General features: G+C 44.5%; 2 protein-coding genes and 1 non-coding gene across 3 annotated transcripts in view; 2 read left to right on the top strand and 1 right to left on the bottom strand.

Moving 5' to 3' along the window:
• Kif3c (kinesin family member 3C) overlaps positions 1 to 21,604 on the top strand; it is a 39,576-nt gene extending 17,972 nt beyond the window's left edge. The window contains exons 3-9 of the mRNA XM_055626336.1: positions 4,952 to 5,053; positions 5,652 to 5,774; positions 6,951 to 7,069; positions 7,736 to 7,852; positions 19,393 to 19,501; positions 19,671 to 19,843; positions 20,016 to 21,604. Coding sequence (XP_055482311.1) covers positions 4,952 to 5,053; positions 5,652 to 5,774; positions 6,951 to 7,069; positions 7,736 to 7,852; positions 19,393 to 19,501; positions 19,671 to 19,843; positions 20,016 to 20,112 — 840 coding nt within the window. The 3' untranslated portion in view covers positions 20,113 to 21,604. The remainder of the gene's footprint in view (positions 1 to 4,951; positions 5,054 to 5,651; positions 5,775 to 6,950; positions 7,070 to 7,735; positions 7,853 to 19,392; positions 19,502 to 19,670; positions 19,844 to 20,015) is intronic.
• A 19,155-nt stretch (positions 21,605 to 40,759) lies between these two features.
• On the top strand, positions 40,760 to 58,600 carry LOC129687537 (uncharacterized). The gene is made up of 4 exons (XM_055622002.1): positions 40,760 to 40,896; positions 40,951 to 41,074; positions 41,152 to 41,430; positions 58,475 to 58,600. Exons 1-4 carry the CDS (start codon positions 40,760 to 40,762, stop codon positions 58,598 to 58,600), a joined length of 666 nt encoding a protein of 221 aa, XP_055477977.1.
• LOC129691415 (5S ribosomal RNA) lies at positions 50,240 to 50,358 on the bottom strand. Its single transcript, XR_008722460.1, has one exon. It is a non-coding gene; the product is annotated as a 5S ribosomal RNA (ribosomal RNA).
• Positions 58,601 to 59,722: the final 1,122 nt, after the last annotated feature.

Genomic DNA, 59,722 nt, shown 5'->3' with positions numbered 1-59,722 from the left:
AAAGAAAGAAAGAAAGAAAGAAAGAAAGAAAGAAAGAAAGAAAGAAAAGGGTGTGTATATGTGGACTAATCCAGTGGGCAGGGAAGAAAGATAAATTAGCCATGGTAGGAAGTTTGTGAAGTTTCTTAGTTTTTCCTAAAGTTATTTTATTTTTAATTTAGTATTTATTTTTATTAAATGCCTGTGTATGTGTATGTCACTTGAGTGCAAATGTCTCCAGAAGCCAGAAGGAGACATCCAATCCCCCTGAGGCTGAAGTTACAGGCCCTTGTGAGCCACGGGCCATGGTGCTGGGAACCAGGCTTGCATCTGCTACAAGAGCAGCAAATGCTCCTAAGCACTGAGCCATCTCTCCAGCCCCTCATTTGTTTGTTTTTGAGGCTGGGTCTCCTGCAGACTGAGCTGGCCTCAAACTTGAACTCGCTCTGTGCCCAAAGTTGGCCTTGAACCCTATCTTCCTGTTCCCATCTCCCAAGTGCTAGGGTTTATAGGCCTTCAACATTATCCAAGCAAGCGTTCCTTTGGGTGTCCTAAAACCTGCTTCTTTTGAAGTCCCATGTGTGTTCTCAGGCCATGTTCTAGGGTTGAATGGGAAGCCTGGGTGCTTCCTTCTCATCACTGGTCTTAATTGTAGGGTGTCCAGGCCTAGCCCGTTAACCTTCTTTGCCTTTGCAGTCCTAAGGATCCTATTTTTCCATCACTTACAGCATCCCTGGGGAGACCTTTGCTGCCCTTCTCTGGCTTTCCTGTCTCCTTTGGGTCTCTGGAGATTCAGAATGGAGCTGTACACAGTACTCCAGAATCGGCTGCATTATTTTTCTCTGCAAGGGGATAATTCGTTTTGTTTTGTTTCCAAGAAGCCTTCACAAAGATCCTCGGCCAGCTTGGCTTTTTAGTTGTGGCAGCATATGAAGCCGCTGTCTTCTGGGAGTCACAGAGAATTCCTCCCTCCACTCTCTTCTCTTATTCCGGCTCACGGTTCCTTGCCCGCAGCTATCATTTAGTGAGCAGAGTTAGGATCACTTTCCCCTCAAATGGAAAACTGTAACAGAAGCTTACCTGCCTTTTATTTATTTATTTATTTATTTATTTATTTATTTATTTATTTATTTATTTATTTATTTATTTATTTCGGTTGGCTCACATTGTTCCTTATGACCTAGAATGATTTGGGGGTATCTGTGAAATTGAGTATTTAATCAGTACTTGCTTCCTTTTTCGTACAATTTTGTTTGTTTGTGTTTGTTTTTCAAGATAGGGTTTCTCTGTATAGCCTTGGCTATCCTGGAACTCACAGAGATCTGCTTGCCTCTGCCTCTTGAGAGCTAGGATTAAAGGCATGTGCCACCACTGCCCAGCTTCCTTGCACAATTTCTAACAGAGATCAGTCCTGCCATCCCATACTTACACATTTTTCCACACACTGTATGAGTTTCCTTACCCTAACTCATTTCCTTTCTCCATCCCCACATCCCCATGCAATGTTGATTAACCACTGATTACAACCTTCTCAGGGGGCATCTGAATGCCTAAAGTTCTGGCCACTGGCTTCCCTAATGCTGCAGTAATGTTCCAATTTGAGAGAGCTCTGAGAGGCTAATTAGGCCTAATCTTCTGTGACTGAAAACATGTTGCTTTTCCTCAACACGGGTACATAGAAGTCATCTGGGGACTTAGGAAGACACAGATGTGTGAGTGTGTTTGTGTGTGTGTGCTCTTGCATAAGACCCTGAAGGCTTGTATGTGTCTGTGGTAGCCTGAGGTTGGCATCAATATTTTCTCTATCACTTTCCACCTAGAGCAGCTGGCCAGCAAATCCCAGGGACCTTTGCTGTCTCCATCACCCCTGTTGATTTAAACACAGGGTCCTTATGCTTACAGAGCAAGCCTTTTACCCACAAAGCCATGTCCCCAGACCCATCAAATGCAGATTCTGAGTCTGGGTGGCTTGTTACTTTCCCAGAAGATTCCAATATGTGGCAAAATTTGAGAAGTATTATCCTTTCATTAAGTGGCAAAGAGTAAAGGATGCTACAATTACATAAAGTGCTGAGACAGATATGAAAACCCTGGGCTGGAATGGACAATGTGTCAGAAGCGGAGCTGAACCGAATGCCAGGCCCTTAACTGTCCAGGTTTTGCTGTCCGGGTGCTAGAGTGCTCACTTACCTGTGCTCATCAGCAGTAAGGGGCTTTATTTCACACCTGTCCCACCACTTTGTCTTATTTCCCGGATGCTGAGACCCATGACAGGGAACATGAGTTGATGGATGAAAGAAGCAGCTGGCATGGAGTCCAGTAAGGCGGCTTGGGATGAGCCCAGGCATTCCGTTCCTCAGATGCCCACCTGGGACTGCTCTATGTCAGGGACGACACTGACATGAGCGAGCCACGATCCCTGCCTTGAGGGAGCTGCCAGGGGTGAGACAGGGAATGGTTCTCATATGGGGACACTGTGTCTGGTTATGGAGGGGGTCTGAGTGAGCAGTTCTGCAGGGATCAACGGAATGTTCCTAAGCTGTTCCTGCTAGGTCTTGCAAGATGAGTAGCCGTTTTCCAGGCAGCTGTGGGAAGAAGACAACGCTGGGTTTCCTTCTGTGGGGAGGAGGGGCCTATTGGATAATTTGAGCAGAGGAGAATTGTTTAGACTTGTGTGTTTGGAGGATGGGTAGGTGAGGAAACTGAGGCTATAAAAGCCTGTGGATGGTCCAGGCAAGTCTTGAAGATTTCAGTGAGGTCAATGAGTATCAGTAAGGACAAAAAGGAGACCGTGATGTAAACTGCACTGAGGAGCATTGATGGTGACATTTAATGACTGGCCATCCGTAGGGGCGAGCGAGGTGCAAAGCTGTGCTGAGGCAAGCCGCCAAGGGTTATACAAGTTATAACCTTGAACTGAGAGGAGTCAAGATGAGTTAAGTCCGTGACATGACGTAGTGATGGGAGAGATGGTAAGACAAGTATCGAGGAATGTAGAGGGCAAGGGTGTCGTGTCAAGGATAGCCAGCCCCTCCATCAACCCTCGCCCTCTCCTCTATGACTGCATAGGGCTGATGCGAGGCTCCTGCCACTCCAGCTGGCTCATTGTCCACTGCCCTATTGCACAAGCCAGCCTCCAACCTCCCCACAGTGTCCTTTAACCTCCATCCTGCTCTGCTGCCGGTCTGTGACCCTCACAGGTGGCTGCCCACTCCTCAGCCTGGCCGAAACCCCAGCTCTGAGAGTCCTCAGACATGTCAGCTGGTTCCACTGGGAAAAACTCCAGTGGGGAGGCAGCCAGTTTCTCCCAGTGGCTCAAGGTGATGTCAACCTTCCAGGAGGCCAGCGATGAGATCAGAGGGCAGTTGGCTGCCCTAGGAAAGTGCCCTCTTCTTGGCAATAATGACAATGCATTTTTGGAGTCATGCTTTGTACAAATCCATTTTGGTGTCAGCATCTGGGTCCAGAAGTTGACTACTACCAGAAGCGACTGAAGGCACTAGTGGAGCAGGGGTGAGGTGCTCTCACACAGCATGCAGACCTCAGTGAAGCTGGGGACATAGCCTGCAGATCCTCTCTGTTGTTTCCTATTGGTGGTCCAAGACCAGTTATCGTGTCTCTTCATTTGTTGTGTGGGGAGATGAACAAACCCCTGTCTGCGAAGTTCACCCCATCGAGGTGCTGTTGGGCTGCTTGTGTTTGTGTGCTGCCTGGAAACGAAGTGATGTTCTGATACTGCAGATGTGGGGGGTAGGGGGTGACTGGCTGGGCCTGCAGCTTAGTGGGCAGAGCCAGAGTCTTTTAGGTTGTGTCTAAAGCTCATGCAGCCTCTGGGGCCTCATTTTGCACCCCGTTGCTGTGGAATCTCTCCTCTGTGTTGTTCTGATTTCCTCAGCAGGCCAAGATTAGACCAAGATTTCCTGCTGCCCCAGTGATGAGCTGTCTTCCTGAGTCAGGAACCACCACTATGTACAGGGCTGGGCTGCCCAGTGACCACCGTTTCTCCTCCTGCTGCATGCCATCTGGGGCTTGGTTGCCAGGAATAGATTGCCACCTACCCTCCTCTCAGGCATGGTGACCCAGCTGCTCCTTCGTATCCATAGCAAAGAGATCAGGTGCCCTGTATTCCCGAAGGGGCTCCCTCTTTTTCATCCTCAGGGATCCAGGCTGCAATGAAAGCTTTGTGCTCCAGCTCCAGGGGGGCTGGAGGGGGAGCTCCATTCCCCGATGGCTGCACGGTTCCATCCAGATGTGGCTTATGTCAGCTTCTAGAAGGATTGCAAGGGAAAGGAGCAGAGTCTCTGATCTGTGGTCCTGCTTGGAGTGAACTTATGTAGTGGAAGCAGGAGGATCAGGAGTTCAAGGTTATCCTTGGCTGTACTACATAAAGGGAGGGAGGGAGGGGAGAGAGAGAGAGAGACTTGTGTGTGTGTGTGTGTGTGTGTGTGTGTGTGTGTGTGTGTGTGTGGTTTTTCAAGACAGGGTTTCTCTGTGTAGCCCTGGCTGTCCGGGAACTGGCTCTGTAGACCAGGCTGGCCTTGAACTCACAGAGATCTGCTTGTCTCCACCGCCCTAGTGCTGAAATTAAAGGCATGTGACACCATGGCTGGGCTGAAAGAGACTCTTAAACTGTCAAAAGGCATGATGACACATACCTGTGATCCCAGCATTCAGGTGGCAGAGACAGGACTGCTACAAGTTCTAGGCTAGCCTTGTCTACATAGTAAGTTCCAGGCTAGCCAACACTACATAGTGAGATCCTGTCTCAAAAAATGAAACAAAAACCAACCAAACTAATGAAGTCATATGCTGGTCCTTGCTTGTAATCCTAGCAGTGTCTACCTCCACCACCACATAGAAGGTTTGAGGTTAGACTGAGCCACATGAGACCCTGTGACCAACAAATAAAAAATCCAAATTGGGAGGCTATAGATCTTTGTCGGTCCCATCTCTGAACCCCTTGTGTCCCCAGGCCATGGAAAGCAAGCTACTCATTGGGGGGAGGAACATCATGGATCACACCAACGAGCAGCAGAAGATGCTGGAACTGAAGCGGCAGGAGATTGCAGAACAGGTAAGGCTGCTGGGCTTCAGGTTCTCCGAGGCATGTGCCTTGGTTGTGTGTGGGCTAGGCTGGGGCCGTAAGCCCTGACGGACTGGGAATCCTGGAATTATAATGCTGAAACTCAAGCTAGGCTGCTTGGATTCTATGGGCCTGCCAGCTTAGGGTCTTCTCTTCCGGTGGGAGCAGTGGTGGCCCTCCATGCAGTTGGCCTCCACAAGACCTCTGGAATTAACTCCTGGGAAGTTAATCTCCTTCCACGGGGATATAAGTTCACTGCCATGAACTAAGTCATTTCCATAGTCTATGAACTATGACCATTTCCTAAGTCATCGAGTTAGTTACCAATCAACTGTGATGCTACAGGTATGTCCCCAGGGAATGCCATCTCTTAGGGGCCTCCATGCACACAGGGCCACAGCGGACAAAGTTGTGTTCACAGGTCTGTGTCCTATATTCCACTGGGGATTGTGAGCCCTGGGGTGCCCCTGATAGCCAGGACCATGGGAAAGGCAGGCAAAGTGGGGCAGCTCCCATGCCGCGCTCCTTTGGCCCTGCTCCAGGGTGCCATGCTTTCCTGTTGTGCTCCCCTTGCCCTCCCTTGCCCTAGAAACGCCGCGAGCGGGAGATGCAGCAGGAGATGCTGCTGCGAGATGAAGAGACCATGGAGCTTCGTGGAACCTACTCGTCCCTGCAACAGGAGGTGGAAGTCAAAACCAAGAAGCTCAAGAAGGTGAGATGGCAGCAGGGTAGAGGAGGCGCTGCCAAACTGATGTGCCCAAGGGCCCTCCCCGCTGCCCAACCCTGAGCTCTGTACTGCCTGGGATGTGGGGTGGGGACAGCCAGAGGCAGGCATCTGGTGTCAGGGCATCACTTCCAGGCTACAGGGTGGTCATCCCCATGGTCCTGGCTAACCTCTCTACTTCGGAAGTCACCAGTAAATCCTGGTGCTAGGTCAGGGAATGTGAGGCGGCTGACGAGACTCAGGAGGGAAAAGGGTCCTCCACTCCACACCAAGGGGCAAGAACTGCTCACCAGGATCCTGCACGCCATGGAAAGATGTAATCCGAGATGAGGGTGTAGGGTAGGAAATTCCAGTACTTCCAGGACTCAGGGAAGAGCCAGGGGAAACCCCAGGATTATTGCTGTGGGCACCTCAGAGCTGGCCAGGCCAGGCCCAGTTACTAGGACATCACTCAGCAGTTAGGAAGGAGACAGGAAAGCCATTGCTAGCTCTCATGCCTTTGCTTTTGGGTACTCCCAAAGTGGGGTACTGGTTCGTCCTCCTCCTCCCTGGCTTCCCTCCTCTTCTCCTCCCTTCTTCTCCTCCTTCTCCTTCTCCTCCTCTCTCTCCTTCCCCTTCTCCTCCCCCTCCTTCTCCTCTTCTTCTTTGGTTTTTCAAGACAGGATTTCTCCATCATCTGAGCTGTCCTATAACTCACTCTGTAGATCAGGCTGGCCTCACACAGAGATTCGCCTGCCTCTGCCTCTGCCTTTCCCAAGTGCTGGGATTAAAGGCGTGCACCACCACGGCCCTGCCTAGCTCCACTCTTCTGTTGATCAGTTATGACCGTTTATAGTCATAAACGGTCTGTGCCTCACTTTCCTCACCTGTAAAAAGAGGATGTTAGACTTTCAGTTTGGACACTCCATGATACCAATAGCAACAGAAAGAGAGCAGGTGATGGCCCCTGATTTCCACAGGTGGGTGGGGGAGACGACTGGACCACAGGAGGACAAAGGCATCCCTTGAAATATAGCCCATCCTGATTCATAGAGATGGGCACCCATTCTGACCAGGATCAGGATCCACAGCCTCATCCTGGGCTAACCCTGCAGCCCACAAAACCCGGGTTGGGTGACTAGGGCCTGACTGAGCAGCCTCTGAGCCACACCTGTGCATACACAGCTCTACGCCAAGCTACAGGCGGTGAAGGCTGAGATCCAAGACCAACATGAGGAGTATATCCGCGTGCGGCAGGACCTGGAAGAGGCGCAGAATGAACAGACCCGGGAACTCAAGCTCAAGTAGGACTGGCTCTTTCTTCTGCTTCTGGGTCCCCACAGTCTCCCCAAATTCCCCAGGGCCTCCAGGAGACTGAAAGCCATATTTTGACTATCTACTCACCTACATGTCCTTTTTTCTTCCCCCTTTGTTTGGGTTTCTGGTTTTTTGAGACAGGGTCTTGCTCTGTAGCCCAAGCTGTCCTGGAACTTTCAGCTATCCTCCTGTCTCAGCTCCCCAGTTGTAGGCCATCCTGCCCGGCTTGTATGTCTTTGGTGTTTTGGGCCTAAGGGTATGTGAATATGCATATGTGTGCACACCTATAATTAGCGTGTGAGGGCCATGGGGTAGCATTGGACAGTTTTTCTCTATCATTGTCCACCTTATTTTTTTGAGATTGGGGCTCTCACTGAACCTAGAGCTCCTGAGAGAGGTCACCGCTACTTCCTCAGCCTGGTTTGATGGCTCCCCCTCCCTCTGCCAAAGTACATGCTGAGTGCTGGTGAAAAATAGCCCTTAAGGCCCTGGGCCTACAATCTTTGCATTAGAAGCAGCGGTCTTCGGGTTCCATTATTTCTGTGGCAATGGTACCCTTCCTTCCACCCTTTGTTTTCCCAACTTCTCTGTTGCCTCTGTGACAGGGTCTCTCCCTCCCTCTTCCCATTTCTGCCCCATGTTCCTGCCCCCAGGTACCTCATCATTGAGAACTTCATCCCTCCCGAGGAGAAGAACAAGATCATGAACCGGCTCTTCCTGGACTGTGAGGAGGAACAGTGGAAGTTCCAGCCACTGGTGCCAGCTGGAGTGTAAGTCCCTCCAGCCATCTGTCCAGACCTGGGGACTTTCACGCCTCTCCTGGGATTGTGGGTGGTGAGGGGCTTGAGACCCTACCTGCAGAACCACAGACGTTTGGGGCTTGGGGAGTAAATTAAGAAATGCACATGGATGATGGGTTTTTGGCAGGATCTAACCTGTGTGGTTTAGAATCATGTCGGAATGTGAAAGGAGGAAGGATGTGTAGGGGGAAGCATTTCAGTCTCCAGTGTAGTAGCTGGCTATTTGTGGTGGCTACACATTTGTGCTTGTTGGTTGCCAGAACTAGCAGGAACTGTTACTAACAATTCAGTGGCAATTGTTAGTAACAGTTCAGAAGGTGAGTCAGATACGGTCTGAGCTTATGGTCCAGAGGGAAAGACCCAGCACCATGGAGGCCTGATCCAGTCTTCCTCTCTCAGCTGAGTGATTCAGCAGTTCCACCTGTTTCTACTAGGAGCGCTCAGAGCTCTCAGGTGCGGCTGCGTCATTTATTAGGTTGCAGCACCCTCTGCTGGTAGCCTTGTAGAAAGCGCTGGACCGAATCTGTACACAGCTATGGAGGGGCTGCACTTCTCTGGACAGTCTTTACTCTCTGTATCCTAGGGATGCTGTTGCCACGGCAGGGCAGGAGCCTCCCCAGAGCTGGGGGAAGCTAGTATGAGGTCCGTAACATCTCAGTGCATTACATGCCTGTTTAATCTACCTGCTTTCTGAAAGGGTGAACCTACCGACCCGGATGTGATGGAAATAGCAAATTTATGAGTATTGGCTTTTCAGTGTTGGCACTTTGCACTTGAAAACCACCTTTTTAGGCCAGGTGTGGTAGCATACACTTTTAATTCCAGCACTGAGGAAGCAGAGGCAGGATCTCTGTGAGTTTAAGTCTAGCCTGGTGTACCTAACAAGCCCCGGGCCAGCCCAGGCCTATAGAGAGGGATCCTGTCTCAAAAGGAAAGAACAGAACATTGTCTTCCATATATATATCCTAATATATATTCATTTCCATTTTTCCATCTATATTAAATAATTTATGGATGTTTCCCTCTCTCTCTACTTGAAATCATTATCATGTTTAATTGCTTGTCTAGTGTTCTTTAATCTGGAACTGAGAAGGGATATTTGTTGTTTTCGTTTGTTTGTTTGTTTGTTTGTTTGTTTGACAAGAGTCATGCATTGTAGCCAAGGCTAGCCTGAAACTCAGTATAGCTCACGCTGGCTTTGAATTCCTAAATTCACTCCTCCTGAGTGCTGGGATTACTTGTATGTGTGGCATGTGCCCTGTTTGATTGAGGAATGGGAACAAGTAAGAACGTTACATGCCACATATGGATGACAATGCCATGATGAAACCCATTCCTTTGTATTCTAACTTTATTTAAAAACATACTTGATTTTATTCTTTAATACCAGCTAGTCAATTTACTGCTTTTTAAAATTGTATTAAAATTTTTTGATTACATTTAATTGTGTGTTGGGGGATTGGTGCACACTACACAGCATTCATTTGGTTGTCAGAGGACAACTCAGAGAAGATGATTCTCTTTCTACTCTGTGGGTGCCAGGGACTGAACTCAGGTTGCCAGGCCCAGGCCCAGATACATCTGTCTGCTGAGCATCTCACTAGCCCAAACTGCTTTTATTTTATTTATTTTTAGTGTTATATGTGTGCATGAGTGTGTGCATGGTCTGTGTGTGGCCACACTTGTACCATAGAATACATCTGGAATCAAGAAGATAGTTATGTGGAATTGGTTCTTTTTGTTTTGTTTTGTTTTGAGACAGGGTTTTTCTGTGTAGCCTTGGCTGTCCTGTAACTTGCTTTGTAGATCAGGCTGGCCTCAAATTCCCAGCGATCTGCCTGCTTCTGCCTCCTGAGTGCTGGGATTAAAGACCACCTGCCCCCTGGAGTTGGTTCTTGACATTGTTTTTAGGGATCTAACTTAGCCACAAGGCTTTCATGGCAAGTGCCTTTACCATTGGACCATCTCACTAGCCCCAGAAAAGCCACTTTAAATAATATTTAGGGGATGACAAAATGGCTCAGTGGGTAAGGGTGCCTGCAGCCAAGCCTGACAGCCTGCGTTCAATCCACAGGGCCCAGATGGTGGAGAGCGAGAACCAACTTCGACCACGAGTTGTCCCCATGTCAATTAGACAAGCTGTTTAGCAGCTGAGCTGGCTCCCCAGGCCTCCATTAGCTTTCTTAAGCAAAGAAAGTCACAGGACAGAATTCTCTTTGGTGTTAGAAAACCTGAAAGTGCAAAACTTCAGGCTGTTTAGTTTACCTTTATATACTGTTCTTTGTTGTGTTGTCTGTCTGTCTGTCTGTCTGTCTTTTTAAAGACAGGAACCATGTAGCCAGGCTGTACTTCCTCAGAGCATAATTCCCAGCCTTTTTTTTTTTTTTTTTACCTTTTTATGTAGTTGAGTCTGACCTTGAACTCCTGATCCTCCTGCCTCTACCTCCCAAATCTGAGATTACAGGCATGGGCCACCAAACCTAGATGATTCTGTTTTTCAGACAGGGTCTCACTGCATAGACCAGGCTAGCCTTGTTCCTCTGTCTCAGCCTTCCCAGGGCTGGGATTGCAGGAGTGTGTAACCCCAACCAATTGAGACAATTCTTAAAAATTATTTTCTTTTTAAAATTTAATTTAATATCTTTTATGTTAGTGTTTTGCCTGTTTGTGTGTCTGTGCATCATATGCTTTCTTGGTGGCCACCAAGGCCAGAAAAGGGCATAGGGTCCCCTGTGAGCCTCTGTGTTGGTGCTAGGACTAAAATCTGGGTCCTCTGGAAGAGCAGTGGCCAGTGTTCTTAACTTTCGAGCTGTCTTTCCAGACACCTTTCTTTGTTTCTTTTTAATTTTGACAGCAGTTGGTGGTTAGAATAAAGAAAAAACAGTTCCTCATCAAATCCTATCTGTGGCTTTGAGTCCACAGGGAAGCCCAGAGGGTGGGCTGATGACTTACAGGAGCTGCAGCCACTCCTGTCTCCCAGACTGTGATCTGCCCCATGATCTCTGCTTTTACAACTGGAGGTTGGGGGCAGGGAAGGCTTTGACGTGCTTTTCCTCTCACGGGGATGCTCTGGATCCTGAGGCTGAAACCTCCCTCCTTTCCATCCCACAACTCACAAAAACATGACTCCAGCGGGGCTGAAAACACAAAAGCCCTGTCTCTCTCCCACTGTATGTAAATCTAGAGCATTGTTCTATTGCTCAGTTCAAGTGTGGGCTATTCTGCTTTGCTGAGGCCTGCGGTGCCCTGGATGAGAGCACTGAAGACGGCCCAGAGTGGAAAGACATTGTTTGGAACAGATTACCTAAGGTCATGCTGTCCCTCAGGAACGCTTTTGTTAGAGGCAGCCTCCCTCCCTTGACTGCCGCTGCAAGAACCACCCCACCCAGGCCTCTCTCCAAAGCGAGGAGTCATTGTTACCCGGAGACAGTGTCTGGACTTGCCTATGTCAGCTTATTTGGGAAGTCTGTTACCTCCTCCCTTTCCTTCTTTCTGTCTCTTTCACCTTCATCATTTTGGTTAAAGTTGCCTTGAAAACAAATTTTTGCAGATTATGCCAGTTCATGAGCATGCTTTTAAATTTTCTCATAAGCTTTATTTTTAGGGCTAGAGGTACAGCTCAGTGGTAGGCCAATTACCTAGCAACAAACAAAACCTTACATTTTAATCATATTTACAGAAAAAGTATCTTCCAAGGGTTATATATTTGGCAATAGCCCATAGCTCCTAGCTTATAGTCCATAAAGGTATATTATAACGTTAGCACTTTGGCCTCTGCAAGCCCAGCCGTGATAGATTCTTTGCAAAATCATCACAGTTCAGTTGAAGGACACTGGGCTTAGACTGAAAACATTCTGAATTTGGGATCTGGTGAGATGGCTCAGCAGGCAAAGGCACTTGATGCTAAATCCAGGACATAAATTCAGTCCCTGGGATCTACATGGTAGAAAGAGAAAAGAGAAAACCAACTCCCACAAGTCCTCCTCTGACCTGGCACAGATGCATGAATGTGTGCTTGTGTGCACACACAATAAATAAATAAACTGTAATAATATATATGTGTGTATGTATATATATATATATATATATATATATATACATACATACATACATATGTATACATATGTATATATATATGTTAAAAAATTTGGTCCCATCTTGCCACATGAGAGAGTGGTTTGGTGTGACTTAGTCTTAAAAACCAGTCTTACTATATTGCCCAAGCTGGCCCCAAACTCCACCTGGCTCTGCCTCCCAAGGGCTGGGATTAAAGGCGTGCACTACCACAGCCTGGCTGAACCTGACTTTCAGCCAGTAAAGTGAGGATAATAATGTGGGGATAGGATTGTTGAGTTGACGTGAGACCGTGAGACCATGTGTGGAAGGTTCCAGGCCTGACCCAGCCATAGAGAAGTCAGTTAACAAACACCTGCCATCATAGTGATGAAGACTCCAAAGTAAGGGCTGCCTCTGTCTCTAGGAGGTGCCGTTCTTGCTGCTTTTGTTTAGATGTTCACTTTTTACATTTAGATCCCAACTTTTACTTGGTCTGGATTCCTGGGTGACAGGTGATGTTTGAGAATCTCCTGGGTGTCAGGCTGGCCTCAGATTCCCGATGTAACTGAAGATGCCCTTCAACTTCTGCTCCTCCTGCTTCTACCTCCCAAATGCTGAGAGGGTAGGCTTGTGCCACCACACCTGGCTTGCCCAGGGCTTCATGCATGCTAGGTAAATATTCCACCAGCTGAACTTTATTTCCAGCCCCGTGTCCCTCACCCTAGCCACACACTTTGCTTTCCTATTTTGAGACAGGGTCTCCGGTAGACCAGGGTGGCCTTAGACTTACTTGAGCCAAGGATGACTTTGATCTTCTCATCCTCCTGCTTCTACCTCCTAAGCACCAGGACACAGGCATGAGCTCCTGTGATGATGAGAACATTCCTTCCTTCTTAAAGAGAAGAAGGTTAAGCTGGGTTATTGCAGAGACAACAAACAGACAAACAAACAAACAAACAAACAAAAAACCTTGGTTAGAGGTGGAGATAGGAGCCAGGCACAGTGGCACACACCTTTCTTCCTAGCAGAGGCAGGTGGATCTCTGAGTTGGAGGCCAGCCAGGTCTGCAGAGCGAGTTCCAGGACAGTCAAGGCTACGCATAAACCTGCCTCAAAAAACAAAAACAAGCAGACAATATTTTTTAGGTAAAGCGTCACAGGCTTGTGAGAGGGAAGAGGAGGGCAGTAAGGGTGCAGACAGGCAGGGCAGTGGAGCGAGGTGGACAGGTGAGCTGTGGAGAGAATGTGACCAGATCACAGGAAAAAGTCCCATTTGTTGCATTGGGTCTGCATAGAAGATCAGGGACCAACGCCCCCAGTGACGGTAGATGCCTATTTTCAGAGTAAAAGAAGACAGGGGTAGCAAGGAGCTGGAGAAATGGCTCAGTAGTCAAAAGTATGTACTGCTCTTACGGAGAATCTGGGTTTGAGTCCCAGCACCTGTATCAGGCAGCTTACAATCACCTGCCTGTAACTCCAGCTTCAGGGACGGGGGACACACACAATGTACGTGCACATCATTTAAATCTTTAAGAGGAAAGAGCGTGATTAGAAACAATTGACAAGAAGAATACTGTCAGCCTTTGAGATGGAGCTCACAGCTAAATTTCCATTTTGTTGCTATTATTTTTTATTTAATTTCACTTTATGTGTATGGCGTTTTGCCTGCATGAAAGTCTGTACCGCTTGTGTACCTGCTGCCCACAGAGGCTGGAAAGACAACACTGGATACTCTGGAATTGAAGTTACAGACTGTTGTGAGCCACCCTGTGGGTACTGACAATCCAACCCTAGAAGAGCAGTGATGGCTCTTAATGGGAGCCATCTCTCAGCCCCCATAGCCAAAGATGACCTTAAACCTCCTCCTGCCTCTGCCTCCCGAGTGTTGGTATCCCAGGAGTATAGCCCAATGCCTGGTAAATGTATGTGGTTCTGAGAATGGCACCTGGGATTTTGTCCATGTTAGGCAAGCATTCTACCAGCTGAGTCACAAGCCCAGCCCCAGGGTGGGTTTTAATACTAGAGAAAGTTATGATGCTAGTCAATTATGAGGGTCCTAGGAACTTGGTGTTGGCCTTTGCTGAGCATACCGTGGTTCTGGGTCTCTTGGAGATGTGGATAACTATAGAGCCAGGCCCCAGCTCTGAGCTATCACTTTTTTTTTTTTTTTTTTTTTTTTACTACACAGGGATCAATTCTGAAAGTAGGCCTGGGACAGAAGACGGAGTGGATGGTGACTAGTGTCCCAGCTACAGACTCCCTTCCCCCAACCCTTTCTCTCCCGGCATGCCACCCGGAATAACCTTGGCAGCTGTAATGGGTCAGACTGCCAGTTCCCACTGACCGCTGCTCTGCCGGCTCAGCCCTGCTCCTCTGTCCTCTTCCCAGAGCTGGAGTTTTCAAAGGCTGTCTCTGGCCCCAGCATGTCCCTCATGTACTCCTCAGAGACAGTGCCTAGTCATAAAAAGAGTACTTGGAGAGGTTCAAATTTCTGAGGTTGAATGACCTTAGATACAAAGGGCACTTGATCTTTCTAAGCCCTTATCTCTGTTTCATCCATACCTTAGGAGCATATTAGAAGACTCAAAGAGATGGGGAGTGTACCTTCTCACTAATAAATTCTTTTCCTGACTTTCCCACCTTCTTCCCTTTGGAGTGATGATGCAATTCTACCAGCATGCAGTGCAAGGCTGTCATTAACTCTCTGGCTTCCTGTAGCCCCTGGGAACAAAAGGAAATGGGGTTTTAGAGCCTTCTTGTTCCTAAGTTTCATTTGTAAAGAGGCCCAGTAGAGACCTCTAAGTGGGGTTTGCTACCTTTTAGTATGCATGGTAAACTAAATTTCTTTTTTTTTTTAAGATTTATTTATTATGTATACAGTGTTCTGCTTGCATGTGTGCCTACAAGCCAAAAGAGGGTACCAGATCTCATTATAGATGGTTGTGAGCCACCATGTGGTTGCCAGGAATTGAACTCAGGACCTCTGGAAGCCAGTACTCTCAACCTCTGAGCCATCTCTCCAGCCCTAAACTAAATTTCAAGAAGCACTTCTCAGGGCTAGGGAGGCAGCGCCACCATTAGTGAGCTTAGGTTCTCAGCACCCGTGTAAATAGCCAAGGCACGGTAGTACACCTGTAACCCCAGCTCTGGAGAGGCAGGCTCCCGAGAGCTTGTTGGGCAACCAGTCTAGCGTAATTGGCAAGCTCTGGGTTCAGAATTTGCTGCAAAAAAAATAGGCTAGAGGGTGTCTTAGGGTCGCTATTGCTGCGATGAAACACTATGACCAAAGGCAGTTTGGGGTGGAAAGGGTTCATTTCAGCTGACATTTCCAGGTTACAGTCCGTCACTGAGGGAAGTCCGGGCAGGAACCTGGAGGCAGGAGTGGATGAAGGGGCCATGGAGGGGAGCTGCTTACTGGCTTGCTCCTCATCTTTTTCCTCTTCCTTCCTTCTTTCCTTCCTTCCTTCCTTCCTTCCTTCCTTCCTTCCTTCCTTCCTTCCTTCCTTCCTTCCTTCCTTCCTTTCTCTTTCTTTCTTTCTTTCTTTCTTTCGATTTTTATTTATTTATTTCACATATATGAGTGCTCTATCTGCATGTGCACCTGCGTGCCAGAACAGGTCTGTGGTTGTGGACATGGTGATCCAGGCATTAGATGGCTGTGAGCTACCACATGGTTGTTGGGAATTGAACTCAGGACCTCTGGAAGAGTAAGCAGTGCTTTTAACTACTGAGCCATCTCTTACAGTTCCTCTTATAGAACCCAGGACCACCTGCCTAGGGATGGCCCCACCCACAATAAGGTTTAGGCCCTCCCTTTATCACTAATTAAGAAAATACCCTACAAACTTACCTATGGCCGGATCTTATTGAGACATTTTCTCAATTGAGGTTCCCTCCTCTCCTGTGACTCTAGATTATGTCAAGCTGACATAAAACTACGCAACATAGAGAATGATGAGGAAAGCACTCCATATCCACCTCTGGCCTCCACAGATGTGCGCACATATGCAGTGCACAAATATGTATTTGCGTCCCCCCCCCCCCAAGTCACTGAGTATAACATTTCTGAGGAAGAATGCAAATTAGCCTTGGGGTTTTATGCAAGGACAGAATGTCCTGTCTGGGAGTTATTGTGGTTTCTTCCTGTCTCCTGCCTTCCAATGTCACCAGCTGAATTTTTCATTGCTCGTTTTATTTGTATTATTACTGGAATTAGCAGATGGAGTTCATTTGAAGCCTTGTGTCAACCCTTGCAATGCACTGTGCTGTTAGTCTTCTTGAATCCCAGCAGTTCTGAGGGATGACATGTTGGAGGCCTGAGACAGTAAGCTCCTTCCCAGGGTGACCAATATAAGGGGACAAGACTTCGTTCAAATTTAGCTCCCATCTCACTCTCAAACCTGTGCCTTTTTTTTTTTTTTTAAGTTGGACCTCACTTTCTTGTTTTCTTTGTTTGCTGCTCATTTGTTTTGAGTGATTCAAATAAGATGTTGCTGAGGGGAGAGGTCTGTGGTTGCGGACATGGTCGCTCATGCCTGTGATCCAGTCACTGCAGACACTGAGACAGGACGAGCAAGATTATAGGATGATGAGGAGTTTGTGGCCAGCCTGAGCTGCATAGCAAGACGCTGCATCACCAAACAAAACAGGCTCAATGCGGTGGCTCATGCCTGTAACCCCAGAACATGGGGGTAGAAGCAGGCTGATGAAAAGCTGAAGGCCGAGTGGTGAAAAGAAAAGAAAGAGAGATAGAGGCATAACTCAGTTGGTAGACCACTGCCTATCATGTGTGAAGCCCTGGTTTTGTTCCTAGCATTACGATACACCAGCTGTATTACTGTACACCTATATCCTCAGCACTCAGAAGGTAGGTGCTAGAGGATCAAAAGTTCAAGGCCATCCTCCGCTATACTCACCATGGCCTAGGTGAGATTCAGTCTCAATAAAGGAAAACAAGACAGGGATGGGTCATATGGCCCACTTAAAAAAAAAAAAAATATATATATATATATATATATATATATTACATTAAATATATTATGTATATATTGGTTTTTTGAGACAGGGTTTCTCTGTGTAGCCCTGCTGTCCTAGAATTCGATCTGTAGACCAGACTGGCCTTGAGCTCAGAGATCTACCTGCCTCTGTCTCCTGAATGCTGGATTAAAGGTGTGTGCCATACCACTGCCCAACTTTCTATTTATTTGTTTGTTTGTTTGTTTCACATGTATGAGTGTGTTATTCCATGTATATATGTGAACTATGTTCATGTCTAGTGTCCTCAGAGACCAGAAGAGGGTATTCTGATGCTCTGGAACTAGAATTATACAGCTGTGAATGTGGGTGCCCAGAACCTAAGAGTGGAGCCATCTACTCAGCCCTTCCTTTGTTGTTGTTTGTTTGTTTTCTGAAACAGTCTTACTGTGTAGCCCCAACTGGCCTGGGAAAGGCAAACCAGGCTGACTTCAAGCTCACAGAGATCTACATGCTTCTGCCTCTCCATTGCTGGGGTTAAAAGCATACCCCATCACATCCAGTTGCCTTATTTCTAATCTCTATCTTGTTATTTTATGTGTAGATGAGTGTTTTGCCTACATGTATGCCTATGTACTGCATGCATGCAGAGGCCTGAAGAGGGCATCAGATCCCTTGGAACTGGAGTTAGAAATGGTTGTGAGTGCTGGGAATCGAACCCAAGCACTGGCAGAGCAGCTCATGCTCTTTAACCCCTGAGCCAGCCTTAGCCTTATCTTTAGAGACAGGTCTACTTCTAAACTTGGAGCTCACCAATTAAACTAGACTAACTGGTGAGCCATCTCCAGAGATCTCTCTCTGCCTCCCCAACTCTGGGACCACAGGCATTATCACTCCATCAGCTCTTAAATGGGCACTGTCTTGAAACAAAAGAAAAATGCTGGTAGAGGCCGTTTCTCCATTCCTGTGTATTTGGCTGTGTTTTTTGCTTGTTTTTTGTTGTACTAGGGATTGAACCTAAGGCTTTGAACATGACAGGCAAGTATCCTATCACTGGGCTACATCCACAGCTCTTTTCTCACTTTCTTTTTTTTTTTTTTTTTTAAATAATTTATTTAATTTTATTTTATGTACATTAATGTGAAGGTGTCAGATCTCCTTGGAATTGGCGATACAGACAGTTGTGTGCTACCATGTGGATGCTGGGAATTGAACCCGGCTCCTTTCAAAGAGCAGACAGTGCTCTTAACCAATGAGCTATCTCTCCAGCCCCCTTTTCTTACTTTCTTTTTGGTTGTTTTAGAAAGATGTCATTTAGCCCAGACTGGTCTTGAGTTCCCTCTGTAGCTGAAGATGACCTTGAACTCTGGCCTAATTTAACCATTTTATTTTTGTTAGCTCTTAGGAATAACATTAATAATTAATGGTGTGTGTGTGTGTGTGTGTGTGTGTGTGCGTGTGCGCGCGCGCGCGCATGCTGGGGTACTTATCACCTGTGTGTAAATCCTGTGGGGATAAGAGGACAATCTCAAGTGTCATTATTAAGCACCTTTTGTTTGAGACAGAGTTCCTCACTGGCCTGGCGCTTACTAATGAGGAAGGCCTGACTGGGCAGGACCTTCCTGTCTCTGTGTCCCTGGCACTAGAGTCAGAAGTGTGTGGGACCATGCTTAGCTTTCTTATTTTCTACATGGTGTCATAGTGTTCTATTGCATTGAAAAGACACCATGGCCACAATAGCTCTTATAAAGGAAAGCTTTTAATCAGGGCTTGTTTACAGTTTCAGAGGTTTAGTCCATTATCATCATGGTGGGAAGCATGGCAGCATGCAGGCAGACATGGTGCTAGAGAAGTAGCTGAGAGGTCTACATCTGGATCCACAGACAGCAGGAAGAGGGAGACACTGGGCCTGGATTTGGCTTTTGAAAACCTCAAAGCCTATGGCTAGTGAGCTCTTCCTCTAACAAGGCCACACCTCCTAATCCTTTCAAACTATGCCACTTCCTGGTGACCAAGCATTCAAATCTATGAGCCTATGGGGGGCTTTCTTATTCAAACCACTGCCCTTGTGCTCTGGGAATTGAACTCCTTCCTTCCAGCATGCAATCAGCCCTCTCATTGTGAGAGAGAAAAATTAGAACCACAAAACAGAGATGTGTGCTCTCTTTTAGCACACTCATTTAAGTTATAAGGTTGTATTAGAATAAGCTATAAAGCCCGAAGTCCACAGGGCCTCCCAGCTACCAGTGTAACAGTTCCTAATGATGCCATTTGCTCTTTGGGCTTGAGGAAATCCCTTCTAAGCCAGCATGGTGGTGTATGACTAATCCTAGCACTTGGTAGTTGAGGTAGGAAGTTCAGTAACTTAAGGTCATCCTCAGCCACATAGGCCAACGTGGGCTACATGAGATCCTGTCTCAAAAAAACTAAAAGCCCACTAAACCAACAAAAAACTCACTCTAGCATCCCATTTTCCCACAGGAATAACAGTCAAATGAAGAAGAGGCCAACTTCTGCAGTGGGCTACAAGAGACCTATCAGCCAGTATGCTCGGGTTGCCATGGCAATGGGGTCCCATCCTAGATACAGGGTAAGAAGCTGGGGGGGGGGGTAGAAACCAGGAAGGGAGAGGAACCCAAGGAGAAAGGATGCTTACAGCATGTGCTTCCCCTTAAGTCTCCCATCATACTCGTGATACCCAACATCCAGTTCCCAGAAGATGCACTGCTGCTCATGTCTGATGTATTGTTTTATCACAGGCTGAAAACATAATGTTTTTGGAACTGGATGTGTCCCCACCGGCTATCTTTGAGATGGAATTTTCTCATGACCAAGAACAAGATCCACGGGTACTACACATGGAGAGGCTCATGAGGTTGGACAGCTTTCTGGAAAGACCTTCCACGTCCAAAGTGCGAAAGTCGAGATCCTGGTGAGTACTGTGTGGTCACGGTGAGCCCTGGACTCAGCAAGTGGGGCTGCATGGACTGGCCAAGGCTAAGAGGGTTTGAATGACAGCCAAAGAGAGTGTAGGGAGGGAAAGGGAAAGCCTGGAAGTTCTGTCCTTTGGTTTTCCTTATCTGCCCTTTGGTCCATCTCACCAGGTGCCAGAGTCCTCAGCGGCCTCCTCCACCCTCCACCGCTCATGCCTCCATGGCCTCTGCTCCTCTGAACTCTGCAGCAGTGGCAGACCATGACTGACGACAGCCTTCAGTCAGGCTGCCCTTCAAACAGACTCCTAGGACAGAGCAGCCAACCCTGGTTCATCCCATCTGACGTTTGGTGCGTGTGCGTGTGGCGTGTACGCATGCATGTGTGTGTGAGTGTGTGTGTGTGTACTGGTGTGTGTGAAGGGGCAAGAAGCTGGCAGGTGGTGCTGCCTCTGCCTGCTCTCTGCGCCTCCTTTATTTAATTCATGTTATTTATTCATGGAGCTTGGTTAGTGAGGAGAGACCCCCTCGCCTGAGCTGCCTGGGCCTGCCATGGTCATTGCATAGCCTCCTTTTCTGCTGGCTGAAGGGAGACCTCAGTCAGGCCCCAAGCTCCTTCTCCTGTCAGCCACCCCAAGAAGGGAAGATGGCTAGTGCCCGAGAAGACAATGCTTCCCTTACCCGTCCAAGTCCACCATCTCCATCTTGTCTGAGGATGAGCAGCCTCTAAGCGCTTCCTGGGGCTGGGAAACTGCTGGCATCCACTGAGGGCAAGAGGTATCCTAACAGTGTTAGGTCTGCACTCCTGAGGGCCTGCGCCCTGCTCTCCTCTCTCCGGGCCCCAGACTCTTCCAGCCTCCAGCGCTCTTTCCCAAGGACTTTCAGTAGCCTCGCTGCAACTCAGCTGGGGCTCTCCAGCCTTGGCAAGGACTAGTGGCTTCCCCAGCTCCACTTCATTGCCAGCCCTCTCCACCCTTGGATTGGGAACTGTGAGCCAAACAGTTGTTGCCACCATGAGACCTGCAGGAAATGGAACAGTGTGGAAACAAAATGGACCGTCGTCAGGGGAAGTCCCTGCTTGGGCCCCCTGGTTTCCCTGTCCTCTAAGAAGTTCCGCTGGTGAACGAGAACATCAGATCACCTCTCCTCATATGAGGTGTGGCTTCTTCCTGCTTTGATCACTGTTCCCTGAAGCTGTCAGATCTCAGTCCATAGTGGAAAGAATCAGTGTCATTCTGACCCTTACTAAATGCAGATAGCAAAATCCTTCGCTTTCCACCTCCAGCTAATACAAGAAACAAACCCAGACACAATCTTTGCCAGATTCACCTGTTAGCCCTATTTCTTAGTCACATTTGGGAGGACACTATTTTGTTGGAAAATCGATCCATTCTTTACCACTTGTGTGAATCGATCCTTCCTCCCCTTCCTTTGTGACAGCCCAAAATGTCTCCAGGTACTGCAAGTAACAAGTAAATTTCTATTTTAAAAAGTTAATTTTCATTGACCTTTATTTTTTACATGCAAGATAAAACTTATTTTTTTAAGATTTATTTTTATTATTTTTAAACTAAGTGTGTCTGTATACATGAATGCAGAGACCAGAGGCATGGATCCCCTGGAGCTGGAATTACAGGTGGTTGTGAGCCACCTGACATGAGTGCTGGGAATTGAACTCAGGTCTTCTGGAAGAGCAATATGTGCTCTTAACTGCTGAGCTGTCTCTAGCGGCTTTCTTTCTTTCTTTCTTTCTTTCTTTCTTTCTTTCTTTCTTTCTTTCTTTCTTTCTCTTGTTCTTCATTTCTTTCTTTTTAAGGTGGGGTCTTTTTGTGTAGCCCTGGCTTGCTACTATTATTCACCTGTTATGTGGCTCACTCTTCTGCTTCAGCTTCCCAGAGGCTGGGATTATAGATGTGAGCTGTGATACCCAAGTCTTTATTTTTAAAATGTTTTTGTATATATGCAATCTCGCAAAATTGCTTAAAGTCACTCAGTTTGAGATAAGAGAATTGCCAGTGAGGATAACCCATTCTATAATGAAACCTGTTTAAAAAAAAAAAAAAAATCAAAGCTGGAGAGATGGTTCAGTGGTTAACAGCACTTGCTGCTCTTCCAGAGGGAAGAGTTGAGTTCACAGCAGCCACAACAGGCAGTTCCAAGGGATCTGGCACCCTCCTCTGGCCTCTGCAGTGATCTGCACACACATGCACATACACACCTACAGACATGGACATATGCATAACTAAAGATGAAAAGTTTCTTACACTTGGGTTTAACTGAGCTTAGTGGTGCATACACACCTTTAATCCCAGAACCTGGGAGGTGGAAGTAGGCAAATTAGGAGTTCAAGGTCTTCCTTGGCTCCACTGCAAAAAGAGAAAATAAATAATACATTTTAAAAAATTAAATTTAAGTTAAAATCACTCAGTTCTATTTATTCTACAACTAACTTGGATTCCTTCCCTAATTGCTTTTCTGATATGCCTCTAAGAAAAATCCATGATCTTCTATTTCTGTTGTTTTGTTTTGCATTGTTTTGTTCCGAGACAGGGGCTTTCTATGTAGTGCTAGCTGGCCTGGAACTCACTGTGTAGACCAGACTGGCATGCAACTTGCAGCCATTTTCCTGCCTCTGCCTCCAGAGTGCTGGGATTACAGGCATGTGTCACCATGCCTAGCCCCATGTCTAATCTTTTTCAAGTCTTGGAGCTACACAAAAGATGATGAGCACACAGGTTCTGTTTGTTTTTGTTTTTGTTTTTTGTATAAGGAATTGTAATTTCTGCCATTGACATTTAACAATTTATTACTTAATTATTATTTATTAGTTGAAAATTAAGAATTTCTCTTAATACTAAGAATCATGCTGCCAAATACATTGACTTATTTTCAAGATATGTATTTTGGTGGGTGGTGGTGGGTAATTTCAATGACAGCAAACAAGAAGTTAGGATTTCAGGTGCCCTAATATTGGGAGCTCCCTTCCCCGGCTTATGAGTGGATCTGTTATTTGTGTAAGGCATGAAGCTGACAGATCTGCCAGAAGTTTTGTGTGTGACAAAGGGCAGCGGGCCATCCTTGTCCCTTTGGGAAATAAGCCCTTCTTGCACCATTCAAGTTCTCTGTGGATCACATGCTTTAATTCCCATTGCTGTGTCTTCTACTGGACTAGATGGTTGAGGCTCTTAGTTGCTGTTCTTCAAGGGAACCTTAGTTTTTCGTCAGAGCCCTATGATGATTTGACACCCAGGATTCAAATCAGAGGTTTGGCTTTACCTTGGGACAGGAGTTATGTGTAGAATTCTCCCCATGTGACCTGGACATCAAGGGACCTCCTTCCCTGCCCCCAACCACTTTTGTCATTTGTAGATGAAGCTGCACGTGTCACCCCATTCATCATTTGGACACATTGACTCCACACATCCTTCACTTGTCCCTCACAGTCTTATAGCACAATTTAGCCCACTTCAGCACCCCAGCCTGAGGGCTGGGCCCAAGGTGTGGTCAGAGGAGGTGCTCCTATGGTATTATATACATGTGTTTATGTGTGTTTATGTTTACCTGTAAGGGGGCACTACACTCAATGCAAGATACCCTGCAGACAGGGCTACCAGAGGTGGCTGGATCTCTGTCTCTGTCTCCCTCTCCCTTTTCTTTTACTGTATTGGACATTTAATTGACAAACTAAGGGCCTTAATTAGGACCAAATTTCCATGTCTGTTGCTATGGTCTTTAATCAAAGTTACTACGCAGTGGCCCATTCCTGTCACTCTATACATATGACTATCTGGGACATATGTAATATATAAATATATAAATATATATATATATATAAAGCATTAACCTCTGCCCCCTGGTTTAGGATGGAGGCCTTTCTGTTAAGCGGAAACACACCCTCGCTTGGTGTTACCAGCAGCCTGCAGGCCCCAGCCCTGTTGAGATCAACACAGTTGACAATAAAGGAATGAGTATCATGGTGGCGTTGCTTGCCTGCTTCTCTTACCTTTGCCTCTTCCTTCTTGCGTTCCCTTTTTCATTTTCACCTCTCTTTCCAGCTTTTGCAACAAGGGTTCAAAAGTATTTGGAAGCCACCTGCAGCGATCAGAACATCAGAGGAGAAATAACGGCTTAGTGAAAGGGTGTCTGCCGAGCCAGTAGATTAGCCTGGCTGTCAGAGAGCTTGCTCAGCATGTTCAAGGCACTGTTCCATCCCTGGCATGGGAAGAAAGAAAGAGATAATAAATAGATTAGGCTGGTGAGGTAGCTCAGTGGTAGAGGTGACTGCTGCCAAAGCTGATGGCTTGATCGGATCCCAGGGCTCACACATAGTGTGGAGAGAGAAATGGTGCCTGAAAGTTGTGTTCTGATCCTCACATCTGTGCTATGGCACGGGCGCACACACCCACATGTGCACACTGTAAAGCAGGAGCCAAATAGACTCTTTGAATTGAGAGAGGACATTGGAAAAGACCCCAGTCAGTGAAGTCATGAGTTTGGATCTCAAGCACCCACATAAAAAGTCAGATGCATCACAGCAAGCCCTGATTCCAGCAGTGGGGAAGTGGGGAGAAGGGGGTCCCTGGGACTTACTAGTTAGTCTAACTGAAGAAGTGAACTCCAGGCTTAGTGAGAAACTCTCTCTTTTATATTGCACATTTATCTGTCTATGTATCTATTTATCTTGCTCAGCGTCAAGGCATGCATTTGGAGATCACAGGATGGCTTGCATTAGTTAGTTCTCTCCTACATGGGAGTGTCAGGGATTGGACTCAGGTTATCAGGCCTGATGGCAAGCACCTTTACTCAGTGAGCCGTATCACCAGCCTAAGATTCATTCTCAAGAAGAGAAGAGAGTGATGTAGAAAGACCCTTTGGTTTCTATATGCATGCACATATCAACCCTACCACACACACAAGAGAGAATGAATATGAATTTAGCTGCCCAGCAGGTGGAAATCTCTTATGAGAGGTCTGTGCCAGGCTTGTGGGAACAGCTGTTCTGTCCCATGATAGCAGCCCTACCTAGAATTCTGAGTTATTGGCTCACCTCAGAATTGGTAGGGGATACTCAGATTAGCTGTCAGGGATTAGACAGAAAATCAGTCTGTGGAAAGCACATGCATGTGTCTGGCATGTAGAGAGTGCTGGATTCCAATACAAAACTAGTTTCTGAACTGGGTGGAGCTCACTGGGAGAACACAGAAGCACCATGCCTGAGGCCCCATGTTCCCCTTACAGTCTACAAATTACCCAAGTATCCATCTTGGAGGGAATAAAACTAGTGACTGAAAACCTCATGCCCCAGTTCATATGGCAGAAACACCAGTGAGCAGTTTGGGAACTGAGACTTTCTCAAAGGAAATTCTTTGCCCTGCGTGTCCAGCCTCAAGCTCCCAGGCTTCAGGCTGAGTGTCACCTGGTAGTGGAGACATATGCCAGGGTTTTACATTGGACATTTTGAATGAAAAAACAAGAAAGAAATAAAAAAGGAAGAGCACGACTATTCCTAGGTACGGTAGAAGAGAAGGTTTATTGTAAATATGAGGGAGAGCAGAGACAGACATCTGAGAGTCCAGAGTGAATGTGACCCTAGCCAGGAGATGGGAGGAGATGGGAGGGGAGAGGAGATGCTGGCCAAGATGGGTGGTCCGGGCCAAAAGACTAGCATAGCCAAAATGACTGAGTTATATGGGGGCCAGAAGAGCTGGGGAGGACGGAAGACCAGCCTCAACACCTGAGCTGCAGAGTTCAGGGTAGGGAGCAGGTATGCCAGCCAGGAGGGCCCTGAAGCAAAAAGGCACTGAGGGATGCTGGGAAAACCTGGCAGCCAGTGTCTACTTTGATATTTTTGTTTTGTTTTGTTTTTCGAGACAGGGTTTCTCTGGGTAGCTTTGGCTTTCCTGGTCTCACTTTGTAGACCAAGCTGGCCTTGAACTTACAGAGATCCGCCTGCCTCTGCCTCCTGAGTGCTGGAATTAAAGGCATGTGCCACCACTGTTGGGCACATCAGTCAGCCATTTGTCCTGGATTTGAGAACTAACACACTCAACACACAAAAGTCTGAGCGCTCCTCTCAGGAAGGAAATAAGGTCACTCATGTTCAGAAGAGAGTTGGGGAAAGTGACAGTCTTGCCTGTCCACACAGTGATGAAGCTGGCCCCCTCGTCCCAAAGCCTGAATTTCTCTTCCCCAGCATGCTGCTTCCCCAGCCTGTGGGTACCATGGAAAACATGAGTATGGTAGGAAAGGCATCTGCCAGCAGCTTCCCATTGATGTGATCCAGGCTCAGCTCCAGAGAGGTAGGAGCTCATTCTCCGGTTTGTGGGAAGGGCACACCCTGAGAGGGTTGGATCAGACAGGTGGACAAGCGTCACACTGCTGGAGCCATGGGAACGGGTGGTTGTGGTAGTAACAGGGATATTCTCATAAGGCTATAATGGCTGAAGCTACCACTGAGTGAGGCTCAGAGGTAGCACATACTTAGTATGTACAAGATTCTGGGTTTGCCCTCAGCACTGAAAACAAATTACAAAGAAATAAATGACAAAGATGATGGTGATAGTGGAGTGGGTGGAACAAGCTCTGGACAGCTAAGACAACTGATGTTTTACTTTTTAAATTTTTAGTGTGTGTGTGTGTGTGTGTGTGTGTGTGAGAGAGAGAGAGAGAGAGAGAGAGCATGTGTGCATGTATGCACAGAGGTCAGAAGACAAATTGAGGAAGTTGGTTCTTTCCCAACATGTGGGTCCAGGACCTAAACTCAGGTTGTCAGGCATAGCAGCAAGCACCTTTACCTGCTGAGCCATCACACTTGTCCACAACTGATATTTATTATTATTATATTTTAAAGATTTGCTATTTTTATATACCTGTATGTGTATGTGCCTGTGTAACTCTGTATGTACCACATATGCAGGTGCCTGGGAGGCCAGAGGGCATCAGATCTTCTGGCACTGGAGTGACAGGAGGCTGTGAGCTACCTAATGTGGGTGCTGGGCCTCTCCTGGACCTCTGCAAGAACAACAAGTGCTATTATCCACTGAGCCATCACTCCTGACCCACAACTGATGCTCTTGACCACTGAGTTCATGATGTAGGATAGCTTTTAGAAAGTCTAATGTGTGCTTATTCCATTGCCCTGGCTATTTTTCTTACAGTGTGGTCCAAGGTTTACCTGCATTGAAATGATTACCCTCAGTATGGCACAGTGGCCCACGCCTGTAGTCCCAGCAATGGGAAGGCAGAGGCAGAGTCATTTCAAGTTCAAGGTAAAACTGATCCAAATAGCAAGGTCCAGGTGATAGTGAGACTGGGCTGGATAGTGAGACCCTGTCTCAAGAAAACTAGTGTGGTGCTGGAGAGGCTGTTCTTGCAGAGGAGACAAATTTGGTCCCAGCACCCACATCAAGTGGCTTACAACTGTCTATCTGCCTTCAGGGGAGCAACAGTCTTCTGGATTCCCAGGGCACCTGCACTCACCTACAAACAGACATCCACAGACATACAACAGACAACACATCCATCAACATGATTACAAATTAATAAAAATAAATATAAAAAAGGAAAACCAGCCAACCGAATGAACCTTCCTCCCCCCCAAAATAGAAAGGTGTAAGAGAACTATCTAGGACTGGAAGATGGTTCAGTAGGTAAAGTGTTCATGACAGCATGAGAACCTGAGTTTGAGCCCCAGCACCCACATTAAAAGCCAGGCACATGGCACATACACCTGTAATTCTAGAGCTAGGATAGGAGGAGGATCCCAGGGCACTTCCTGGCCAGCCAGTCTAGACCAGCAGTCAGCTCCAGGTTCAGTGGTACTGAATCTGGATATTGAAACAGTAAAGATGGTGAGTAATAGAGTAAGGTACCTCCATGAATGCACGCTTATGCACACACACACACACACACACACACACACACACACACACACACAGACTCGAGCTATAAGCTGTCTAGGGAGTCACCCAGAAAACACATCATTGAGAGAGAACAATGCACAGAGGAAAGCAAAGTGGCCTTGGACTGAGTAGATGCTCAGCAGGAAGCAGGAGGTAGTTCAAGAGCCCCCATTCCAGGCCCGTGGGGAACTGGCAGCAAAGCAAGTTAAAACTGACCTGTAAGCAGGGTGGTGATGGCACACACCTTTAATCCCAGCAGGGGCAGGCAGAGAGCTCTGAGTTGGAGGCCAGCCTGGTCTACAGAGTGAGCTCAGAGACAAGTCAGGGCTGCACAGAGAAACACTGTCTCAAAAACAAAAACAAACAAAATTGACCTCAGAATTCTCTTGGCTGATGCAGGAATTTCAATGTTATCTCTAGAGAGAGAGAAAAAAAATTGATCTGCTTGTATTACTTATCTTGCTACTTAGTGGTAAACCCCTCCTCTCCACAGAACTTCAGCTTTGCTCACCCTGGAAGCAATGACTTCTATTTCAGATACCCTTTTCCACACCTCCTGAGCATCCTCAGCTGAGGGATGTGACAGATCTCTTTGATGTGCAAAGCAGGCTGCTTCCTTTCTCTTTGTTACTGCAGACATCAAGGCTGGTAGCTGCCACTGTTGTGACAATTTACAGTTGTTCTTGGCCCTTTCTCCTCGTCAAATTAAACACTTATGTTGATTGCATTTTGTTCCAGTTAGGGATGAGAATAAATTTAAAAAGGAGTCAGTGCTGAAGACTGAATGGGATAAATTGACTATGGTTCTCAGTGTCTAGTACCTTCTTCACTCAAAGCACTCAGGGTTCATCTCTCCCAGCAACTGGAGGCCCTGGCTACCAACCAACCCTACAATCAGAGAAAGAGAGAGAGAGAGAGAGAGAGAGAGAGAGAGAGAGGGGTTTACAGTCCACCCCCACTCGATTTGCTTTATAAAGGAGTTATTGAGAGAAGCTTCTGAAAACCTCCATTACTCTGGGTGGGGTGAAAGAGAGCAGGGGTGTGCTAACTAAAGAGGGAGTTAGAAAGTGAGGACTGGCTATGCTATGAGAAATAAACAGAAAATGCTTCAATGAGCATATCCACCCATACACAGAAGGACCCATACGAACACCTTGTTATCAACTGGAAAATGGAATCCAGTTGGGGGAATCACTGACAATATTCCTCGCTTCATCGGTAAAGCTAGAGATTATGATCATTCAATCATTCACTGATTGTTGAATGCCCACAATGTGAAAAGCTTTGTGTTTTGTTAATAGTGCTTTAGGCATCATGTCCTCAAGTGACAGAGTCCTGAGGCAGAGGACTCCACTCTAGGGGTCCCAACAAATTGGGACCATCACCCAAAAACAAAAAGAGTAATGGTGAAAACTAGAATTAAAAAAAAAAAAAAAAGGCTGAGATGTAACAGTATGTTGAGGCTTGCCTGGCACTCACGAGGTCCCGGGGTTGATCTGCAACAGTACATAGAACTAGACTGGAATACTTAGGCAACTCAAGCAGGAGGACCAGGAGTTCAAGACCATCCGTGGCTATATCTGTGAATTCAAGGCCAGCTGTTGATACATGAGATCCTGTCTTCATAATAAAGAAGAAAAGAGAGGAGCCATTGCTGTGTGGAGATTCGATTTTTCTTGTCATAAGATGTTTTACCATCAGACCTGCTCTTTAAATCCAAGTGACTGCAGTGAATGACTCACAGCAAGGAGACACATAAAATAAAGGGGTATGTGCCTGTGTTTTTAATCTTGCTTTTAGCAGCTCAGTAGACATTTTCAGGGCCCAAGGAGACATTTAGCAAAAGTAGCCTCCACATTTCTGATATGCTCACTCTACATGGCTGCTTTTCACCAGGTTCACAGCCAACTACCCTATTTTCATTATAGAAGACCCGGGGTAAGGTGATCAAGACAAATGGGATGGGCATTGGTCATAGGAGAAAACAAGTAACAGGACGGGAGCCTACCTAGCAGTGTATCAAAGCAGATACTAAGACTCATAACCAAACCTTCAGCAGAGTGCAGGGAATCATATGAAAGAAGGGGGAGTTAGTATGATGTGGAAAGGATAGGAGCTCCACAAGGACCAAATATATCTGAGCACAGGGGTCTTTTCTGAGACAAGGACCATGTATGGACATAGCCTAGAACCTCTGCTTGGATGTAGCCCGTGGTAGCTCAGTAACTAATTTTACCCTAAAAAGGGGAACAGGGACTGTTTCTGACATGAACTCAATGGCAGGCTTTTTGACCTCTCCACCCCCCAAGGGAGAAACAGTCCTGCTAGGCCACAGAGGAGGACTTTGAAGCCATTCCTGAAGATACCTGATAAAACAGGGTCAGATGAAAGGGGAGGGGGTCCTCCCAATCAGTGGACTTGGAAAGGGGCAGGGAGGAGATGAGAGAGGGAGGGTGGGATTGGGAGGGAATGAGGGAACGGGATACAGCTGGGATACAGAGTTAATAAAATGTAACTAATAATAAAAATAAAAAATATTAGATGTGTTTATTTTACATTATATGTATGACTGTTTTGCTTGTATGTGTGTTGGATCCCCTGAAACTGGGATTAAGGATGTCTGTCAGCCACCATGTGGGTGCTGGGAATTAAACCTGAAGCTTTTGCAAGAGCCACAAGGGCTCTTAATTGCTGAGCCATCTCTCCACCCTTAAAAAAAATAGGCTTTTTTGTTTGTTTTAATATATTTAAATATATATATTATATAGATATAGATTTAGATATAGAGTTATATTGATATATAGAGAGAGTCCTCCCTTTATAGGCCTGGTTGGTATGGTACTTTACAGACATGTTAACACCTTGGCTTTTCTGGTCTGCCCTATGAATGAGTCAAACTTTGTCTGGTAAACAGGGAAACCTTTCAGACAGAGCATCTATGCTTTCAGGAAGGGGTTGTCAGCAAACACAGGAACTTGGATGCAGGGCAGATATGATTGGGGTTTGATGCATTTGCTACAACCTCAGAAACTCTCTCTCTGCAGCTTAGAAACATGTGGACTCAGAAGTCTGAGGCAGAAGGATTGCTACGAGCTTGGGGTGAACCAGAACTACCTGCTAAGACCTTGTCTCAAAAAAGAAAAAAGCAAACACTATGGAGCGAAGACTGGGAAAAAGAGATTTCTGTGAGGTGCTAGAACTCTGCAATGGTATAGCTCTGGGAGACATCCCTCATGGGGGAGAGCATAGTTGCTAGGATCGGGCTATCAGAGCCTCTGATATTCTGCCTGAACTTGTTCTTTTCTACCTCTCTGTGTGGGAGCAAATTCTCAAAGCTGATGGCCTGTGGTCAGATTCAAGTCCAGCGGTCCCCCTATATCCCATATTGCTTGAGCTTGCCATTGTTCTCTGTCCTTTGGTTGGTATGGTCCCTCTCATCCCTTTCCAGACTCCTCACTGTCTATCTCTCTCTCTCTTAGGATTTGTTGTATTTTTAATTCTGGGTGTGTATGGATAAATACAGGTGCCAGAGGAGGTCAGAGGTGTTGGCTGGATGCCCATCTGGAGGTGGAGATGGTTGTAATCTGCCTGAAATAAGTGCTAAAAATCAGACTTGGGTTCTCTTCAAGAGCAGTACACATTTTGGGGACATGGGTTTGAAACAGGGGTTTCTTTATAACAGCCCTGGTTGTCCTGCAACTTTCTGTGGAGTCCAGGCTGGCCTCAAACTCACAGAGACCTGCCAGCCTCTGCCTCCTCAGTGCTGGAATTACAGGCATTCACCACCATCACCTGGCTGAGCAGTACACATTTTTAACCTCTGAGTTACCTGGCTGGCCTGGGACTTGCTATGCAGAGCAGGCTGGCCTTGAAGTCAGATCTGCCTGCCCCTGCCTTCTGAGTGCTGGAGTTGAAGGGATGCACCACAGTGCCTGGCTTTATAAAAATTTTTATTACTTTTAATTATGCATAGGTATGTGCACCTAATTGCAGGTGCCTGAGGAGGCCAGAGGTGTCAGATTCCCTAGAGCTGGAGTTACAGATGTTCAGTGTGCTGGGAATCAGATTTGAGTCTTCAAGAACAACAAAGGCTCCTAACCACTGAGCCATCTCTCCAGCCTTGGGGGACGGCTTTTGTGGGGGAATGTAAGGAACAGTGTGTGATGACAAGTTTGGTGTAAACCTGGAGGCTGAGCAGTGGCAAGACCTGCCTCCAAGCAGACACGACTTTGAGCCCCGGGTCAGTATGCCACCTATCACAGCTGTCTGCTGCAGAACCAGAGAGCCACATGGGGAAGGCAGCTGAGAGGGAACCTTGTGATAACGTATCTTATGTTCAAGTTTACCGTGTTCTGTTCATATTGACTTCATTCTGCTCCAAATCCATGCCTGTCTGATATCTGGGCTTCCAAAGCTTAGAGAAAGATTTTTCTAAAGAGACCAATGGGACGAGATGACAGAAAGTCTCAGGGTGCGTGTGCTCCTCCATTATTGCTTTATAAGGGAAGTACAACAGATGTGCTGTCCTAGGGTACAAGGTTCTTCCCTGGTACCAAATGTTTTGAACTGACATCTCAGACTATCTTGGAAGGTTACCAGAATATATTTTCTGAGTGCTCAAAAACATAAAAGAGAGGCCAGGTGTGACGGCAGCACACTCCTGTAACTCCAGCAGAGGCTGGTTGATCTCTATGAGTTCAAGGCCAGCCTGGTCTACAAAGTGGGTTCCAGGACAGCCAAGGCTACACAGTGAGATCCATCTCAAAAAAAAAAAAAAGTCTGTAATGTGCTTGCTTTGCAAGTTCAAAAACTTGAGTCTGAGGCAGAGGTGGGCAGATCTCTATGAGTTCCAGGACATCCATAGTTGTTGCACATAGAAACCTTGTCTCAGATAAACAAGCAACAACAACAAAACCCCTTGAGTCCAAGCCAGTGGTGGGACATGGCTTTAATCCCAGTTCTAGGCAGACGGCGGATCTCTGTGAGTTGGAGGCCAGCCTGGTCTACAGAGCAAGTTCCAGGACACCTAGCACTACACAGAGAAACCCTGTCTCAAAAAACCAAACAAACAAACAAACAAGTTCAATTCTCATGTAAACAATCATGTAGACAAACCAGGGGTGGTGGCATGTGTTTATAATCCCAGTGCTGGGGAGACTGAGATGTTGTGTCCTTGGGGCCTGCTGGCCAACCAGCCAAGCCTAATAAGCAAGCTTCAGGGCAATGAAAGTCCATGCTTCAAAAAAAACAAGGTAGACGGCACTTGAGGAATAATACCTGGGGCTGAGCTCTGATCTCCATAGGAGCACACACAGGCACATATACCTGTAGGCAAGCACAAAGATAAAGGGACTGGTATGGTGGATAATACCTATAGTCTCAACATTCAGGGGATGAAGGTGGAAAAGTCAGGAATGAGAGTCAGTCCTCAGCTACATAGCCCATTCTAAGCCATCCTGACCTACATGACAAAAGTGTTTCAAAAGGGAAAAAAGGAAGTTTTGTGGAAACATGAAGATGAGCCAAGTTCCTGTATTTGGAAGATGAGCCAAGTTCCTGTATTTGGAACCCAAGGAAGTGATTCTACCAGAGACCAAATAGGTTTACTTCCACTTTATTAGACCACAAGAGAAAAACTCCTAGCACTTTGCATCAGTTGTGCAAAGATACTCAGGCTGAAATATACAAATGTAGTTTAAAAGAGAATGTTAAGGGTTAGAGTGGCTCAGTTGGAGAATGTTTGTATGGTGCACAAAGCCTAGGCTTGATCCCTACCACTACATAGTACCAGGCATAGTGGTACAACCTGTAATCCCAGAACTCAGGAGGTAGAAGCAGGAGGATCAGAAAAGAAGTTCTAGATCATCCTTTGTTACAAGCTACAAGTGAGTTCAAGGTTCTCCTGGATTATATGAGACTACAAAATAAAACAGCAAGCAAACAAACAAAAAAATAGGCAACAGCAATCAAAACAAAACAAAACAGAGAAAGAAAAACCTTTAAGTTTTTTATTGGCATATAACCACAAATCTATAAGTGCAGGTTTTCTTCCTGGTGCAGTTTCCAAAATAACAACTCAGAGACTTTATTACCTCATGACTAAATGCCTAGACCATAAGCTTTAGCTGGTTGCCTGACTAGCTCATAACTTACCCGTTTATTCTTAGTATGCCACATGGCCGGTCACCTCTCCTCAGTCTCATGCGTCCTCCTTCTTGCTCAGTGTCTTGGGTCTCTGACTCTATCCCAGAATTCCTCTCTTTCTCCTGGAACTCCCACTCCTATTTCCTGCCTCAGCTAATAGGCCATCAGTTTTTTATTAACAGGTGATACTTCCATGTAGTGCACAAGAGTTCTACTGGCTGGCCTCCAACTCAGAGTTCCGTTTGCCTCTGCCTCCTGAGTGCAGGGGTTAAAGGCCTATGTCACCATGTCCAGCCCTAGAAACCTTTAATCTTAAATCAAAGACTAATAGGTATGGCATATTACTAAAGAATTTTTTGAATGGAATTTTTTAAACATTTTATTTAGTGTATACGTGTGCACATGAACACGTGCCAAAATGTCTTAGGGTTTCCATTGCTGTGAACGACACCATGACCACGGCCACTCTAACAGAGGACATTTAATTGGGGCTGACTTAAAGTTTCAGAGGTTTAGTCCACTATAATCATTGCAGGAAGCCTGGCAGCATCCAGGCACACATGGTGCTGGAGGGGCTAAGCATTCTACATCTTGATCCAAAGGTAGCCAGGAGGAGACTGCCATCCTCAGGCTCTCTTCCACACTGAGCACAGCTTGAGTACTAGGAGACCTCAAAGCCCATCTATACAGTGACACACTTCCTCCAACAAGGCCACACATGTTCCAGCAAGGCCACATATCCTAATGGTGCCAGTCCCTGTAGGCCAAGCATTCAAACATGTGAGTCTATGAGGGAGGGGCTGAACCATTCAAACCCCCACACATGGTCTGATCAGAGGACAGCTTACAGGGGTCAGTCTTCTCATCCAGTTGAGCGGTTTACCAGGCCTGGTGGCAGGCACCAGTGTTCGTTGGTCCACCCCGCAGCCCCACATGGAATACTATTTCTCTCTCCTCCAGGTTACCAACTGTGGCAAAAGAAAACAAATTAGCTTAATTTTCCTTATTCCAATATATTCCGCCTCTTTTGATAGCTAGTTAACTTTTTTAGTATCTATACCAAAAGCTTCCATTCGCTTTATTTACCCTCTGGAACAACAGCTGCTATGCCAGCCAGTTCTAGTTTAAATTCATGACCACACAACTCTCTAAGCTGCCAAGCAACCTTACTACACTCTCCTGGTATGCTTTCTCCTATTCTAAGACAACTACCTCATACATTCTCTGTCCTCCACAAAACCCACCTTCTCCACTTCCTCAGGCCTGCCCCTCTTTCCCACTCTTCCCAGATTCCTTTCCACCTGACTCCTTTCTAAAGTTTCTTCCTGTTCCATGGACATAAGGACTCTCTGCTCTTCTGAAGGGCCTTTGCAAGCCTCTTTCCTTCTAGCTCAGTGGTTCTCAACCTTCCTAATGCCAAGACCCTTTGATACAGTTCCTCATGTTGTGGTAACCCCCCAACCATAAAGTTATTTTTGTTACACTTCAGAGTCTTTTCATTAGAATTCATATTTTAATACTTCATAACTATAATTTTGCTACTGTTATGAATTTTAACATAAATATCTTTGACAACAGAGGGTTGCCAAATGGGTTGCAACCCAAAGGTTGAGAACTGCTGGAATGTTCTCGTGGCTAGAGTCAAGATGGAATGTTCCATACTTTGCTCTGTACAAGGCTAGGACCTTGCCTTCTCTGTCTTTTGCCTAAACATAATGTAAAATTCTGAGTGACTTTCTGTCCTAGCCATCCTGGAACTTGCTCTGTAGACCAGGCTGGCCTCAAATTTAGAGATCTTCGTGCCTCTGCCTCCTGAGTGCTGGGATTAAAGGCACATACCACCACTGCTCAGTTTGTTTTTTAAACTTTTAGTCCTCATAAAACCTTCCTAGTGTTGAAATTAAAGTTGTGTGCCACCATGTTTGGTTTTATTTCTTGAGACAGGGCCTTGAAATGCTGGCCTCAAGCCGTGCCCAGAGTCACTAGGACTTCAGGCATGTATTACCAGGTCTTGTGGAAAAGAAATTTTGTGGTTTTGTTTGTTTGCAGACAGGTCTAGTTCTATAGTCCATGCTGTTCAGAAACTTACTGTGTAGGCCAGGGTGGCATAGAACTCATAGCAAGCTTCCTACCTCTGCCTCCCTGAGTACAAGGATGACAAACATGAAACATCATGCTTGACATAAAAATGAACATTCATTGAATAAATTTGTCCATATTTTGAGAGATAACATTGAGGACCTGAAAAGTCTAAGTAAATTACTCTCTAAGCTTAACTGAAGAACTCTGGAGAGTTGATAGCTTCTGGAGGAAGGAAGAGTCAGATTTCTGTATAGGTGTGGCTTTTGGTAGTCACCACAGTCCAGTGGATGGTCTCACATCCAGAACAGCCTATGCTGGACAGCATATGTTGGAGGCAAAGGGTTCAAATTAAAAAAAAATATGAAGTTGGAGGGGTTAGGAGGGGGTGGTAGTCAGGGATCAGGGAGGAATTATGGAAAGAAGTTGGGGGTGAATAAGACCAAAATACGCTAAATGAAATGTTTCTTTTTTCTTTCTTTCATATTTATTTATGTATATGAGTGCTCTATCTGCATGTATACATGCATGCCAGAAGAGGGCATCAGATCCCTCTATAGATGGTTATGAGCCATCATGTGGTTGGTGGGAATTGAATTTAGGACCTCTGGAAGAGCAGACAGTGCTCTTAACTGTTGAGCAATCTCTCCAGCCCCCTGTAAATCAAAAAATAAATATATTTCAGCCAGTCATGGTGACACAAGCCTGTGATTTCAGCACTAGGGGAGGCAGAAGCAGGCAGCTCTCTGAGTTTGAGGCCAGCCTGGTCTATAAATCGAGTCCAGGGCAGCCAAGGTTACACATGTAAAAACACAGTCTTAAAGGTCTGGTCTACTATTTAGGTCCAGACTGTGTCTCCCCTCTATGTAAACATCTATACTAAGTATTTATTTGGGGGTGGAAATATAGCTCAGTTTAGAGCATTTACCTAGAATGAGCAGGGCCCTCCAACAAATTAACATAAACAGCATAAATAAATAAACTTGAGAAATGTATCTGGCCTCTGAGTATTGTGATTATGAAGAGCATTTAAGAAAACTTGAGAGTGAACAGTCAGATTCCTCAGGGGTGGTGGGCTGTGAGATGCTGAGGACATCTGGCTAGACAAAGGCCATGCTAACTAAGGAGTCACACAGCTGGCCTGTTCCCAGATACCTCTGGCTGGCCTCCAGTTCCTCTGCCTTCCTTCCTGTTTCCTCTTGGCCCACAGCATTTAGCCACCTGCAAGCCAGTCTGTTTGAAGTCATTGCTCCAGTTCCTTAGCATGCTCCTCAGACTAGTTCATCCTTATATATAGGCAATCAATAAAAAAAACATGTGTGGTAGTGAGACCTTGTCTGCACAATCAAAATCAACAATAGCAACAATGAGAGCAGACAAAAAAAAAAAAAAAAAGCATCTGTTTCCAGCGGGACAGCTCAGCAGGTGAAGGCGCTTGTTGCTGATGACTTGAGTTTGATCTCTGGGACCCACATGACAAAAGAGCTACCCCCTTAAAGATGTCCTCTGACCACCGCTGGTGCTGTTGCATGCACGCACATACACACACACACACACACACACACAGAACAAATAAAAATGGAATAAAGGATGTAACTAAAGCCAAACCATTTCTTTACATGGTGCTGCAAATGTAATAACGAACATGCAGACATGTCCCTGTTCCCTTTCAGTGTCAGCATTTAATCCATAGTTGAGAATGACTCTAAAACTTGTTATGTAGCCCAGGCTATCTAGAAGTTAACCATCCTCCTGCCTCAGCTTCCTGTTGCGTCAAGGTTGTATTTCAACAGACCATCTGTCTTCTTTGCTCTAAGCTCCTGCTGGTCACAGCCCTTCAGAAGCTAAATCTTGTTGCACTTAGGAGTGAAGAGGTAAAAGCAACAGAAGGGAAAAAGAGTAGGGATTTTGCCCTATTTGACAATAAGGTATAAAAAAATACAATAGTTCACATTCATTGATGTGCCAGATACTTTTATGTGTTCTTTTAACCAGAAACCCCTCTTCCACTCTCACTCCCCACCCCAACCCAGTCACATGCCCTAGCAGAGAAAATTCAGCTTTGAAAAGGTGAAGTTGTAATACACTCAGATGGAATTCTGGCCAAGACCATCTAGTTTTGCCCTAAACAGCCACTTGCTATAGAGTATATTTCTTCCAATTGCAATATTCCCTCCAAATTGAAACATTTGCTTCAGGAGGGAAAAGGAAGCTCAGGATAAGGTCACATGACCAAAGAGGAAAAAGAAAAAAAACAAAAACGGAAGCACCCCCTCTCCCTGCTGGCCCCAACTCAAACCAAACCAAAAAAAAAAAACCCAACAAAAAACAAACCTTGAAAGATTCTTGAAGGTGCCTACTAGTAGTATAAATGGGGTTAAGACTCTGTTTAGGGGATGGGCCCAGTCGCACAGTCTGTAATACTAACACTCAGGGAGGCAGACACAGAGGCAGGTGGATTTCTGTGAGTTCAAGGCCAGCCTGGTCTACAAAGTGAGTCCAAGACAACGAAGGATACACAAAGAAACCCTGTCTTGAAAAAAAAAAATCAACAAACAAACAAACAAAAAATAATGGGGACTGGAGAGATGGCTCAGAGGTTAAGAGCACTGGCTGTTCCAAAGGTCCTGAGTTGAATTCCCAGCAACTACACTGTGGCTCATAACCATCTATAATGAGATCTGATGCCCTCTTCTGGTGTGCAGGCACATGTGCAGGCAAAAATACTGTATAAATAATAAGAAATCTTTAAAAAATAAAAAAGACAGATTAGGGAAACCACTGAAAAAGAAAGAGATTCTGTCAAGCTAGAAAGAGAGCTCCAGGGATGCAGTTTTCCAAGCTGGCACCCATGTTGGGGTGGGCTTTCTGGTGAACAGCTCCTTTTGTCAGTTATCCCTGTTCCTTGTGAGCAGCCACTCATCCACACTTGTTGGTAGCCCCAACACAAAACTCATTGGTTCATCAAATTGGACATTGGTGCGGTCCTTACTGTGGTTTGTTACAGGCTCTCTTCCTGGAGTGAGGATTATGTTATGTCTCTGTGTCTCCCCAGGAAAATTCTGTCATACAACACCACTGCTATTGCTCCACACAGGGTCAGAGGCATGGACTTTGAGCAGGACCAGTCTATAGCCTGTTCCAGATCGCACCCTGACTTTAGGCAAGTTTGAGATGGCAAACTGGTCAAGACTGTGGTAGGGCCTCAAGCTCTTAGCAATCTTCTTGCTTCAGCTTGAGTTGGGCTCCTTGAACTGTCTAAAGATACAGGCTTTGTACTGAGGTGCTGTGTACCATGAACCTTAAGTATAGTGCTATGAGTTATTAAAGGAATTGCTGAAAGTATGTATCAGTATCAATTGCCAGAGTCCTGTGATCTGTAGCTGATGGTCTCTCAAACTTACTAACATTTTTTCTTTTTGGCTAACACCTGTTTTGAACTGAGGGATAAAGACATAAGCTCAGTGGTTGAGCACTGGCCTACATGCTGAAGTCCTGGATTCCTAGTACAAATAAATACATGTGAACATCGAGGAAAGCTCAGCAATCTTTTTCTCGGTGGGGTGGGGAGAGTCCACTTGAAGGCTGGGTGTGGTGACACGTTTTAAATTCCAACATTCAGAAGGCAGAGGCAGGTGATCTCTGTGAGTTCAAGTCCAGTCTTAGTCTACATACAAAGTTCCAAGACAGCCAGGGCTACAAAATTTTCGAAAGGAAATCCACATTGATCACACACACACACAAGTTGTTGATGGTTCTCATACAGCCAGGCCGGCCTAGAATTTGCTCTGTAGCAGACCTTATGGAAACCTTCAACTTCTCATCTTTGTGCTTGGATGACAAGGGCACCATGACACAGCTTTTGACAGAGAAAATGTTGCCAATAATAAAAAGAGGTTCTATGAACCGCTGAAACCCATTTAGACATGCTAGACAATAGATGTGCCTTCATGGTGAAGGCCTGTAACCCCAGGTACTCTGGAAGTTGTGCAATAAGAACAGCAAATCAAAGTCTGCCTAAGCTACAGAATGAATTCAAGAACAGTGTGGATAACTTAGAGAAATTCTGTCTCAAAGTGAAAAAAAAAAAAAAAAATCCAAAATGGCGGGGAATACAGCTGAATGGTAGAAGGCTTCTTTTAGGATGCAGGTTCAATCCCAGGTACCCATTCCAAGGCTGGGATTTTTTTTTTTTTTTTTTGCATTGAGCTACATCCCTATCCCCTATGCATTCATTCTACGTTGTTTACAAGAAAAGATAATCTAAGGTAAAATGCTCTGTTCTGAATTTTTCGGGAGGGTGTTACTGACATTATGAATAGTGAACAGTTCTTGACTAGACATAGCTGAATCATCCAACAAATATTTAACTGCTGCCTGATACATACAAAGCACTGTGCCATGGGTTAAACTCACTGAGATAAAACACATTTCTTTGATGACAACAAGCTCGCGTAAAAAACGCAAACGTGGTTTCTAATGGCCTAAAAAAAGTCTTTCCAGTTTGAGAGGCAAGGTTTGCGAGCTAACAACCTGGTTTTTGGTCTTTTCACGCTCTGTACTCGAATTTGATAAATCAATCTAATCTATTTCATCTATTAAACTGAGATTAATAATAGATGAGAACTGCTTGTTGCACGTCTTCAAAAAGATAAGCTTTGTAAAAATGAACTTAAAGGCATGGTGGTGCACGCCTGTAACTCCTAGTAACAGGGAAACAAAGGATTCGGAGTTTGAGGCCTGCCTTACCTACACGAGCCACACACAACAAAATAAAACATGAAGATCACGGGAATGGTAGCTGGCATGCTCACTCGAGCTTCGGGCTCTTTAAGTCCCCGAAGCCGATCCTCGCACACACGCGGCCAGCCACCGCTCAGTCAGTCTTCCCCGGAAGACGCTGAGTCCGTTTCCGCCGGCAGATCTTCGCGGTGGGTGTGACCACCAGCCGTCCGACCCACACACTGTGGGCGGTCCTCCGTCAGGCGCCTGCGCCGGAGGCGGCCGGAGACCGGAAGTCCGGGGGCGTGGCGAACCGCCCCGACAGCCGGCTCTCGCGCTGAGGCTGGGGGCGCGCGCAAGTGCGCGCTCGTCCCCGCGGCCGGCTGCGTACAGTAGTGACGGCCGCGCGGGAGCGGTCACATGACCACAGCGGCTGCCTGTACAGTAAGAACCCAATATGGCAGCGGCGGCAGCAGTGGCAACGGCAGCAGGACCGGCCGCCCTGTAGACCCCCCCGCGCTGCGCGCCTCCGCGGCCGCCTCCTCGCCGAGTCGCTGCTCCGGCCCGACTTCTCCTTTCTCCCCACCTTCCCCGGCACCGCGGGAAAAGCAGTGCAGGGCGCAGCAGGCAAGGGAACGCAGCCGGAGCCGGGGCACGGAAGCCTCCCCGTCAGTTCAAGACCCGACATGAGGGAAAAGGGCCGGAGGAAGAAGGGCAGGACCTGGGCGGAGGCCGCCAAGACGGTGAGGAGGAGGGAGCAGAGGGGAAGGCCGGCGGGAGTTGGTTTTCTCGCCGGCTGCCCGGCGCGGGGAAAGGGAGGTCACTCGGCCCCGCGGCCGGGTTGAGGGGCACGAAAGCGCGCGCGGAGGGCGGCGGTTAGGGTCGCGCCGGCGAGCCCCGAGGAGCGCGAGGCGTCGGCGCGGGGGGTCCGCCGCGCGGCCGCCGCGTCTCGCGGGGGGCTGCGGCCGGACCCCTCGGCGTTGTGCGGCCGCCCGTCGGGCTGCTGTCGCGGTCGCCCCCACGCTGCCCGCCCTCGTCTCGGCGGCAGCGCGTGTTGTGGCTGCCCAGTAACCGGTTCTTCTCCCCTGTGCGCCGCGGAGAGCCCCGATTGGATGCAGACAGGAGGAGGCTCGGGTGTGCGGCCAGCCCCGGAAAGGCGAGGGGAGCGCTGGAGCTCCGTGGCGTTCTCCCGCCGAGGCAGACGTGCCGCCAGACTCGGGGGCCCCCCTTGGCTTAGCTGGCTCTGGGAGCCAGCGTGAGGTCACGAGGCTTTTGTGTTTGCCGTCGGAGCTGAAAGTGCAGGAGGTGTTTAGAAACGAAGTAACAGGTGGGACTTGGAGAATTTTTTTTTTTTTTCTGTTTCCGTAGAGACCTACTCTGAATAAGGCAGCAATGCATGGTGGGACGTGTAGTTTACCCGGCTTTCAATGTTTTTTTGTTTTTTTTTAAGCCAGAGTGAAGGTGGACCGACGAAATTATGACAAGTGCCCCCCCCCCTTTGTTTTGGTATACGAATTTAGAAGTCATTTAAGAATGAGTAACCTTGTTTTGAAAAGTTTTAAAACGCATTACTTATGAAGAAACGGAACCTTAAGGAGAAATTGAAGTTCCATTGTTGAATGAATAACAAAAATAACGTTAAGCAGTAGTAGCATTTCAACCTCTGTAATAGTGGACAACGTAGTGTTTCCTAATAAGTGAACCCTTATAGGTTTTAAAATTTATTTTCTTCTTAAGGGATGACTGTGTGTATGTGTTCGTATGTTTGTATGTTTGTATGTATGTATTAGGGGTGGGCTGTGTATGTGGACATGGAGCACACCTAAGGGGTGATAGGAAACTTGTAGGAGTTGGTGTAGGTTCTAAGGATTGAACTCAGATTATCATCAGGCTTGATAGTCAGCACTTTTACCCACCTGAGTAATCTTGCTGGTCCTGGATTGTTTATTAATTTATTTTCTGGTTTTCTGAGATCAGGTTTCTCTTTGTAGCCTTGACTGTCCTCGAACTCACTGTGTAGACCAGGCTGGCTTTGAACTCAGAGATCCCTCTGCCTCTGCCTCCCAAGCCCTGGGATTAAAGATGCGCACCACCACTACCAGGTTCTGATTTATTTTTTTAAATGAAATTAAAAAAAAAAATCAAAAGTAATGTTCTTCATGGGGAAATTTAGAAAGTATGTAGAAAATAACCCCATCAATTCACACGTCTATTGTCTAGTCTTGTTGCTCCAAATCTGAATTATATTGTTTATTCATTCTGTATTTTGTTTTTATAAGTCATGTACATTTGTTTGTTGAACGTTTTCCCCATATCCATTTATTTATTTTGAGGATAGCATCTCACCTAAATGAGTGCCTAAAATTTGTAGCAACCCTCCTGCCTTTGCCCTTTGAGTGCTGGGAAGCACCACTGTTTCCAGTTGTATGGGATAGAACTGAGGGCAGCGTGAGTTCTAGGCAGATGCTTTACCACTTGAGTCAAACCTACAGTCCACTTAGAGTCTGTCTTTGTGACTAGACTGATAGTTTCCTCTAAAAGACAACTCTAGAAATAATTCTTTTGGTGGTGGTGAGTTTTTCTTCTGCAGAAGTTTACTTTCTACCCAGTACTGCTTCCTGTTAATAAAAGAGAAGATGTCATTTTAGTTAAGTATACAAACCCCCAAATTATGTGAATTAATTTTAAGTGTCTGTGATGTATTTATTTACTTATTTCTTAGGCTTTATATCTTTGAGACCAGGTTTCACTTTATAGTCCAGGCAGGCCTTAACATTCAAAGTGGTAAGATTACAGGCATCTCAACAGTCTCTATACCTTTGTTTTTTGAGATGGACTCTTTGAGCCTGTTGTATAGTCCAGGCTGGCCTTAAACCAGAGAGCTGGGATCATAGACATATACTACCATGCCTGATTCAGTCTCTGCAGTACCGTGTGAATTAGGATCTTTCTAGGTTGAGTAGTTCAGTGATTAGGAGATTGTGATATATAGGAAGAATAATTTTGCACCTGTTTGGTTTCTTGCAATAATAAATTAGAACATTTGCTCATTTTGTGTTCCAGCTATTTATGTGAAAAATAATTACAAGAAAGTAGGTTGGGGAGATGGCTCAGTGGTTAAGAGTACTTACACACAAAGGCATCTTTACACAGCTATTTCACCAAAGCCTTTTTCCCTCATTAAAAAAAAAAAAATTGTTTTCTGTTTCATTTTGTAAGAAGGTATGTCTATGTGTCTATCTGGATGTGTATTTGGAGCTAGAGGATGACATCGGGTGCTTTTTCAGTTGCTCTCCATTTTAGTTACTGAGGCAAGGTCTCGGAAACTTGCCAGATGGTCTGCACATGTAGCTGGCCAGCTCGCCCTCGTCTCCGCTTTCCAAGCGCTGGTGCTATGAGATGGGGCCTCCATGTACACCTGGGCGTAGCATTTTAAAAGGCTGTGTTATGTGTGTGGGTATTCTGTCAGCATGTGTGTCTTTGTACCACCTACATACCCGAGGTCAGAAGAGGGCATCTGGTCCCCTGGAATTGCAGGTAAACATGCTTGTGAGCTGAGCTGTGTTCTTCTGGAAGAGTGCTAATCTTTGTAACCCCCACACCCTGAATTTTTTCCGTCTTCTGAGAACTGAACTTTGGGCGTTAGAGCTTGTTCTGTAAGTACTTTATCAACACTGAACCATCTTCCCACTTTTCTGTCCTGTCTTTATATTTCTGTCCTGAAAGCCCACATACTTCCTTCCTTGTTGAAAGCAAAAGAGAAAATAAAATAGGGGAGGCAGAGGCAGGCATATCTCTGAGGTCAAGGCCAGCCTGGTCTACACAGTGAATTTCAGGATGGCCCTGGCTACGCAGAGAAACCTTGGGTGGGGGTATCAATTTTGGATATTTAAGTTAGAAATTTCTAGAGAGCTGTGCTGGGGCAGGGTTCTAAGCCAATGTCTTGTGGGCAGAGTCAGGAATATCTTGATACCAAGACCAGTTTGCACTAGGAGCCAGGCCCTCTTTCAAAAAAAAAAAAAAAAAGTTAAGAAAATACTGTATGCTATAAAAGGACCTACTGCTGTTATCTCTTGGATTATGAAAAATTGAGAAAATAATCTCAAATTTGTTTCTCTTGCAGAGGACCCAGGTTCAGTTCCTACCACCCGAGAGGTGGCTTACACAACCATTTCAGTTCCAGGGGATTTGATGTCCTCTGCTGACCTTGGGTACTGGCCACACAGGAGATAAACATGCACGCATACATGCAAGCAAAACCCTCCTACATATAAAATACAATAAAATAATTTTTAAAAATTCTACTTAAGATAGTTATGATTGACATTTTGCTAAATAAACAAGCAGGTGGAGGTATATTACATAAAGTTCTATAATTTGCTTTCTTTATGAATATCATGGATGTCTTTTCATGTCAATAAATAAATCGGTGCCTCTTCCCCTGTTTTGAGACAGTGTTTCATGGTGGCAAGGCTAGGGAAGACTGTAAGTGCTAGAAGCCAGTGCGCAGGCGCAAAGAAACAAATGGGGACAGGTGTCTGTGCCCTCTCTCTAAAGACTTCCTTTTTTGTTGTTTTGTTTTTCTTTTGAGACAGGCTTTCTCTGAGTAGCTCTGGCTGTCCTGAAACTTGCCTTGTAGACCAAGCTGGCCTCCTCAGAGATCCACTTTCCGCTGCCTCTTTGGTGCTGGGATTAAAGGCATGTGGGCCACCGAAGACTGCCTAGCACATATTCTTACAACCAGGTCCTACTTCTTTAATATTTCTGCTACCTTACAATAAAGCTATCAGACTGCAGATCCGTCAATGACTTCATCCTTTAAGTCTTAGCTCCATGATCCATTCACTTTCCTGAATCCCCCTGTCTCATTAGGAACAAATCTTTCGACACTTGAACCTTTCAGGGAGATACTTATGTCAGAATATGATGCTATCTGTGTTGTTATGTGTTGAAAATATACACCACATGGCCATTGAGCACCAGAAATGGCTAGTGTGATTAAGATATGCAATTTATTTAATCTTAATTACTTGTAAAGAGCGGTATATGGCTAGTGGCTATTATTGGACAATACAGCTCTTCCTCCTCACCTCTAAAGTTTTTCAAGACAGGGTTTCTCTGTGTAACAGAGCCCTGGTTGTCCTGGACTCAGTTTATAGACCAGGCTGGCCTCAAACTCACAAAGATTAACCTGCCTCTGCCTTCCAATTGCTGGCATTAAAGGCTTGCACCACCACCCCTGGCTCTTGTGGACAATATAGAGCTAAAGTAATTTCCCAGGTGTATTGACTATTGCTGTTGGGGATTGGATGAGGACCTTATGTTTGCTAAGCAAGTGCTACATCCATGTGCATTTATAACGTCCTGTCCCCAACGTCCCCCCCCCCATTTTAATTTTTGAGACAGTCTCACTAAGTTGCCCACGCTTGACTTGAACTTACTGTGTAGCCAGGCTGGCTGTCCATCAGTGTACTGAGTAGCTGGGGTTGCAGATGTACACCAACATTCCTGGCTACTTGTATTTTTTGCTAGTAAACTTGGCTATTCAGATCCTATCCTTTGTCTTTTTTTATTTTTCTACCTTATTTCCTGGTCTTTTAATTTTTAAGTTTTATTTATATGTATGTGTCTGTCTCTCTGTGTGTATGCAACAGATTGATACTCAATTGATACTCAATTTCAAGTGAGTGTGCAGGTACCTGCAGAGTCTAGAAGAGGGTGCTGGATACCCTGGAGCTGGAATTAGAGCAGTTGTGAGTTGCCTTGCTCTGACATGGGTGCTGGGAACTGAACTTGGGTCCTGGAAGAACAAAACATTTTTAACCACCGATCTTAATCTCTTCAGCCCCCATTTCCTGTTTATTTGGCCTGTCGGTCTGTCTGTCTCTTTTTAAGACATTTACCTTCCCAGTGTTGGAATTTCCTTCAAGTCAATTTCTAAGTGTTTTATATATAATGGTGATTAGCCCTTTGTTATGGTACAGATCTGTTTCTCTATTTTGTCTTTTAAATGGGTTCATAGAGATTTTTTTCCTTCCAGTACAAATGTTTTTTTTTTTAATTTGTGTTTGGTGTGTGTATGTTGTGACTTGCATATGAAGGTCAGAGGACAACTTTTTTTTTTTTCTTTTTTTTTCCAGAGGACAACTTTTATGAGTTGGTTCTTTCCTCGTGGGTTCTGTAGCTCAAACTCAGGCTATCAGGCTTATTTGGCAAGGCATTTGTCTGCACTTACCCATCTTTCTGGCCTCTGTCCTGTGCATGTGCTAAAGTGTGCACCTCAATATATATATATATATATATATATTTATTTATTAAGATTTACTATTCGTGTGTGTGTGTGTGTGTGTATTTGTGTGTGTCTATTAGTGTATATTGTGTGTGCAGATGTCCACAGAGGCCAGACGAGGGCATTTGACCCCATGTTTTGGAGTTACAGGTGGTTGTGAACCTGTGACTTTGGGTGTTGGGAACTGAACTTGGTTCCTCTGCAAGTACTCTTAACTGCTGAGCCATCTATCAACCCCCCCTGTACATATATATTTAATGTTAATGTGATAAAGTTGATCAGTCTTTACCTTTTCTTCTCTGTAAGTTTTGGGGGTCTTATGAAATTTTTTTTTCCATTAAGAGATTATAAATTGTGGTCTGGGATATAGCTCAGACTGAAGAGTGCTTGCCTAACATGAATGAATTGGTTCTGTCCCCAGCATTTCAATACATACCAGAATATATAGACGTTTGTGCCTTGTAATCAAAGGGTTTAAGATAGGAGAATCAAGGGTTCAAAGTTATTCTCTGCTTCATAATGAGTTTGAGGCCAGTCTGGGCTTGAGTCTGGGGAGGAGGTGTGTGTAAGGGCAGGGGGATTAAGTGATTTTGAGAAAGGATCTCATGTAGACTACACTGCCCTGAAACTTGCTATATGAGGATAACCTTGAACTCTTGATCCCCCTGAGTGCTGGGATTTCAGGTGGGTGCCACAGTGACAGGTTTATATAGTGCTGGGATACATGCAGTGCTGAGAATGAAATCCAGGCTTTGTGCATGCCAGGCAAGCAGTGTACCAGCTGAGCCACATCCCCAAGCCTCCATCTGGAGTCTTAACTCATTGATGTTTGAATTATTCAATAGCTGGTTTAGTGATACTCAATTTCAAGTAAATTGTTCCTTGGATGGTATTAGTGTTTTTCCTTCCCTCTCTTAATTTTTTTTTTTTGTTTGTTTTTGTTTTGAGATAAGGTCTTTGCAACCGGGTTTTATTGTGTATTCCAGGTTGGTCTCCAATCCAAGAGTGAGTATGAACCACCAACCTGACTCAAATGAAATACATTAATATGCTATGAAGTTTTCTTTATTGTATGTATTTTGTATCTTTATGTAAAAAGAGACTGGTAAAATAGAGAAATAATTTTTACCCTGGTGGGTATGGTATTAAAACTAGACAGGATGAGGCAGGTATGCCAGGAGTTTGGGGCCAACAACATGGGTTATATAGTAGGTTTTTGGCCAGACGGGGCTATATTGTGAGACCTTGTCTCAAAAAACAAACAACAGAAGAAGCAAAATGGCCATGTTGTGAACTGTGCATGAAAGAGGACAGGTTGCAAGGAATGAGAGGCAGCCTTTAGGAGTTGAGGATTAGCTAAGTGTTAACAGAGACTAGACCGTGACTGTGGAATGAGGACCACAAGGCTCAGAAGAGTTCATACTCTCAAGTGCACTTTGGTTTTCACAGCTTGGTCCAATTTGGTTCTTCAAGACAGGGATTCTCTGTGTAGCCCTGACTGACCTGGAACTCACTCTGTAGACCAGACCGGCCTCAAACTCAGAGATTCGCCTGCCTCTGCCTCCCAAGTACTGGGATTAAAGGCCCCTTGGTCTGATTTTAAGAGGACCAGTTAATCTGCTTGGAATGCTGACACAAAGAAATTGTGTGATAACTGTATATTATTATATATACAGTGTGAACAGTAAACGTATGTGACCTTAACCTAAATTTGATAATAAAATCTATAGTTATGAATAAGAATAAATACGTTGTTGAAGCTGTGTAGGGTTAAATTAATAAAATTTGAGAGTTTTCAAGGAACAAGGTCAATTAGACCTCAGTGTTTAAAAATGATGGGAAAGAGTTGGAGAGATGGCTCAATGGCTAAGAACATGAAATGCTATCGTGGAGGATCCAGATTTAATTCCCAGCACATGTAAGTTGAGTTACAGGGGGATCCAACTCCCTGAGACATCTGCATGCACATATGTATAACATACACATAATGCTTGCACACCTACACATAAAAATAAAGTAAAAATCTTAAAAGATGAGGGGTAAAAGGCTTAAAGGTGAGTAATATATGTAAGATTGTTGCAAACAAGGCACACGTTGAGAAGAAAGACAAAAAAAATGCTTTTTTGGTTCATTTTATTTTTTGTTTTTTCAAGACAGGGTTTCTCTGTGTAGTCTTGGCTGTCCTAGACTTGTTTTGTGGACCAGGCTGGCCTTGAACTCACAGAGGTCCACCCTCTATGCCTCCCTGAGTGCTGGGATTACAGGCATACGCCACCACGGCTGGCTAAAAAAAAAGTCAGATATTGCTACTTTACCTTTTAGTAGTGTGAAATATATTTAAAGAAAAAGGCTGAAAAGGTAGAGTGTTGAAGAAATTGATCTGATATATGTTTTTATTCCAGGAACTGTTACTTTTTATGCAGGAGGTAATAATGTTTTAGGTCGGTTGGGTCACATGTAAGATTTATTATAGAAGTCTAGAAAGTCCAGTGTGATTGGCTGTTTCTTTCTGTGGCCTACACATTGTTTTTACCTTATAGTTCTATCTATGTGTATTACACAACAAGGTCTCAAGTTCTTATGGTCTCCTGAAGCATGAGGAGGCTTAGTGAAGCTCTTTCATGCAATGAAATTGTTCCATTTCTTTATTACTATTATTTGGTTTTGTTTGTTTGGTGAGGTAGAGTCATTCAAGATAGCCATTCTGGCTTGGCAATTATGAAGTAGTTCAGGTTGGCCTTGAGTGCTGGGTTTATAGTTGTATGCCACCATGCCTGGCTTTTATTTATGCATAGTAACTATACATATAATGGGTTTCATTACAGTATTTTCATACATGTACATAATGAATTTTTGTCATTTAAAAATAATTTATTAAAATTTTTTGGTTTGTTTTTATGTGCATTGGTGTTTTGCCTACCTGTATGTCTGTGTGAGGGTATCAGATCTTGGAATTATAGACAGTTGTGAGCCTCCATGCAGGTGCTGGGAATTGAACCCAGGTCCTTTGGAAGAGCAGTCAAAGGATCACTGAGCCATCTCCCCAGTCCTCAATTTTTATCATTTTTATCCTTCATTATCTTGTCCCTTTTATTCCTGATGATCACCTTCCTCTTCCCAGCTAGTTACCCTTTTACTTTCTTTGTTAACAGTTTGGTGGCCCTGTGAATTGAACCCAGGTCCTTTGGAAGAGCAGACAGTGCTCTTAACCACTGAGCCATCTCTCCGGTCCCACACTTTCTTTCTTCCTTTTTTTTTTTTTTAGCCTACAGCACCCGGAATTCCCAGGCGGTCTCCCATCCAAGTACTAACCAGGCCTGACTCTGCTTAGCTTCCGAGATCAGACGAGATGGGGCGCGTTCAGGGTGGTATGGCCATAGACGCACACTTTCTTCTTAAGTTGTTTCACTGTGTTTGTTGTCCTCCCCATTACTCTAGAGAAAACAGTATATACCTACTTCTGCTTATGAGTATGTTTAGAATCACTATTTTACTTACCAGCATAAAGTACATGAGAATAGCCTATTATATTATGCTGCTTACCATATATTTGCTCTTTATTATTTTTAAAATTTATTATTTTATTTTATGTGTATGTTTTGCCTTTATATATGCTTGTATACACTGTGCATGTCTGGTGCCCTTGGAGGTCAAAGAGGGCATTGAACTCCCTGTAACTGGAGTTACAGACAGTTGTGAGCTGCCGTGTGGGTGCTGGGCATTGAACCAGAGTCTTCTGGAAGAGCTGCCAGTGCTCTTAACCTCTGAGACATCTCTTCTGCCCCTCCATTCCTTATGTTATTTTCATAATTTTTTGTTTCGTTTTTCGAGAAGGGTTTCTCTTGTAGCCCTGGCTGTCTTGGACTCACTTTGTAGACCAGGCAGAGATCTGTCTGCTTCCCTGAGTGCTGGGATTACAGGCATACGCCACTGTGTATGCCTCTCTCTCTCTCTCTCTCTCTATATATATATATATATATATACACACACACACATATACACACATACATATATATATACATATATACACATATAAATAAATATCTACATATATATCTGCATGTATGTATGCACGTACATTTATTTATTCATTCACTTATTTATTCATCCACTCATTTATTTGTTTGTTTGTTTATGGAGGCAGGCTCTCACGTAGCCCATATTGGCCTGGAATTCGCTATGCAGTCAAGGATGACTTTGAACTTGTGATCCTCCTGCCTCTGCCTTTTAAATGCTGGAGTGGGTCACTGTGCCTGGCTTGTGTTTTCATTATTTGTTGTTCAGATTGTTTCTGATAGTACTTTTCTGTCTTGAAAACTTTCAGCCATTCTTTTTGAGCATTGTCTCTTAGCAACAAGACTCTTAATGCTTTTTTGTGGGAGAGATCCTGATAGCTACCTCCAGGTTTGGTGAGTCTGTAAAACACATGGGGCTCAGCTTTTAGTCATACTAATATTGTCATTTTTTATGGCAAAAAATTCAGTTAAAATTTGAGTATGGTAGAAGCAAGACGTGGTACATGGGTTTATAATCTCAATACTTGGGGGATATGGAAGCAGGATTTCAAGTTTAAGGCACTTTAGGCTAGGAGAGACTTTGTTTCAAAAACAAAGCAAAACAAAATAAATCTGTGAAGATGTTTCAGTTGGTCAAGTGCTTTCTACTCAGGTAAAAGGACCTGAGTTTGGACCTTCACACAGCTAGCCCAACCTAACTGGTGAACCCCAGGCCCAAGTCAGAGAGTGTCTCAAAAAGGAAGGTGGAGGCTGCTAAGGGGAAATATATTTGAGGTTGACCTCTGACCTCCACCCACAGGCACACAAATATGAGTGTGTATGTACACACAAAAAATTAAAATGAAGTGAGCAAATGGGAAAGATGCTAGAGGTGAAATTTGAAAGGTTTCAAGAGTTTTCTGAGTAATATCGCACTGTACTTAGTTCCTCCAGGAATGAATTATGATAGGGAGAAAAATGTCAAGAAACAAAAAGTTTTTATTGAGAACAGGTTAGCATTTAGCTTGATTCCCAACTTGCAGAAGGAAAGCAGATGTTCATATAAACCACATGGTTTATACAGGAACATTTCTCTTCAAATCCAAGTTCCCATATACCAGTCAATGGCCAGTTGTTGGAGGTAGTACAAAATAAGGATAATAGTTACACATTTGCTCTGTTCTTCCTTTTTGCATATTCCATATAATAACTATTGCTAGGTGGTGGTGGCAGCGCATGACTTTAATCCGAGCGCTAGGGAGACAGAGGCAGGCAGATTGAGGCCAGCCTGGTCTGCAGAGTGAGTTCCAGGACAGCTAGGGCTACACAAAGAAACCCTGTCTTGATTCCTCCCCCACCCCACCCCCCCGAACCCAAGGAAAAAAAATAATAACTTCCTTCCTTCATTTATTATTCATTGGTTTTTCAAGATAGGGTTTCTCTGTGTACTTCTAGCTTTCCTGGAACTTGTTCTGTGGACCAGTCTGTAGAGGTCCATCTGCCTCTGCCTAAGTGCTAGGATAAAAGGCGTGTACCACCACTTCTTGCATGTGTGAGGTCAGAGACATTGTTTCTTCCTGGAGCTAGAGTTATGGGCAATTGTGAGCTGTCTGACACGGGTACTGGAAAATGAACTTGGTTCTTCATTTCCACAAGAAGTGCAGGAGCAGTTTGTGCTTCTTGTACTGAGGCATTTACTCAGTCCCAGAGAATAACTTAATTTTACCTTCATTCTGGAAGGATGTTTTGGATACGGTCTAACCCAAACTGGCTTTTCTTGCCTCAATCTCTTCAGTGCTGGGATTCTAGACATGTGCTACCATACCTGGTTAGATATTTTTGCTGGATACAAATTTGAAGGTTGGGAACTGGAGAGATGGCTTGGTGGTTTAGAGCACTGGCTGCTCTTGGAGGACCCAGGTTCAATTCCTAGCACCCACATGGCAGCTCACAACTGTCTGAAACTGCAGTCCTAGGAGCTCTGTCACTCTCACACAGACATGTGTGCAGGCAGAACACCAATGCACATAAAATAAAAATAAAAAATTTGAAGGTTGGTAGTGTACACAGCGAGCTCCAGGACAACCAGATTACATAGAGAAGACCTTATCTCAAAACAACAACAACAAAATGCTGTTTGTATCTAACCTAGCATTGGAATTTAGCCTTACTCTCTGGGAATGATTTGAATTGCATCTACTTATAATTTTCTTCTTTAAAAATTTTTTTAGATATATTTATATTGTGCATATGAGTTCTTTTTCTTATGTAAGTGTGTGCACCATCCTGGTACCTGAGGATGTTGGCATTAAATTTCTAGAGTTAGAAGTAGTAAATCACCATGTGTGTGTTGGGAATTGAATGAAGGAGCTGTGTAATGGACGTTTTGGTTTCTTTGTAAACAGTTATGTAAATATGTTTTTGTTTTAATCCCAAGTGTGGGATTTTAGCTGGGCCATCGTTTGTCCACACCTTTTAATTGTTTTGAGCGGGGCGTGGCTTTTGCCGGCTGGTAATGGCCTTCCACGTGCTTGTGGTGTGGAGAGGGGCATTCGCTAGGACGATGAGGTTATAAATATAGGAGCTGGGAGAGTATGGCATGTGGCATGTAGCAATTTGGAGATATAGGAGCAGACAGACAGACATCGGGGCACAGCGTCTTGAAGGAGACTGCTGTCTGTTTTTTGTTAAGGGAGATTGGTATAGCCCTAAACGAACCCTTTGACCCTAAACAGCCAGGAGAAGTAAGGCGGCCCTCTCTCCCCACTAATCTTCTCCCTCCTACTAGGATTGGGAAGTTGCAAGGGAGGTTGAGGCCTAAACACCCCAAATAGTTTTAAAAACAAGTATTACAGCGCTGCCAGTGCCTTCACTGCTGAGCTACTATGCAGCTGTTGATGTGCTTCTTGGATACATTGCTGTAGTTAAGGCTTTCACCAGTTGTAACTACTGGCAGTGCATGAAATCACAGCTTTTGCCATAGACACTTTGTCAGGCTAATAGTGCAAATTAAAAAAAAAATTTATTTAGAAGATATAGGAGCTTTGATGTTCAGTTATGATTAAATATTACCATACATAGTTAGAAAAATTTACACTATAAACATCGAAGTGTTTCTTACGAAATTATTTTGTGTTTCTAATTGTGTTTGATTTATTAACACTTCTTCCTTTTATTAGTTTTCTTCTAAATATTAGGGGTGTGTTGCTTGTTTTTGAAATACTCTTTGCCAAATACTGCGGGCTGGCCTGGAACTCAAGACTCTTCTACCCCAACATGCAATCCTGAGTCCATTTTTTTTTTCCCAATGCTTTAGTTTTTCTAGACACTGTTTCTCTTTGTGATGCTGGCTGCCCTAGATACACTTTCTAGACCAGGCTGGACTCTAACTCATAGAGATCTGCCTGCCTCTGCCTCCTGAGTGCTGGGATCAAGTATTTTAATAAGTATTTCTCGTTGATTTTTTCTTAGGCAATTTTGTGTATGGCAATATTTTTCAGTTTTCCTCCTGGCTATTTTTAGACTATGTTTTTAATTCGTGCATCTTACTTCACATAATACCAGCTTTATCACTTTTATGTCGTATTTGCAAATACTGTACTTCATATGTCCTTTGGAAAATAGACTTAAAAAAGGTGGAATTCATCAAAGGGAATATTTGCTTACATAAAGCAGAAAGTTCTAGGTTAAAGTAAAACTTGTACATAATAGGAAACACAGAAAGGACAGTCAAGAAGAAAACCTTTTAATCTTCCCACTCAAGGTAATGTAGCATAACCTTGTTTTGCTTGTGACATCATGCCTATGTAATATAGTCACTGACCTTGAAGAAATAATACTGGCTACTTTGGAGGAATTAGTGCTACTTACGTTTTGGGGGTGAAATCTAGCATAGTTCCCTAGATCCAGGAAGGGTGTGGCTTGTTCAAGATAGGGTTTCTCTGTATAGAACTCACTTTCCTGGATTGTAGACCAGGTTGGCCTTGAACACAGATCCGATTGCCTCTGCTTCCTGGGAGCTGGGATTAAAGGCATGGACCACCACACCTGACTGAAATTTGACTTTCTGAGGGCATAAAAATGTTCTTGTTTTTCTTCCAGTTTCACTAGCCAGCTGTTAGTCTGTTTGATAGTTTTTCTTCACTGCTTTTTTGGTTTCTTGTGTAGCACAGACTCTCTAACCTGTCTCACTTTGTGTGTGTCCTGTGTGATCTCAATGGCCACAGGAGTATTAGTTAACACTATTTAAAGGCTTTTGGGCTAATAAATACTTTTTGGTTTTGTTTTTCAAGGTAGAGTTCCTTTGTGTAACAGACCTGGCTGTCTGGAACTCACTTTGTAGACCAGGCTGGCCTTGAACTCAAAGAGATCCCACTCCTCTAAGTGCTGGGATTAAAGTTGTATGTTACTAACATTTAAATGTAAAATGAAATAATGTAGGTTATTCAAAATTTAGACTCTTCATCTTTGCACTTCTGGAATGAGTGTATAATAATTTGGTTATGTAATAATAATTTGGTATAATAATTATGGTAATTTAAATACTGCATTTTGCTTTGTTTTGTTTTGTTTGAGACAGGGTTTTATTGTGTGGCCCTGGCCTACTTGGCACTTGCTGTGTAGACCAGGCTGGCCTGTAACTTCCAGAGATCCAGTGCCTGCCTCTGCCTTTTGAGTACGATCTAAAGCCTGCACTGCTACTTCTGGTTAAGGAGTAGTATTAGTAAGTGCTTTAAGAACCTTGTCTGTTGCCCTTGATTCCTTTATACTGTTGATTTTTAACTTTTTTTCTGTTTAATCAGATTGTCATAAGAATAGTATGTAAGCCAGGTGGTGGTGGCGCACACCTTTGATCCCACACTCAGGAGGCAGAGGCAGGTGGATCTCTGAGTTTGAGGCCAGCCTGGTCTACAGAGTGAGTTCCAGGACAGCCAGGGCTACCCAGAAAAACCTGTTTCAGGAAAAGTGAAAAAAAAAAAAAGTGTTTTGTTTAAACAGTTTCAGTAGAAATTTTTTTTTTTTTTTTGTGAGACAAACACTGCCCTCCTGTGGCTAGAGTAAGGTAACAGTTTTCATTAAACTTGTGGTAAAAGAATATAATATGCCTACCTTGGGATCTCTCCCACATTCAAGAGTTTTCCTTTTTTTCCTTTACTTGCTTTAATTTTTAAAAATGTAATAGTTTAATGTACTATTTTTGCTCAGAAATATTTTGAGATTTTTTTTCTTCTCTAGATTTCTCTAGTGTATGCATATTTTTCTCATTCTTCTGTATATTTTTAGGGGAATTAAGATAATTAAATATAAACAGAAATTAAGTTATCGAAAGGAGAAATTGTCCTTTTTTGTTATTACTATTTATTTGTGAGTGCATGTGCACATAGCTCAGAAAACATCTTGCAAGAGCCACTTTTCTCCTTGCCCACGTGGGTCTTGCAGATTGAACTCAAGAAGTGGTGTCACACTCCTTTAATCCTAGCATTCTGGGAGGCAGAGGTAAGTAGATCTCTGAATTTGAGGCTAGCCTGTCTATCTGGCTCCAGGACAGTGAGGACTACATAGAGAAACCTTGTTAAACCCCCCAAAATAAAAAATTTAAAAAAAAAGAGAGAAGAAAGAACAGGACCTGGGACAGTGGGATGGATCTTCAGGTAATGGCACTTGGCACCAAGCCTGATAACCTGAGTTATTAGTCTGTAACCCAAGTCCTAGCACTGGGGAGGTGGCAACAGGAGGGTCAGAAATTCAAGTGTGTTCTTAGCTATGTAGGGAGTTATGGGCCTGGGCTGCAGAATTTGTCCTCAAACCAAATAAAAACAAACTATCAAATGCTTGTTTAAATCCTATGGGGAAATTTGTTTTTGAGACAGAGTCTACTATGTAGCCTGGAACTAACTGAGATCTGTCACCTCTACCTCCACTGCCAGGATTAAAGGAATGTGCCACCATGTGTGGCATCAGTTCTAGCACCAATCTTCTATGTACTAAAATTCAAAAGGTCTTAAGTTTTAGAACTTTTGCAGCTATCTGCATCTGTTTTACATTTCTATCAGCTAGTGGCTAGTTTCAAAGTGTGACACTGGTCTACAGCTACTGCCATGTTGCCTGGGTAGGTGTAGAAAGAGAGGGACAGGAAGGGAACATACCACAAAGCCTAAAAACAACTTGGGAGAATTCCCTTCTTCTGTGACATTAATTAGGAAGGGCTCCCTTTACTTCAGACAAAAATGACAAGATTCTTCTCGGAACACTTTCTGTCTCTGTCAGTATGTTCTTTGGTTTCAGGTCGCTGTTGAGTCTGAGCCAGGAGGTTATAGAGAAAACAAAACCAGGAAACCCACTTCTGACTATATAGTGTTTTTTCTAATTGTGGTTTTCATCTTTGAAGTCCTCAAATAACTGTTTCATCCATTCTGCCCAGACTTTTACGTTTAATAGGGAAGACAGAACAAACTACACTTAACTATCTTTATTGTATCCAAAACACTGATATAGATTTTTTTTTTTTAAAGAAGCATGGATTTAATTTAACAGTTGATTATGGTAGAGAACACATAAAGAGAGGTGTGAGGTCTTCTTTTATTTGCAGTCTGAAAGCAGAGAGAGGTAAGTGAGGCCTGGGGAGATGGCTCAGCAGTTAAGAGCACTGGCCGCTCTTCCAGAGGTCCTGAGTTCAATTCCCAGCAACCACATGGTGGCTCACAACCATCTGTAATGGAATCTGATGCTCTGTTCTGTCATGCACATGTACATGCAACTAAAGCTCTCATATACATAAATAAATAAAAAAGAGAGGTAAGTGTTGCACAGATACAATTTTAATAGTTACAGATGTATGTTCATTTATTTTATTTTATGTTCCTGCAATAGTAGTTTTTGATAGAAATAACTATAAGTACAGATGATCTCCTCCCCACAACACACACACCCCTAGACAGGGTTTCTCTGTGTAGCCCTGGCTGTCCTGGAACTCACTCTGTAGACCAGGCTGGCCTCAAACTCACAGAGATCCACCAGCCTCTTCCTCCCAAGTGCTGGGATTACAGGCATGTGCCACTGTGCCTGGCTCAGTCTTTTTTTTTTTCCTTTTGAGACAGGATTTCTCTGTGTAGCTCACTCTGTAGACCAGGCTAGCCTTGAATTCAGGGATCCACTGGTCTCTGCCTCCCGAGTCCTGGGATTAAAGGTTTGTGCCATCACATGCTGTTAAAATAGATAATCTTAAAATGTGTACAATTGGTAGGCCACAGATAGGGATGTGATACAGGAATGGAGACTAAAAGTAAACAGTGTCATATTCATTAATATGAGTAATTCAGGTGTTATTTTAGCCTTTTTGATACATTTGTACTTTAGAATTTGACTGTGATTGAGAGAAAAGATCTGAAGTCTCTAGATATTTATGTTTTAGATCTCATTATTGACATAGTTTTAATAATAGACAACTATAAGAGTGAGAACTTAAAATAAGAATTAATTTATTGTTATTTCCTTGTTTCTCAGGTCTTAGAAAAATATCCCAATACACCCATGAGTCATAAAGAAATTCTACAAGTTATCCAGAGGGAAGGACTAAAAGAAATCAGGCGAGTTATTCAAATATTACTAGTAATAATTGTGTTTGGTTAGAGTATTTGGTAATACTTAGTGTATATTGGTATTCTTTGTCCTTAACATGATTGGTTAGTGTGATATACTTCATGAACCTTGGATTTATTCATCTGTCGGTCTTTGGAGTTTTAAAGTCATAGTATTTATAAAATTAAAAATAAGTAAAGCAAAATTTTAAAAAATTTATTTAATTTTATTTTATGTGCATTACTGTGAAGGTGTCAGATCCCTTGGAATTGGGGTTACAGACAATTGTGAGCTGCCATGTGGGTGCTGGGAATTGAACCTGGGTCCTTTGGAAGAGCAGACAGTGCTCTTAACCGCTGAGCTATCTCTCCAGCCCAAGTAAAATTTTTTTATGAGCAGGTAAGTAGCTATCTTTCAAAAGCTCATGTGCTTTAATTCTTCAGAAGGTCTAGAGTCATCTTTAAGCCTTCACCTATCCCTTTGTACTTTTGATATACTGAGCTTGGTAATTATTGGATAAAAATTACTATATGTCAACTTTAGAAGTAGGCAGTGTGAAAAGAAATAAGATTTGTTAAAAAGAATGAAATGTAAATATTTAATCTTCAGATGCAGTGGGATGTGTTAATATGGTCAAATACACATTTCAATTTCTTACTGTCTTGTTGTATTAGTATATAATGATCATTGCATAATTAAGACTTTGTCATTAAGAAATGTTAAAATTATGTTATTCATTCTGTATATTGAGACAAATTTGGCTCTTTTTGTTGGGAATATTTCATAAAGATAAGAAATTTGAACCAAAAATTAGAACCAAAAAATGTTAGGTATGGTGAAGCATATTTTTAGCTTCAGTGTTCAGGAAGCTGAGATAAGTGCTATAAGTTTGAGGTCAACTTCAGTTACATATTAAATACCAGGCTGACAGGACTACTCAGCAAAACCCTGTGTATTATTTGCTTTTCCTGTTGCTGGGATAAAAGTTCATGACTGAGGCAACTTATAAAAGAAAGTTTTTTAATTGGGCTTACAGTTACAGAGGGTGCTAGAAAAGCACTTGAGCTTATATCTTGAGTCACAAGTGTGAGCTAACTGGGAATTAGGTGGGTTTTTAAAACCTCAGCTCACTCTCAGTGATACCCTCTTCCAAGAAGACCATACCTCCTAATC

The sequence above is a fragment of the Psammomys obesus genome, unplaced genomic scaffold (genome assembly GCF_907164565.1).
Source record: "Psammomys obesus unplaced genomic scaffold, mPsaObe1.curated_primary_1811, whole genome shotgun sequence".
Lineage (NCBI taxonomy): Eukaryota > Metazoa > Chordata > Mammalia > Rodentia > Muridae > Psammomys > Psammomys obesus.
This window is presented reverse-complemented; position numbering and strand designations above follow the sequence as displayed.

Coding starts and splice junctions, on each gene's coding strand:
- LOC129687537 (XM_055622002.1), top strand. CDS start 40,760: ATGGTAGCTGGCATGCTCACTCGAGCTTCGGGCTCTTTAAGTCCCCGA. Junction 41,075..41,151: donor TCGTCCCCGCGGCCGGCTGC/GTACAGTAGTGA, acceptor CCAATATGGCAG/CGGCGGCAGCAGTGGCAACG. Junction 41,431..58,474: donor GGGCGGAGGCCGCCAAGACG/GTGAGGAGGAGG, acceptor CTTGTTTCTCAG/GTCTTAGAAAAATATCCCAA.